This window comes from Vicia villosa, linkage group LG3 (genome assembly GCF_029867415.1).
Source record: "Vicia villosa cultivar HV-30 ecotype Madison, WI linkage group LG3, Vvil1.0, whole genome shotgun sequence".
NCBI lineage: Eukaryota > Viridiplantae > Streptophyta > Magnoliopsida > Fabales > Fabaceae > Vicia > Vicia villosa.
The window spans coordinates 36553783-36625871 of record NC_081182.1 but is presented as its reverse complement, the minus strand read 5'-3'; the positions used below and the strand labels follow the sequence as shown (position 1 = coordinate 36625871).

At 34.1% G+C, this 72089-nt stretch overlaps 2 protein-coding genes across 2 annotated transcripts; one reads left to right on the top strand and one right to left on the bottom strand.

The window, feature by feature from the left end:
• Nucleotides 1–12234: 12234 nt before the first annotated feature.
• On the bottom strand, nucleotides 12235–12858 carry LOC131657878 (uncharacterized). Its single transcript, XM_058927229.1, has one exon. It carries the CDS (start codon nucleotides 12856–12858, stop codon nucleotides 12235–12237), a length of 624 nt encoding a protein of 207 aa, XP_058783212.1.
• A 46543-nt stretch (nucleotides 12859–59401) lies between these two features.
• LOC131661012 (vacuolar protein 8-like) lies at nucleotides 59402–61643 on the top strand. The gene has a single exon (XM_058930403.1). The coding sequence runs from the start codon at nucleotides 59751–59753 to the stop codon at nucleotides 61410–61412; it is 1662 nt and encodes a 553-aa protein (XP_058786386.1). The 5' UTR covers nucleotides 59402–59750; the 3' UTR covers nucleotides 61413–61643.
• The last annotated feature ends 10446 nt before the right edge of the window (nucleotides 61644–72089 follow it).

Here is a 72089-nt window from a genome sequence, read left to right as displayed (position 1 = left end):
AAAAACACTTTACATAGATACTCATTCAAGGCATAATTAGACTTATGATGATCCAATAAGATTAATGCATCACATACCTAAGCTTACATATTAACTCTTTATAAGCACGGTCTAACCTAAATGACATACATATGATGCAATAATGCACTTACGCAATAGCATTAATAATGAATTCTGAAAAATTAAAAAGGAAAGGGAAGAGAGAAAAGATACAAAGAGATATATAGTGGTTCATTGTTTGTCCTCACTTTGCATACTCCACTCTTCAATGGTGTTAAAAAACCATCTAGAAATAATCACGACCTTTTATTGATGCAAACATTTAAACTGCTAAGAAAAACATATATTTAAGAGATACCACGAGTTATGGTATTGAGTATATTGGGTTTCCCGTTGTATTAGAATGATACTACAATGCTAATGGGATATCTGACTCAAACGAGACAAAATATACTATTTGTTATGTTTTTACGCTCAGTGTAGGTGCAATTGTATGGAGATCAGTCAAACAATCCGTTATATCTAGATCAACTATGGAGTAAGCGTTCATAGCTCTAGAAGTGGCTGGTAGTGAAGCTGAGTGGTTTAGAAACATCTTAGCCAATTTCTTTTAAGAATAAAACCAACTCCATTAATGTTGATGCCTTTTTTGTCAATCAACAATATTTGTGGCAAGGAACATGTCATTCAATAGTAAAAACAGACATATTCAATTAAGACGTAATGTAGTAAATCAGCTATTAAAAGAAGGAACTATATAGATCGATTATGTTTGTGACACATCAAATGGAATGTGAATTAAGCTAATTTAAATTAACAAGTGATGGGAAACCAGCCTGTGATTGGAAATCCCATGAAGAAGGTTCATACGGGTAATAACAAGTTACTTGTTAGTTCTGCTAGCACTAAATATTAATTAATTAATTTTTTTCATCTCTTCCTTCAAGTGTGAATGAGAAAGTGCTAGAAATTGCATTAAAGAAAGGATAATATTTTCTACCTTTTAATGAATTTCATATCTCTTATGAGTGGTGTATAATTTGTAGCATACATTTGATAAAATCACCTACGTGAGTGTCAAGTGGGGTCGTTTGTATGTAATTTTGGAAAAATCTCTAGAGCACTCATTAGAAAAACCAGCCACACACGGCCTAATAGCGCACCACAAGACCAACAACAAGAGTTGTGGTGGCGTGATGCGAATGGTAGACCTCTTACATATACTAAGTGTCTTTAGTTCATATAGTTTGTTACACCAATTTCATTGTATGTTAAATTTTATTATTCTAAGATTGGTTCATATAACTTTATAACTTGTTACACCAATTTGATGCATTACATCTACAATGTTAACCTAAATTTTTTTATAATTTATCTTAAATTATTTTTTATACACTTTCGTGATTGTTGTAGTTATTACTTATTTAAAATTATTATTATTATTATTATTATTATAACTTCAAATCATTTTGACAAATAAATTATATTTTATTTATTTTCTTTAAATCTCATTTAGAATGTTATTTTGAATAATATTTAAATAAAATCTTAATATCATTTAATCTCTTTTAATATTTTTTATTAACAAATTAAGAGATTAAATATTTTAAATGAGTAAATTTATTTCACTCCATTCATGTGCATACAGTAATTCATTCAATATGTGAAGTTAAATTTGAATACGTGATAATGACTGAGGTCAATCTTGGTTCTGGACATGCAGCGGTATTAAATTTTTTTGATAGAGAACTTTGTCATCCATAATAGTATTACCTGAGGGGCTAGTCTCTACACTTACGTGCAAAGAATACTCGATTTCTAAAATTAAAAATAAAAAAAGTAAAAAAGTAAAAATTCTTAATTAAGAGATTTTAATGAAAATTGCTTGAGAAACAATAAATTGATTTGATTGTTATATTTACTCTTAGCATAAAAAAAAAACTGAGGTGAAAAAACTTTGGATAAAGTAGAATAAAAAAGAGGGAAAAGAAAAAAAGACTACTTTAATTTATACTATTTTATTCTGGTTAAAAATCTCTTAGTAGAAATATTTAACTTGTAATTCTGTTGGCTACCCAGAAGAATATATTGAATTCCGGAGATTTACCGTATTATGCGAAAAATCTTTGAAGACAGCTCGGTCAATGCGTTACTACTCAGAAAGTGGAGCTTAGACTGAGTGGTTGATTCAAACTCAACTCAGAAAGTGGAGCTTAGACTGAGTGGTTGATTCATACTCAGAGAGAGGAGAAAAGAAAATAAACAGGATGCCACACATAAAGGAAACGAACGTGAATCAACGACATGCAGACAAAACCAAGGAAAAAAACAACTCCTGAAATTAACTGTGTGTATATTTTCTTACTGTGTAGCATACATACTAGCTAGGTTGATTCATCACATATAGTAGCAATTGATATGAAATGATATGAGAAGAGTGAAAGTCTAGCATGTAAGACAAGAGACAGTCAACAAGCCATGGATACCTGCCTGCTTAATAAACCAAACAAGGAACAACAGACAGATTGTCTCATCCCATGTAGAGGTTTTTATGCCAGGCAAGCCATCCTTGGCTAATAGACATGACTCTTCATCTACATACAAGACCTCTCTCTTCCTTCCTTCTTAACTACCTAACTCCCATCTCAACCTTCTTCATCTCATGTTAAATAGTGAATACCAACTTCTCTTATTTATACTATCCATCATATATCATATAACAATTCATAAAAATAACACAAAATTAGCATATGCCAACATATTCCTCATTATCACAATTAAACTTTATACATTGGCCACATTCATGACATTATAACAGGCTAAGAATATGTTCTTAGGCCATTGTGATGGCAGTTGACAATATGGTGAGAGTCAACTGCATGGTCCTGCAAAAAGTTCATTTTCGTGTTGCTCAACAAATTTGCAATCGAATATATTTGGCTTCAAGATCACTCTTAAATTGTCAATCTTCTATTCTCGATTGTTATGTTTTGTTATATGTAATATATACATTTTCACTTTCTAAGTTACTTTCATGCAATTGGAAAGGGATCTATCCATATCAATAATTCATGACATTGAAATTAATATAAGTAACAAAGTATTGCTATTTAAACCCATTTATAAGAAAAACAATTCACATAGTAATTAAATATACTAACTTAAAGTATGATTTTTTTTCTTGGAATAAGTTATAAGTAAAGATGTAAAAATACCTGGTAAAATGGATTTACAGTTAATTTCACCTTTAAAAATATATAAATAATTAAATAGAATAAATATTAATTTGTTTGTTTTTAATTTTGGATAAAAAGTTATTTTACTTATAAATTAAGATAGAGAATAATTAGTAAAAATCAGGCCAGATCGGTCGATTTAGCAGGTTAACTGAAAACCAAACCTGTATCTTATTTAACTAGCTTTGAAAACCGAAAAATATTATAATTGATAAATAGTTTGAAAATTTGTGCATAAATATGGAAAAATTAAAAATATTGAAGGTTTTGTCGATTCCATATATTAAATCGTATTCTTCCTTAATTTTAATAAAAATAAAATAAAATAGAAAATGAAAGAGTACTTTTCAATAAAACAAGTTGAATGATTTTATTTATTTAATTTTTTTGTATTCATTGAATTAATTTTCTTATATTAACGGTAGAAAAATCAAAATCAAAATGATATCTTCTTTTATTGATCGTTATTAGTTGGTCGAATGTGATTTGGTTAAAAAAAGTGGGAAGATATAGTGTTTGACGAAAAAATTAAGAGCGTAGTAATTATCCCAATAAAAATTACAATGTAAGTGTGCTTAATTATCTTATTAATAATAATTGTATTATTTTTGCACAAAGACAAAGTGATTGTACCGATGATGATATCACATTGTGTATGTAACAATATAGAGAGTTAAGTTTCCTTTTTGAATCATCTTCCCTTAGATGTGAGAATTCATATCACTATTTTGATAATAACTTTGATTTATTTTGACCTTTTACAAAACACTGAATTACGTTCTTGCAACCTCCCTGATACTAAGAGTATCCGATCACAAGGCAATGTGGTTAATCAAAGCAACCTCCTAGGTTTAATAGCGAAGATTAAGGTTTTATAAAACACATAATTACACCTCACAGCCTCTCAGGTACTGAGATTTTCCAACCGCAAGGACATCCGCTTTGTCAAAGCAACCTCCTAGGTAATGCCAGCCTCTAATCGCTAAGACAATTGTTTTATTAATACGTAAAACTATACTAATGACTGAGATTATTCTCGTCTTGACGCGAACGATCAGTACAATCTCATAGTCCAACTAATCAGATAGACAAATTACCTTTGAGTCTCATTTCCCTTTAGATCAGTTCTCCAAATCTCTTAGATGGAAAAATGCATTGAACGCAAATAAAACTATATCATTATCATCAAATAATCATTACACAAACAGTCATAAAGAATTATATAAGATCAAATATTTAGGACGGAATTCTTTAAATATAACTTAGTCTAAGGAGACTAGCCCATCATCCTTAAGGGGTTCGTTGTCTTTGCAATGAGAAAATAAGTATTAAGACTTACAATGATGAAGAATGAACTCGTATTGATTGCTTTTGTTTTCACCTTCCCCTAACTCATAGAAAACACTTTATACAAAATAAAATCGGACCCTAATATCTAAATACATTTTTATATTTTTAATTATAATTAAAAACCCGCAAATCTCGTAAGTGTGCCTTAGTCGCGACGCATTTAATATTTAGAAAATATATTCATCTTTCTATTGTGTTTGAAATCACTTAGGTAACAAAAACTATAATTCATTACAGATGAAAAATAAAAAAATTTATACAACTGAATGAGTCATAAGAGGCGATGTATGCTCATCAATGCTTTTTATGCCAACGAGGTTAGGATTATAGTAAAATGAAACTTTAGGTTCACCTATATCATTATGGGTGACATATGGTTCACTATGAATACATGGGATTTTGAAGAAATGGTTTGTAAAGGTCTTAGAGGATGAATCAAAATTAGTGAAAAAGATGTATTTGATTGAACACTCGATGAACTCAAAAAAATACCATCAATTTTAAAGTATAAATATGGAAAAAATAATGGTGGTAGAGAGAACTTTACAATGTGTACAAAACATCTCAAAGAACCTCATGTAAACCAAAGTATTAAGATGGAGTTAGAAGGAGCGACATTCAGCGCTCACATCGCATCACACTCGAAATTAGAGAATTAAAGTTGGAGAGAAATTTAGTGAAAAATTTTGATAAATGTAAAAGTAATTGAATTTTTCGTTCATACTCTTAGAAAAACAAATATTATACACCCCTGAACATGAAAGAAGAAGTAAGTCGACAAAATGAGAATTATCTTTCAATGCTGAATTGTATGATAATAAGTCATAACACAATGTTAACTTGAAAGGACATAGCATGTTCCTTAATACTCTTATCACCCAATCATATTCAGAAAAATCTCGATTTTGGAGTTTGTCATTTTTTTGATGAAAAATAAAAAATAAGTCACAACTTGGCATCATACGTATTCGAATATTAAGAAAATTTTATCCATTCATCTTCTTCAGTTAGAGTTTTCATATAGATTCATCAAAGGCACTTATTCAGAACTTGACATCATACATATTCGAAGTTTAAAATACTTTTATCAATTCATCTTCAATTAGAGTTTCCATATAGATTCATCAGAGGCACTATGAGTTCTACCCGAATCAGATATGTCCACAACATCCTCTACTTCCATTCCCAAGTAAGAATCATAAACAAATATGAGGAAGAATAATAAATTACCATGAAATGGATAATATTAATTATCAAATAATGGACAGAAAGATGCAAAATCCATGAAAAAAAAGGATAAAATTGAGCTCGTCGTTAAAAACAAGGCAAACAAACACATACTAATAACGATATAAATAAGAAGTTAAACAAGTTAGATAGCCCAATGGTCAAAATTGAAAAGAAAATAATAACTCAAAATGAGTGAAATGGTCTCATTATGACCGTACACTTCACACGTAATCAATAAATCAAATAACCATAATAAAATACATAAGAAGAAATTGACACATCCATGACGTCACATGAACACAACGTGACAATAACACTTGTTAACGCGTAAAACACTTCAATATGCAAAATGATTAAGTAACTCGAGTAAATTCTTAGAAACTCACCTTAATACCAAAATTTAAATCTAGGGTGCATGAGGTACCACATAAGTACAAATACCTCATGTCACAAAAATATTTTTTTCTCATTTTTTCATCTTCACTTATATAGATTTAAAGACTTTTAAACCCATTACCTATTAAAATTATAAAGGGCCTAAAAAACTTGCGTAATGGTATGCGACTAAAAGTCCTAATCCACATAATGATTGGTCCATGCACTAAGGTGATGTCCATCATAGGGATGACAGGCAGACTCGAATCTGCGGGACTCATCCTCATTCGAACTGAGTCAACGGATGAAAATTCAAATTGATTGAGTTCAAGTGCCACCCAATATTTCGGGTGCGGGTTTGGGTAGTATGAAACCCGCGCCCGAAACCCGAATTCTCACCCACTTATATATATATATATATATATATATATATATATATATATATATATATATATATATATATATATATATATATATATATATATATATATATATATATATATATATATATATATATATATATATATATATATATATATAGGGAGCGTATCCGGTGAGAACTGATATCTACTGTGAGAAACGAGAACTATCCATATCAATCGTTAGATTTAATTGACGTTAAAAAATTCCATATCAAGAACAACATACTAGATTATTTTCTACTAAGCTTAATATTTAAATATTCTATAAAAAGAAATTCTTATCATAAATATTTTATTTTTTAATTAAATCATTATTACATTATTTTATAAACATAGTTAATATTTAATTAGAATATTATAAGTACAAAATATATCTCCAACGTATTCACTATATTTATTTAAATTTAAAATTTCTAAACTTTAAATATTTTTCAAAATTAAAGAAAATTCAAAAATAAAAAATAAAAAAATATTATTATTATTTTTTATATTTTTTTTAAACGGCCAAAAATATATTAATTTTAAAATAGTTAGAAGCATAAATTATTTACTACTCTTTCTAATAAGAACTTTTTTTTTATATAAAATTATATCATTTGATTTTATTTAAAAAATTTAACTTTGAGAAAATTAATTTAAGTAAAAAACTATTTTCTCGTTATATTTTGAATTTTATATATCGTAGTATATATTTCCACAATTTATTTTGTTGATTAAATTTCTCTAAAATTACTTTTGAAATCAAAAAGGACTCTCAATATTTTAATTACAATTTAATCATCACAATTAATAATACTAATAAAAAATTTTACAGTAATTAAATATCTCATTCCTTTAATTAACAATAACTTAAAAAAATTGATTTTTTAAACAATTGGTAATTGGTATTCGGTGAAGTTAGCGTTTTTATGTATCAATTTGAGTCAGTTTGACCCATTGTTAATTACAAAACAAATATTTGTTTTCTTTTGAAAATTAAATTATTTTATTATTTTTAATTTTTGATAATTTTAGGAATGAACTACGTAATTAGTATTAAATTTTTTACTTAGTAATATTTAATATATTGATATTAAAATATTGTATGTCATGTTTGGCTTTAAAATTAAGTTCTGAACAATTTATTTACCCAAAATAAATCGTGAAAAAATATAAATTATATAAAATACGAGATACAATGTTAAAAGGGTTAATGAACTTTCTGGTCCTTCTAAATATTACAGATTTTGTTTTTAGTCCCTCCAAAATTTTTTTTTAAAAAATCGTCCCTTCAAAATTTTTCGTCTAAACTATTGGTCCCTAACGTCAAATTTGCTAGAGATTAGCTACGACTTTAGCCACCGATTAGCTACGAAATTTGATGTTAGGGACCAATAGTTTGGAAGAAAAATTTTGAAAAGACGATTTCTTGAAGGAAAATTTTGGAGGGACTAAAAACGAAATTTGAAATATTTAAAGGGACGAAAAAGTTCATTAACCCATGTTAAAATATGTTTTTTTTTTAATTAAATTATAGAAGAGATAATATTTTAAAAAATTAAATGACATAATTTTAACACTAGAAACATAAACTATTTACTTATCTTCCTGGTATTAAAAATAAAAACAAAACAAATTAATACTATTTTTTTTAATTTTTGAATCTTCTTTTAATATTAAAAAATATTTAAAGTTTAAAAATTTTTATTTTAAATAAAAATATTGAATACATTTGAATTATATTTTGTACTTATAATATTTTAACTAAATATTAAGTATGTTTATAAAAAATATTTTAATAATGATTTATTCAAAAAATAAAAAAAATTTATGGGAAGAATTTATTTTTATAGAATATTTAAATGTTAAGCTTAATAGAAAATAATTAAGTATGTTGTTCTTGATATGGAATTTTTAAATCTTAGACGTCAATTAAATCTAACGATTGATATTGATAGTTCTCATTTCTCACAATAGATATCAGTTCTCACCGGATACGCTCCCATATATATATATGAGAAAATAGGTCATGCACTGACAGTGTAAAATATTTTTACACTGTCAACCAATCACCACCATGCATCCAATTAAAACATTCTTTTATTTAAAAAAAACTTTAATGACATGGCACATTCATGACTTCCTATTGGATGACAGTGTAAAATAGTTTTACACCGTCAGTGCACTACCTTTTAACTCTATATATATATATATATATATATATATATATATATATATATATATATATATATATATATATATAAAAGTTGTAGAGAAAATATATTTTATGTATTTTGCTGCGGGTTTGAGTGGAAAAACTCAAACTCAACGGATATGGACGTGGGTGTTATTTTACCATTCGAATAACTTTTGTGTTTGGATACGAGTGGTGATTTCGGGTGCGGGTTTAAGTAGTGTAAAACCTGCACCCGGCCTTACCCGTTGACATCCCTAGTCTATCATGGTGCGGAAGTAATTTCAAACAAAAATTCTTTATTTTTCAACACCAAGTTAAAGTCCCAAAATTGCAGTAAAAACTCAAACAAAAATGAGAGAACAACAAGTAACAATAATAGAGTATAAACAATCAAAATATGAGCGAAGATATAATATCTAATGTATTTGACTTTGTTGCATGTATGAGTGAAGATAAATTCTGAAAGTTAAACGAATTTGTTTTTTATAGCATAATTATATTCATCTCTATAAAACTGGACTGTAAGGCGAAAAATGTTACTCTATTTAAATCCATATTCTAATTGTAACCAATGTAAAGCTTTCCCAATTCATCCTCTCACACCAAACACAAATGATGTGGGTGCATAGTCGTACATGGATATAATTAGGGGCCTCTGGCCCGATCGGTAAGCTCGATATCATTCTAGAATTGTCGTTGAACTTAACTTATCTCACAAAACTGATTTTTAGATAAAAATTGCTCTCACTTTTATATATATATATATATATATATATATATATATATATATATATATATATATATATATATATATATATATATATATATATATATATATATACACCGAGATTCATAACTGGGGAAAGTATTTGAGTGAAGGAGTCAAGATAACATGAGAAAAGTGGAAAAAATTAAGAGGAATGAAAAAATAAATTAGAGTTTTCGATTCTAATAAAACAAAGTTTAGAATTCATTGCTAATTCTTTGAATGAGCTTGAGTCAACTTAAAAAAATGAAATAGAAAAGTGACGTGGTAAGTCTTAAGGTAATAACTTTTTAAGGTAATAACTTTTTTTTAAATAATATAAAATTAAAAAAATGAATATAAACATAGAAAAAAATCTAATAGATGTTTTCCAAAATAAAAAAAAAAAATCGACAACTAAGTTATGCAAAAATATGCGATCTATATCAATGAGTATGGATCAATGACAACGAATAAGATAACAGTAAATTTTTTGTTACACATAAGTTTAAGTAAGGTATCAGTACCTTTAATATAAATTGAATTTTAATTTTAATTTATTTTAAAATAAAATAAAATAGAAAAGTGATGTGGTATTGAATTCCACTATTTAATTGATTGAGGGTATCGGTACCCAACTAAATTCAAGGGTACGAAGTGTTCACCTAAAATAAAGATTGATTCTGAATTAACACAAGAAACAAGAGACAGTCAACAAGCTATGTTGATTCATCACTTATAGTAGCATTTTATATGATATGAGAAGAGTGAAAGTCTAGCATGTAAGATAAGAGACAGTCAACAAGCCATGGATACCTGCCTGCTAACAAACCAAACAAGGAACATCGGACAGATATATTATGTCTCATCCATGTAATGAGTTTTTAGCTAGGCAAGTCATCCTTGGCTATTAGACATGACTCTTCATCTACATACAAGACCTCTCTCTTCCTTAATTTCTTCACTTCATCTGGTGTTAAAATAAAAAGTGAATACCAACTTCTATTATTTATAGTATCCATCATATTAGAGTCATATATATGCTGACATATTCCTCTTTATCATGAATTATATGTTATACATTAGCCTCATTCATAATTTCTCCTTTTCTTACACACTATACCATATGTGCTGCTAGAGAACTAAAGATATCAATGAGCTAAGAATATGTTCTTATAAGAGGGACCATAGATCCATTCATTTACATAAAACGTGTGTTTCTGTTTTAAGTCATTGCGGTGGCAGTTGACAATATGGGGAGAGTCAACTGCATGGTCCTGCAAAGAGTTCATTTGTATCCTGAATAACCAATATTGCGAATCGAATCAATTCGGTTTGATATTCACAAAGGTATTATGAGAGTTGTTGTATTCTGCTCGGTGGATTTCCCCCGTGGGTAACTAGTTTGTTTTGTCTTTCAGCTTTTAGTGCCTTTTACCCGTAACAAATGTGGTGCCAAAAAGAAAATGTGGTACCAAATATACTTTTTTTTTTTTTAATTATTCACATTCTTGTTTTATCTAGCAAAATCGAGGAATATATGCTTTGTAAACTCATAAAGATTATTTTAGTGCTAAATAAAGAGTTTAATTTTAGAAAAAATATATTGATATAAAAGTGTAGACTTGTTTAGCTAGTAAATACTTATAAATAATATTATCATATAATTGTTAGTAAATTATAAAATAAGTAATATATTTAATTGATTAAAATTTAACATAAAGATAAATTTGCATATATAAAATAAATAATATAAGTAATATAAATTTAATTTTTATGAAATAGTTAGACAGTTTCAACATAACTGAATTAAGTAATTGTAATTATTGTATTTTAATTATTACAAATTTAATTTTTTAAATTTGTTATCCCATATTATTTATTTTCTTTTTGCTAAAATTGTCTTAATGACAAATATTCGTCTAATATTTATTTAATTTATCACTCAAAATTATTTGTCTTTCGTTTTTTTATATTTATAAGTGATAAATATTTGTTTAGTCTTGTCTGCCAGTCGAGGTTGCTTGTTTATCGATTGGTAGTCTTTTATGGCGGCGTTGAAGCACCTCCTTGCAGCTTCAATGTTCCCTTTGACTGTCGTGACCCTACTTTTTTTGGTGTAGTACTCCATCATCAGGTGGGCGGTTGATGGGACAGCTGTTAGCTCGGCGATTGTCGATCTTCCCAGGATGCAGTTGTAGTGGGACTCCCAATCGATGACCAGGAACTGGGTCTTGATAACCCTCGTGGTGTCACCTTTCCCGAGTGTGACGAGGAGTTCAACATAACCCCATGGCTTGGAGGTGGAGCCATTTAAGCCTTGAAGGTCAGCGCACACATATGGAGTCAGGTGGGATTCGTCGAGCTGGAGTGTTTTGAACAGCTGTGAGTACATGATGTCGCACGAGCTGCCTTTGTCGACCAGGATTCGACGGACGTCGAAGTTCGCCATTTTTGCTCGGATGATCAGAGGGATGTTGGCGTTGGGGGACCCTCTGGGTAGCTCTTTGAGGTAGAAGGTGATCGGCTCTGATCTCCCTTTGAACTTCCTCAGCGTAGGTCCGAGGTCGGCGCTGTTGTCGATGAGCTCACCAAATTTCCTTTTTATTGACCCGACGGAAAGTTAACCGGAGACTGCCCCGTTTGAGATGACCATTGATACGGGGAAGTTTCCCCTTTGCTGTATGTCGATGTCATCCCTCAAGGAGGTAGAAAGTCCACGGGTCTTGAAATGCAGAAGGTGACTAAGACAGGCCAAGGATCAGGGGATCTGTCATCATCAGATTTGTCTTGTCTCCTAGTTTCTCGCCGAGGAGCGTCACCCTTCTTTGCATACTTAGAAATGTGTCCTTCTTTGATCATTGTTTCGATTGCATCCTTAAGATGGACGCAATCCTCGGTAAGGTGCCCATAGCTCTTGTGGTACTTGCACCATTTGGATTTATCAATTCCTGGTCGGGTGGCACCCGGTTCGGGGAAGCGGACTCCAGAATCTTTAAACTCAATACTTTTGCATTCAGCCAATTTACGCTCGCGGGAAGCGTTTAGTGGCGTGTACCTAGAAGCTCCCTTGTGATCTTTAGCTTCTCGGGACCTGTCTTCCTTTCGTTTTTCTCCTCCTCTCCGGGGAGGAGGTTCGTCGAACCTCGAGCTTCTAGGGATGCCGGAGTCCCTGGGTTCCTGGGCGGACGCGGCTTTCTTCTCCTTGTACGCAATGTAAGCTTGCGCTTTGAAAAGAAGTGCATCCATTGACTGAGATTTTTCGATCCTGGTAGCCTTGTGGAAGTCGCTGTCGGGAAAAAGGCCACGGTTGAATAGATACATCTTCATCTCTTCAGTTGTGGGAACCTGGACAGCTTCTCGGTTGAATCGGTTAAGGTAAGCTCAGAGCGACTCGTTTGCCCCTTACACAATTACTTTCAGGGAGGCTTCACTCTTGGGGTGCCGGCAAGAGGCGGTGAAATGGTGGGAGAATTTTTATTTAAAGTCTGCCCAGGAGCGGATGGAGTTCCTCAGCAAACTCTTGTACCAAGTCATTGCGCCACCTCTTAAAGTGGTGGGGAATATACGACACTTGATGGCCCCACTGACATAATGGTAGTCGAACATTGTTTCGACGCTGAGGATATGGTCCTCTGGGTCGGTTGTACCATCATATGGTTCCATCGCAGGTGGCTTTTCCATTCCTTTGGGAATCCTAGCCCTCACAATTTCTCTTTAGAAGGGGTTCTGCCTTTCTCCTTATCGCTTTCTGGCGATGTAGGAGTGTAGTCATGATTTTGCCGACGCCGGGGAGAGTCTCTTGACCTGGGGTACTTCCAATGGTCCTATTTATGGGGGGCGTATTGCGCTCTTTGCACGGAGAAGCATGCCTCTTGAGAGGAGGTGTGAGGTCCCTTTTCTTGGACTCATTGGTGATCTTCTTCTTCTGTACTGGACCCCGGTGGTGCGGACGGCCTGGAGGGCTTTCAGAGTTGGTTTTTCCTCGACCACGTCTTGGTAACGGGGAATACCGACGAGGAGAAGGCGTGTAGGACCGGTATTGGTGCTTCCTTCCTAGTGGAATCCGGGAGCGGGATGGAGAGCGGTGTCGCTGACACCTCCTCGAGGGAGACCTCGATCTCTGCCTCTTCTCAAGCGTAACGATCCTCTTGTTCTGCTCAGACAGGAGGTTGTTGGTCCGGTTGATGGCGCTGAGCAGTGCTGTTATGGCCAGGTCGACGCCTTCGGGGATAGGGATCTCCACGTGGGCAGAGTCCCCGTCAGCCTGCTGATCTTCTCGCTGCCTGGAGGCTTGGGTTGACCGAGAGGCTATCTGCCCGTCCCTTGCATCAGCTTGTTCATTCTGCGGTTGAGGCAGTCCGTTTCCAGCATTTTATTTTGGAGCAAAGCGCCGATGTTGTACTGATCATCGTTGCTTTGAGCGTTGTTGTTGTGGATGATCATGATGATCGAAGGTTGATTTGGATTTGTTTTTATCTTATTGCTTGGAAAAGATGGGGAAGCAAAGGATTCCCACAAACACCGCCAATGATCTTACCTGATCAGAGTGGACCTTCACGGTCAGCTGCGATAGACTTGAAGAATTGAGGGGTGTACCTACAACGTACTCCGATGCCAAAGTGAGAAAGCAATTAGAGAGCAAGTACAAGGTAAGAGTGAGGAAGAATGAATGTTACCTGACCCTCTAGTGAAAGAGGGTATTTATATCCCCTAGCGCTGGGCCAAGATCTCGCTATTGGACTGGATACCCTGGCCCAATTTGGAGACTGTCAGGGTCCTACGTGTGTAGTGGAGTCCAACACGTGGTCTCCATCCTGGGTCAACTGCTCCAAAGTTTAAGGGGAGACGCGGTCTTTCAGGGAGCGCGTGGACCCCGCTTTATTCAGAGGATTGGAGGTGAAGGAACCCTACAAGGAGGGGGTTCCTCGGCAGCAAAGGTGCTCGCAGGGAGCACCTACTAGAGGTCAGACAAATGGACCGCTCAACATAGATTCCAACCGACAGAGGATTGGGGGATTCGCTCGGCTGGAGGTCCAGATTCTTGTGCTCGTCAGACAGTGAGGTGTTGACGAGGAGGCCCCTCCCTTAGGCTAATAAAGGTTTGGGCCTTTCAATCTGGTTGGGTCAGGCGTCGGCCCAGTCCAGAACATCAACACATCATCATAACATATACTAAACAATACCAACACATGTTGTTCACATCCAACATTAATTCATTATAGCACATACATTAAGTCACGACAAGACATGGTTAAATCAATTCATAGTAGAAAATAATTACCTATTGTTATATGCCCACATGGTCTCATTGTCTCATTGCAAGGAAATCACTCATCAAGTATAACATAACATAGTTACACCAACTCATAACAAAGAACATATTTCCTATGTTATCTCTACATAGTTCATCATTTCACCTAAGTTCCAATCTCTAAAAACTATACCCTATGATTCATTTTATTATATCAATGTATAGTTCATCTCATTAGCTTTCCAACGATTCGAACGGCACACAAAACGGACTTACGATTCAAAAGTTACGGTCTTTACAAAATCTGTCAAAAATTGGATAACTTGCGGGTTTGTTCAGGCCGACCCATGAGTCGACTCATGCTGCGTAACCCAGATTTTTTCCTTTGCGGGTTAGCTCATTTCATACATATATACCCATAATAATGAAGATTTCCCCCTTACCTCAAGTTAATCTCCTTCTATCTTCAAGAATCTCACAATCCTCTTCTCTTCTCTTCTCTCTTCTATTATATTCTTCTTACAAAAGTTATGTTATGAAATAACCTAACTCTTCTTACTACATTTGTTCTCAAATTGGGCTTAACCCATAATTCCACCTAATGTCATATTTCTACCACTTAGGCCCAATCAGTTATATCTTCCTAATAACTCAATTAACTCAAAGCACACAACTACACATATAATTAATTATTTCAAATAATCATTATACCACATAATAATTAATTAAATGAATAATTAATAAAAATACCAAATTAACTAATTAATAGAATAGCTAGTAAAATCGAGATGTTACAGTCCTCCTTCAATTATTTACTTGAATCAAGTGATTATGGCGGATTTATGTTTATTCATGTGGTTTTAGAACATTCCTTGAGTCTATAGTTGAAGATAGTGCATCTTTAACCATACCTCAATGTATGGCATCATAATGGTGTGTTAGATTGAACAAACTCTTAATTTTAATAACTCTTTATAGGGTTATGCATTACTGGACTATGCGTGTTATAAAACCATGAGTTATTAGGCAGCAAGTGCTTTTAGGGTGGGAGTATTCTCATTTTTCTTTTAAAAAATTAAATAAATATTAAACTTAACCAATGAATTTGTGTTAAGGTATTAGTCAAATTATCCATTCCAATAGCTTCTTAGTTTACTTTTTTTTTAAATAGATTAAAAAAATATATGATAAAATAATAGGTAGTGTAATATTATTATTCTCATTTTTATGTTGATAATATTAAAAAAAAATATTAAATAATGAATACTTGTCATTGTATGACTTTTATCATAAGTTGTAATTAGTTTAATATAAGCATATTATTTTTATTTTATGTGTTTTGGCTGGTAAACAAAGCAACAATAACAATCAAAATCTCATACATGGCGATTAGGTTTAGATTTGAATTTGGAATAAGTACTTGTCTAATAATATTTACGTTTTGCAGTTGATTAATTAAGTAATTAGTAAATAAATATTTGTTTAATATAAAATTATATGTTCCAACAATTTGTTAAGCGACTTATTTTTTGAAAAAGCAACTTGTTAGTGCAAAAATCTAGTGAGGTATGTTGATGGCGCAATTGAGGGAAAAGTCCCACAAATCAAGGGTTTGAACCCCACAAATTGGATCTATAAGAGAGTTTAGAAAGATGAAGAAGAGTTCAAAGGTTCAAGTTGCCAAGGAGGGAAAGTCGACACAACCTGGAAAATGTGTCGACCTTTGTTATGTCGACCATATGGAGGGTTAAGACTTAGAAGAATTGGTGATTAAGTTTACGCTAGGGGAGAACGTCGAAAAGAAGACTTGACCGGACTAATTTGAAATTCAAACTCCTACGGTTAGCGAAGGCTTGGCTCCTAAAATAAGCGCCAGAAACATAAGAAACGGTTACTTAGGATCGTGCAGCCAGTCGTTTGGGCTTATAGGCAGTTATTTTATTGTATTATAAATAGGAGATCCCACAAAGGGCTCCAAGTGTTCACTTGTACTAAAATCACTTGCAAAAACTTCTCATTCCCAGAGCGTGAAAGCAATAGTTTCAAGAGTGCTAATGTATGTGAATCACCATTTTTTCTTCAATGCAATTTCCATATTTTTAAATCTTTCCTCTTGAACTTTTTATTTTATTTTCATTTACGTTTGAACTATCTTTTTACTTCATTGTATACGCTGTCGACTGTGGTTCTGTTACGATGATAAAATTCACCATAGATACATTCGTTGTGTATCTTTTCTAAATATTATAACGTTCTGTCGGTCACGAGTCACCCTCCGTTGATAACATCAACATCTTTTTGTGGAAAACTTTGCTTGTTTAAACTCTTTGTAGGAAACCGTTTCTCTTAGATCAAGTTTGTGTCAAATTGAACAAGCCAAACCTTAGTTGCATTAGCACGTGTCTTAGGATCAACTAGTCGATTCTGCGAGTAACCCTTAGTTTGTAGGCTTTGGGAGGACTAGCGGTTGTTTACCAATTTCCACAGTAAACACAACTTGATAAAACTAACGTATGAAAAAAAATTGGTTTTGTTATGAATAATTGAATATTTGTTTCCCAATGATTTTATTCCTTATTTATAACCATTTGTATTTATTACTTTGTCTATATATTGTCCTATAAATATGATCAATCTCTTTGTAGAAATTCACCGATGAAATAATACAAAATCATTATATCTTTCTCTCTTCTCCTTTATCTTATTTCTCTTTATTTTATAACACGTTATCAACACGAAGCTCTGAGACTTAGAAGGTATTATTATTTATTTTATTTTTTCTTTTATATTATATATTTTCTGTGTTATTTATAAATATATTGATTAGAAAATGAAAAAGAAAATCAATGATGATTTTCATGCATCTCTGATAGTTTGCATGAATAATGTTAAAGCATCCCTGAAGGATAGCAAAACAAATTATTTATATAGTTCTGAAAAACTTATTAAGCATCACTGAAGGATAGTAAAACAAATTATTTATATAGTTCATGAAGACCTTATCAAATATCCATGAATGATAGTAATAAGGTTGTATATAGTTTTTGAAGAACTTATCAAATATACCTGAAGGATAATATTCAGTTTTTATATAGTTCCTGAAGAACTTATCAAGCGTTTCTAAAAGATTGCAAATATTATTATTTTTATTAATAAAAAAATTTTGATTGAGTTCCCGAAGAACTACAAAATGAGTTCATGAAGAACTACATAAAAAGATTTATGATTAAGTTTCTGAAGAACTTCATAAAAAAAATTGTGATTGAGTTTCCGAATAGCTAAAAAAAATAAATTATATTTTAATTGAGTTCTTGAAGAACTTCAAAAAAAAAAAATTATTGAGTTCCTGATGAACTTAGCATATGTTCATACATTGGTTTGTAAACGAATAAATTTTTTTTAATTAGTGTTCAAGTGTTCTTAAACAATTAAGCAAATCGTGATATTTGAGTTTTGATTGATGAAATTATTTATAGTTTCAAAAGAAATTAAAATTAATATTATTATTATTAATAAGATATTTTGTCTCAATTGATCAGAAAAATATCAATGGTGATTTTTATGCTTCCTAAAAGAAGTGCATCAATAATGTTAAACAATCCCAAAATATATCGTTTGTGATATAGTTTCCAAACGAATTAAAATAAAAATTTGCATATTTTGCATTTATATTTATTTAAATTATATTTAATCAATGTTTATGAGATAATCGTTTTTATAGTTTTTAAATAACTATGATTAAAAACTTATATGTTTTGCTCGAAAGAGGTGTGAGAGAAAGGAAAAATTTTAATTAAATGATAATTTTATTTTATTTGATAGTATTTAGAATTTAATAGCATTTCATTCTCCCAAATTCGATAATTTATTCTATTTGATAATTTCTCCCAAATTCTTTATTCTCATATTTAGATAATTTTGGTTTTTATTTAATATCATACAAATATTTATTGTTAATTTATTAAGATTGACAAATACTTATTTCATAACGGAATGTTATTAATTTATTAAGATTAAAAAATTAATGGGATTAATTTAATATTTATTTTATAAGGGAATATTATAATTTTGTGACCAATTTGTTAATATTGATAATTATTTATTTAATAACTAGATGTTATCAATTTATTATTAATTTGTGTTATTATAATTAATGTGTTTTATTTGCTATGTAATTATTAGCAAATTTTAGAAACAGTTGATTTAAATGTCAAAAATGTAATTAAATTTTATGTTATCAATTTATATGAATATATTTTATACAAATAATTTTATTATTTATTATGGATTGACACAAATTAGAAGAATAGAATCATATGTATTATTGTAAACCAGAAGTTTGCAAATCACACTTAAGTGTGTTGTTGGCAAAATTATTTGCGTCATCTTGAATGTATTATGATGTGAAAATTAATATTGAAGAACCTGAAGTTTCTTCAATCCAATAAGTTTTGTATGTTCCTAAAAGAAATTAATTTTTTTTATAATTTGAGTCTTTATATAATATATGTAAGGTGACATTTGTGAATCAATATAACAACCATGTAAACGATTTAAATATTTTACAATATTAATTGTTGTATCAACTAAAAGATCATGCATATGTTTGTTGTCTACTCACAACCAAAAGTTTGTGAAATTGTTTTCTCAACTAAAAGATCACGAATATGTATTATAATGTGAAGAACCAGAAGTTTCTTCAATCCAATACATTTTGTGTGTTTCTAAAGGAAAATAAAATTCTAAGAAATTGAGTTTTTCATAATACTAATTATTGCATCGACTAAAATATCATGCAAATATTTATTGTCTACTCACAACCAGAAGTTTGTGAAGTTGTTTTCTTAGACTAAGATCTCTATTTTTTTTAAATTTTATTCATAAGTATCACATATATTATTAAATTTGATATTGAATATCTTGTAGCATATGTTCATAAAAAGAAAATGGACTTGAAAATCCATTCTTTAGACGTCTAAAGTTAATTATATGGTTGATACTTATGAGATCATCAATTCTAAATTATATATTTGAAATACCCAAATTATGATATTAAGATATTTATTCGCATTAAGCCAACAAATTATTATATATTAATTCTCCCCATTAACTTTTAAATTATTTTAAGTTAATAACCTAATACTTCTCATCTAAGTAAATTTTTGGATTTGTTTTGTATAATTCGATTACTCTAATATATTACACTAAGAAGAGTCTTGAAAGAATATTAGAGAAAATATATTTTTATATGAATCTCATATTTGATGATATATCTTGATCCAATAATTAGATAGTTGATTGCAGTCCGGTAGACTGATTATTGATTGAGAAATTAATTTTCCTAATATTAGGGGGAGAGAATAAGCAGCTGAAAAAGTGAACCAGAAGTTCAAATGAACAATTTAAAATAAATTGTTGTCTTGATCCTCTTACAAACCAATATGAACAAAAAGTTTAAAATATTATTCATTTGTAAAGTTTATGAAATAAATTATCAGATGTCAATACTCCACTCAATGTGGATTCTCCTATTGGATAATCTAATATTGAAAATGAGTTGTAGCCGCGCCTGAAGTGTGGTATGAAAGTCGGTTTCAATGTTAAAAGTCCTCTACCTAGAAAAGAAACTAAAGTTAAAGATGACCCAAGTGAGGATATGAAAATTTTAAAAGCACTTTGACATAATTTATTTTTAGTTCCAGAAGAACTAATCAAGTACTTGAAATATGAAATAAAGAGATCTTGATAAATTATGTCATGGATAAAATGAAATGGAACCGAAATTAAGATAACCAAATAAAGTGGACATTGGCAATGTATTTGTATCAATATAGCGCTAAATATGGTAAATGATAACGAGGATCATGAAAGAAAGTGTACTAAACATTATAGACAAAGTGAGAATTGGTCAAAATAAACAAATCATGAATCAAAGTCTATTAAATATTGTAGACAAAGTGAAAATTGACCAAAATGAATATATTCAATCGAATAAGACTTAAACTCACTTTACAAGTGATTTGATTTTGGACATGTAGTGCGAACACCTCAAGGTGTGAAACCAATGGGATATAAATGAGTTTTTGTGAAGAAAAAAAAATAAGAATGGTATAAAGTTTGATTTGTGGCTTAATGATTTTCACAAAGACCTAAGATTGGTTTTAATGAAACATATCCATCTGTAGTGGACTCAATTAATTTTTTGATATTTTATTAGCCTTGTAGTACATGAAGGACTTAATATGAACATGATGGATGTTGTAACATCTTATCTATGCAGCTCACTTGATAGTGACATTTACATAAAACTCCCTAAAGGATTTTATATATCTGAGACACATAATTCCGAATCTCGAGAAAACTACTCCATAAAATTGAATAAATCTCTCTATGGGCTAAAACAATTTAGACGCATGTGGTATAACTGTCTTAGTAAATATTTGATTAGAGACTGATATACAATTAACTCCATTTGTCCTTGTATTTCATAAAAAGATCAGGAAAAGAATTTCCAATAATAGTTATCTATGTTGATGACATAAATATTATTGGAACTCCTAAAGAGATTCCAAAAGCTATAAATTGTTTAAAGAAATTATTCAAGATGAAAGACTTGGGAAAGAAAAAGTCCTTACTAAATGAACATTTAGAAAATGAAACTTTTATATACCAAGAAGGTTATATAAAAAAAATTTAAAACATTTCTATATGAGAAATCTTGTATATAGAAAATGTTAAAATATTCTTATATGATGGATAAATCTCGTATGTTGTCTACCTCTATGATGTTAGATCATGGGATTTGCAGACGATTTTTTTAGACCTCGAGAAGAAGATGAAAAAGTAATTGGTCCTGAAGTACCATATCCTAGTGTAATTTAAGCACTAATCTATCTTGCTAATTATTCATGCTCTATATATCATTTGCGATCAATCTATTAGCAAGACACAGTTCTTCACCTACACGACGACATTGGAACAGAATCAAACATATACTTCATTATCTTAGAGGTACAATAGACATTGGTCTGTTTTATACCAAAGTATCCAAACTCGAATTAACAGGTTATGCAGATGCAAGTTACTTGTCAGATCCGCACAACGGTATATCACAAACAAGTTATTTGTTAATTTACATGTGGTGGTACAACTATTTCATGAAGATCGGTGAAACATACAATAGCAGCAAGTTCATCTAATCATGCAGAAACTTTTAGCACTACATAAGACCTTTCAATGTAAAAGGATTGGTCTGCATCTTTGAAGATATAATTGTTCAGTTGAGGAAAAGAAATAAACGTTCAGCTGAGGGGGAGAAATATATTTATTTTAAAAGGATATTGTACTCTTTTTTCTTCATTAGATTTTTTTCCACTATGTTTTTTCTAGTAAAGGGCTTAACAAGACATACTCAAAACAAACATCCAAGGGGGGGTGTTATGAATAATTGGATAATTATTTTCCAATGATTTTATTTCTTATTTATAATCATTTGTATTTACTAATTTATCTAGATATTGTCCTATAAATAGGATCAATCTCTTTATAAAAATACATCGATAAAATAATACAAAATCATTATATTTTTCTCTTTTTTCTTTTATCTTATTTCTCTTTATTTTATAACAGATTTATAAATGATAATTTGTTTTTCTCTTGATGATATTGTAGAAAATATTAATTTCAATTAAATGATAATATATGTGTTGATTCTTTATTTTATTTTTATTATTGTAGTTTTACTTGCACATTAGTTAAAAGATTATTTTTGCTTGAGACTACAATATGTTTATAATAGGTTGCTTTTTATTCATTGTATTACACATTAAATTAAATTAAATTAAGAGGTTAAATGGAGGTATTGACAGTGTAAAATAATTTCATTCAATTAAAATTTATCAATCAAGCATGTCACATAACTATTTTAAAAATATAACAGTGCAACTTAGCACTTAACATGATGGTGATTGGTTGACGTATAAAATTATTCACCTATTTTTTTCTCTTAAATTAATTTGACAACATGGTCTATTCATGGGTCATTGCATAATTATAACTGTTGCTTAAACATATTATGATTTTAATAAAGTTGATATTTATGAATCACGATCAATCACACCCACCTACCAGACTCGCCCTTAAAACAAACCGCAATGCTGTGAAAGTCCAAGTTTAAAACAAAAAATATATATTTGAAAGAAACAATAATGACTTAGTACAATTAATATGGATAAGTTATTTCAAAATAGAGAGGATAAATTAATCAGTCAAATGAACACATTATGTCATAATATTGTTATGCAGACAAATACAAATTCCTGAGTTTGACCTTCAATAAATCTTAATTTAATTTATTCCCCATGTTAAGAATAAAGGAATTTTGTATTTAAAAGTGTACAATATTTTATAGAAAAGTCAACAATTAGGTGGAGTTGCTTCATAAGTGTGGTCATTCACACAATTTTCAACTGTGTTAGATTGCAAAGCACGGAAATGTTATTAGACATGCATGTGTTATTAATTGTTTCAACCTTCCTCATTAAGAAAGGTGTATACCAGTGGGAATGAATGACTACGATATTCATGGTCCTTGATGTCAAATAACTCGCTTCTTTTCCTCATAAATTTATGGGTAGGACTATAATAGAGATTAATTAAAATTTAATACTATTTTATTAAGAATTAATTATGATAGTTATTCTTAGTTATTACTCCCTCCGTCTCGAATAAGTGTCATTTTTTCTATTTTTATTTGTTTCAAATTATTTGTTCTTTTAGAATATTTATTATTTTTTTCATTAATTTATCTTTATTTATTGTATTTTAATTTATTTAGGTATTCTACTATTTATTATTAATAAGATTATTTTAGTAAATCATACTCATTTTATTATTGAAATTAATATAATTAATTATTTTTTTAAAAAATGTGAAAATCTCAAAGATAGAGAATGTTTTCATATGAACAAGATCTTTTGTTTTCATTGACATGTTGCACTTTACTTTTCTATTGTACTTTTCTCTCATTTATAATTTTTATCAAGAATAGTATAATCTGATATTAGAGGAATAATTATTATGCTGCATTTTTTTCTTTCGTATTTTGATAGGTGGCTTAGTTTGACTCAATAAATTGTTAGATTTTGAGTTAGTATTTTTATATATTAATTAATTGATATTGTTAATTGTACCTTCTTGAATATTCTCTTTAAATTGTTAAATATTTTATGTAATATTTTATATAATAGAAATGTGATGTCTAATGCTCAATTGTTGGTCTATTGATGATTAGTGTTGAATTGATTATGGAGGATCGTGGTTCGATTTTCTTCAATCTTGTTCGATTTTCTTCAATCTTAAACGAAAATGGATTGAAAGTACTTGATGGAGTCTAATCTCTAATAATATTAGAATATTGATTTATTGTTATTTTTTATTTTTCTATGAAGTCTTCCAACATGTTTAGTTAAACCCTTACAAATCTGTTTTAAATTATGAGTTTGACTCAACATAAAAGTCTAACATGATATTAAAATTTATAAAGCTTACTAGTATTATACCATTTGGGCCTCGCTTCATGAGTTTTGTCCTTTGTGTGAGGGTGTGAATTAGATATGTGTGTTAACAATCTCACATAAAATAAAATAAAATCTAAAAATATATTTATAAATAGAAATCATTTGTTTCTTAAAAACTAATTTACTGAACATTGAGTTAGACTCAACACAAATATAAAAATTTAAGTAAGCATAGTCACTGATCTGAATAAGAATCATAAATAGGTGGAGATTGAAAAGAACGGAGTTTTGACTAGGGGTGTTCATTGGTTTGGGTAAATCCGAACTAAACCGCAATCCAAACCAAACCATAGTGTTTTGGTTGGACATTTTTTCAGTTCGGATAAGAACCGAACCAAACCAATGAAATTCAATGACAATCACTACATCCAAAACGGCCTTTAGACAGCACACCTTAGACAGCGCTTTTATACAAAAGTGCTGCTATAAGTAAAATAACAAATTAAACCCGGAAACTGTATACGAGAATGAGTAAAAGCGCTGCTAAAAAGCCGGCCTTAGACAACGCTTCTAAAAAGCGCTACTAAAAGGGTTGCTTTAGAAAGCGCTTTTTAAAAAGCGCTGGTAAAGGACCACGTTAGCCAGAGATGTCTAAAGTCAAATAAATTTTAAAAAAATATATTTTAAAAGTGCTGTCTAAATAGTGAAGTGAACAAAAGACCTTAGAAACGTTGTCGTTGAAATGGTCATTTCTCTGCGAATAAAAAAATAGGAAAGCCAAACCTAAAAAAACATCTCAGCAACTCTAAGAAGCTTCTTCCAAGATCTGATCAGATCTAATCAAACCCTCATTCTTCCTCTCTCTCTCTCTCTTTCCCACTTTCTCTCTCTAACTCTTTCTCTCTCTAACTGTTTCTCTCTCTAACTCTGTTTTTCTACAATTCACCGATCAACTTCTCTGTTTCCGAAATCGCTTTCACCATCGCTGTCGGTTAGGGTTTCATCAACTTCTCCTCGAAATACGCGGGATCGAGACACACAGTTCGTACATGATGGGGATTAAGGTTTCGATGAGTAAGTACATGATGGGGATTCAGAAGGCCATTGTTGAAGTTATGGGTGCGTGTTTGAAGGAGATGAGGAAGACGAATAAGGTTGATGTTTGTTCATTGCTGTTTGTTCTTTCATTGCATCTGTATTATTCTATTTGAAGTATCTTTAATGATTGGTTTTGATATAGGTTTCAAAAGGTTTTGTTAAATTCTGCAGAATTTCTGATTGGTTTGGTTTTGATATTGCAGCAGGGTTTACGACATGATGTGAATTCCATGGTGTGTTTGACGGGGCAAATACAGAGCTGGCATTTGAGGATTTCAGCAAGGGAAAAGCTTTGGGATCGTCGGTCAATCTTTGTGAATGATGCACTGATGTTGAATGGTTAACCTTGAGTTAATGTAGTGAACTGTGTTAGCTTGACCTTGTCTGAATGCATTTTGAACTTGGAAGCATGATTGTGTTGCGTTACGTTTGCAAACTGAATTGTACTTTTCTGAACCGTTCTTGTGCAAGCGAGTCGTGTATGAGTTGAGTTTTATTTGTGACCTTGTCTTGAAATTGTTTGAGAATTGTCCACTAATATTTGTCTGCTTTGAATATACTTTTGCTCAACTCGTTTCCGTTTGGTTTAAGTCTGAACCGGTTTTGTGTTAGTGATGCAGGGCTGATTGTAGTTCAATAATGCAGTAGGAAAATGATGTTCCCAGGCTTGCATAATGTCGGGAAAAAGAACCTTCGGGCGATGATTCTTCCGTGGCATGTACAGGTCTGTATGGTGAATTGGAAGGTTGAACTGGTTTTGTGAGGGACCTCCTTTTATCAGTTTTTTTCTGATTGTGTGGGTTATGTGCAGAATTGCAGGTCTATATTGGTGTCTATGGTTTTTTTGTGATGACAATTAGTTGAACTGATAGTGCATATACATTGGATGGAGGTTAGTGCTAGGTTAAGAGGAAATGTATGAAAAGGTGGAGGAAGGGACAAGACTTCTGAAGAGAGAAGGATTGCAATTTGATGTTGCGGAGCAGTGCCGTGAAGCAGCTATAAAGTAAGTATTTCTCTTTGTTAGCATTTAATGACGATACTCCATATGTCAGACAGGTTAGCTTTATCAGCTGCCCAACATTTTCAATACCATTTTATTGTTCTAAGTGTCTTCATTGGTAATATTGGTATTTCTTCGTTGTTATGCAGGCGGCGGTGTATGGTCTTGGTGTTTGTGCGGAGTTTGGGGGTTTTGTGTTCAAACCTCTAGTTGAAGGTACTGCTTAATATGCTAATGAATTTTTAAAAATTGTTGTATTGAGTAACACGTGTGTCGTTTATGCATAGGCCCTATCAAGGTTAAATATTGTGATCCAGCATCCTAATGCTCTTCATACAGATAATGTAATAGCATATGACAATGCAGTTTCGGCTCTGGGAAAAATCTGCCAATTTCACCGGGACAGTATTGATTATGCCCATGTCTTCACCTATTTTCCCTGCTTATGACCGGTTTTTATGTTTTTACTCCTCTACCATGTTTAACAATACTAAGATCTAATCATTGTGACAGCTTGAGTATCTATACTTTTATGTGTTTTTTTGAAACACATATATTTAGTTAATGTTTTTGCTAAACTCCTGCTGCATTTGATATACTTGAGTATAAATTCGAATAAAGTTTTGTTTTATCATGGTATTGTTAGCTGGAGATTTCGATTGAAGAGAATGTTCTTTGAAGAAATTAGAGTTCAAAGAAGAATGGCTTCTGATGGCTATTCGCGAGAATAAAAATGGCTCCTGATGGCCAGGTTCGAGGATGTCATTTAAAGTTGAGATGAAGATGATTGAAATCGAAGCTGAATCGAGATAGGTTATCTTTGGGACTTAAGCGTTTTCTCGAAATACAAAGAGTACTGAAACTTGGTGTATTTCGCGGCATTCTTATTAGAGATCACGTTGCCACGTATCAAAAGAGAATCCAGACGGGAGGATTTGAATTTCGAAACACTCTGTATAACCGAACGAGGACAGATATCGCCCAAGGATTCGAAACGTATGCATGTGAAGCAACGTGGCATTTCATTAGCGTAGGACCGTTAGGGTCGAATTAGTATAAATAAGGGTCTTAGTATCAGGATCTAGTGTGTTCATTTTGTACAAATCACTCACAAAATTACTCAAGTATCAAGTGTTAAAGAGAAAGAGTTCGCTGAGAAATGTACGTATGACACCAACACCACCTTAAATACATTTGTATTTTTCTTTATTCAAGTATCTTTCTAATTTCTTCATCTTTCGTTTAGTTTTCATTCGAAGCCCTTTTACATTCTGTTATTTTACATTCTTGCACTTTACATTCCTGTATTTTACATTTCTGTAATTTACATTTCTTTTACATTTTTTGTCAAAGTTATATTTACGTGTATGACAAGTTTACTTCGCATGATTAGTCACACGATCATATCATAAACAAGTTTCGAAGCAAAAGCCAACAAATATGAACCAAATTATATCAAAAGACAATTGTTTGACTATGTCCTAGGATCAATCTAGTCGATCCTGCGAGTAACCAAAGTATAAACTATAGTTTGGAAGACTAGCGGTTGTTTACCGGAAATCACCGTAAACAGGTATGAATTTCTATCTTTTAGTTTTGTTTCAGGTTATAGGTGCATATGTAGAAGATAGAGCTAACAAGTTCATTGTTGTTGTTTTTTAGAAATTCTCGAAGATAGTAATATGTGCTTTTAACATCAATTTAGCATTTTAGAATTTTCAAGTTGTTGTTATATATATCATCAATTTGATATATGTAGATTTTTTGTATATGTAAATTTGGTGATATATATATATATATATATATATATATATATATATATATATATATATCTGTGTGTGTGTGTATATGTAAATTTGGTGATATATGTGTGTGTGTGTGTGTGTGTGTGTGTGTGTGTGTGTGTGTGTGTGTGTGTGTGTGTGTGTGTGTGTGTGTGTGTGTGTGTGTGTGTGTGTGTGTGTGTGTGTGTGTGTGTGTGTGTGTAAAGCTACTAAATTTGGTGCAAAATATGGTGAAAATTTATTCTATTTAGCAGGGCTTTTTGTAAGTGAAAATAAGTATTATATTATAAAAAGATTACCAAAAGCGCTGCCTAAAGGGGGGAATAGACAGCGCTTGTTAAGAAAGCACTGTCTAAAGTGATGCCTAAAAGATTACCAATAATGTTGTCTAATGCAAAAGCTCTGCTAAAGGGGTACTGACAAAAGCGTTGTCTAATGCAAAAGTGTTGTCTAAAGTGGACATATAGCAGCGCTTTTAAAGTCAAAAAGCTGCCTAAAGGAGACATATAGCAGCGCTTTTGAATTAATCCAAAGCGCTGCCTTTACTTACAGCATCGCTGCTAAAGACCAAAAAAAGTGATGTCTTTGTGCTTGTTTGGCATAGTGAATTGGTTCGGGCATCGAATTATCAATTTTCTACCCGCAAACCCAACCCAAACCAATCATAATTGATTACCATGAAAATTACTACCAAACATTCAACTTCAACAAGAAAAAAAGAAAAAAGAAAAATGTTAAATGTGGATAAGTTATGTATTTTAATTAGTTATTAGAAAATTATTAGTGTATTGTGGTAATTGAGCATAAAGTTATGAAACACGTTCATTATCATATTAACTCAAGTAATTAATTATAGATTCAAAAGCCTTTATGTTAGATATTGTTCTTGTTAGATGCTTTTAATCTATTAGAAAAAAAGTGCTAGTTTAATATTTACAATTGAACACTATTAATACTATTTATTTATTTTATTATGAAAAATTAATTTCCATAAATAAATTATTTTTTTCAAATATTTTTGCATTGTTTATCTACCCGATCAATCCAACCCAAACCAACCTGTTGTTTCTCAATTCGATTCGATTTGGGCTTCATCGAAAAAATTTACAAATCCAATCCATATAATTTTAATCGGTTTTGGATATCAGATTCTCTCAAAATCGAACCAAACTAACCCGCGAACACCCCTAGTTTTGAAACGGTAGAATGAGTTTTCGTATGATGGAGTGGGATGAACCTAGAATGTTAACATTGTGACATTTAAGCTAATGAATGAGTGATAAAGTAGTATGAGTGTATGCAGGCCCGGTGCAGCAGACTCTACAGCACAGGATCTCAAATTTTGGAGGATCCCGAAAAAATTTAAAAAATCCAAGTTTTTTACTTTAATATTAATAAATAAATATAAAAAATTCAATAAATAAAAAAAATTATATGATAAAAACTCAATACATTTAAAAAATAAGATTGATCAAAATCAAAATAATTATAATAAAAAAATTATTAATATATAATCATATTTTTTATGTATTATTCTTAATCATTATAATTGTATTTTTTATTAAAAAATAGGCTCATTAAAATTAGAATCGGGCCTCCAATTTAATTGGGTCGACCTTGAGTGTATGAATGAGAGAATATTTGAAATAGTACATGTTAGGCTTTATATAGCATAGACAGTTGAAACTGTCTTTGTGAAATTCAACGCCTTAAGTGAATTACCGTCCAATCAAATCTAATGGTGAGAGATGTACCAGAGACCAAAATCACCTTTTCATTCAATTTTTGTTGTTGAGTGATTTTTGTAATAACGAACTAACTTATGGTTGGAATAAAATTCTGATAGTAGAAATTCGTAAAAATCAATAGTCGATTTCCTCATACGACTCCACTGTTGCAGATCAAAACCATAATTATGTGTAATTTGAAGTGGCGAGCTCCTGTTGCAGTACTACAAGTCTCCTAAGTAGGGGTGGAAATAGGCTGGGCCGAGTTAGGCTTTGTCAAGCCTAAGTCTGGCCTGTCAAAAAAACTCAAGCCTAAGCCTGGCCTGTAGCCTGTCGTAGGCTTATTTTTTTAGGCCTGAGTCTGGCCTTTTCGAAGGCCTGGTTAGCCTGTTAGCCTACATAAAAGCCTATTTGTTTTAGATATATGTAAATAAGCAATTAAAATAATGTTTAAATAGACTAACTAACTAAAAGAACTTATGAGAACAATATTCATCAGGTGTTTTCATCTTATTTTCACAAGTTCTTCAAGATAACCAAGCTTTATTAATGTATTTTAATTCAAAGTACAAAATAAAACATAATGATAATAAAAAAAGTATTCATATTTATTTAAATAGGCCGGCCTGATAGGCTTAAAAGGCTTTTTTTAGGGCCTGGGGCCTAGCCTTTTTAACTAAATAGGCTTATAAAAAAGCCTAAGCCTTTTCTATTTAAAAATAATGTGTGGCCTGGCCTGAGCCTATATAGGCTAGCCAGTAGGCCCCTGTTATTGGCCTGGCCTATTTCCACCCCTACTCCTAAGTGATTGAATGCGAGAGTGAACCAGTAAAAGTAGTACTACAGCGTCCAAATCAAAAAATTAAAAAAAAAACATAGAATGGTGTATGAAAAGTGTGTAACTTAAACAAATAAGTGCTACATCGTCCAAATCAGTAAACAAGAAAAACAAGATAGAATGATATATGAAAAGTGTGTAACTTAAACTTTAAGCATTCGCAGAGTTTTGGGTTCATAATATTAAGATGTCACAGTTTAATTTGACTCTAAATATCAATCCTTAATAGTACACGATTAAACGATCATATGAATAGCATATTTTATAATTTTTGAAAAATTATAATCAAACATTATTTTACACATGTATTAACACAGTAGACTAATAACTAATGTTGTGTACATGATCCACTCATGTATGAAGTTCCTCTTCTTTTTATTTCACTCTCTTATTGGTCTATAGTTGTAACTTGTATACGGTTTTGGTGTTAAAATTAATCAGCGTTCCCTAATTAGCATTATTGCACTACAATTTTAGTGTGTAAATATAGGTGGATGTAAAGATTATCCTCCTTGCTAAACATAACAATCGAGTATAGAATTAAGATTGATAACTTGATGAGTACTCTGAGAAATATGTAGATCAGTTTCAATCCGAATATATTCTATTGCAAATAAGGTTGATAAAAACACAAATGAACTCTTTTGCAGGACCATGCAGTTGACTCTCGCCATTTTGTCAACTGCCACCACAATGGCCTAAAAGAAAAACACTTAATTAACATGTAAATGAATGGATTAATGGTCCCTTCAATTAAATTCTCATAAGAACATATTCTTAGCCTCTTTAATTCCCTCGCAGCAGATATGATATAATGTGTAGTGAATGTGGCCAATGTATAACATTTAAATGAGATAATGAGGAATATGTCAGCATATACCAATATTGTGATATTATTAATGCGAGTTATATGATATATGATGGATACTATAAATAAAAGAAGTTGGTATTCACTATTTAACACCGGATGAAGTGAAGAAATTAAGGAAGAGATGAGGTCTTGTATGTAGATGAAGAGTCATGTCTAATAGCCAAGGATGACTTGCCTGGCTAAAGAACCATAACTTGGGATTTCATTTCCATATATTATATGTCACGAATTATGTAAAATTCTTTGTTTGGTTTATTAGCGGGCAAGCATCTATGGCTGATTGACTGTCTCTTGTCTTACATGCTAGACCTTCACTCTTCTCATATCATATCAATTATTAGTTTATTTGTTACTATTGAAAATGGTAATCTTGTGGGAAAGTTGAGTCTTGATAGAGTATCATTTTGTTTTAACAAATGGTCAATGATTTAAGCTTTTACATTTTTCTAAAAGATATATCTTTCTTGAATCTTATAGCAGAATCGAATACTAAACTATCATCAACCATTTCCAACCTAATTTAGTCATATTATTGGAGATTGTTTCATCTTTAGTGCTTGTTTTCATAGCTTAAATATTTTACATGTATAAGGCCAACCAAAGATCCTCGTTACTTAATTAAGGGGCTCTTTATTTTGTCTTTAAAAAAATAAATTCTTTGTATTTTTAAAAATAATTTTTGAAATATTAAAAGTTTTTTAACTTATCTTTTATATATTAAAAGACTAATTTTAATATTGAGTAATTAAAATATATTTAAAATTATAATTTTTGAAAAAAATCTATTTTAAAAATAAATTTTATAAAAAAACTATTTAAAATAATTTTAAAATTTAAGTGATTTTTTTAAAATTTTGATATAAAAAATTACAATAAAATGATAAAATAATTCAATAAAAATTTTAAAAAATTATTTAGAATAATTTTCTATTTCAATTTTTTTTTTAAACAATTCTTTATAACTTTTTTCTAAATACTATAAAAATTATTTTAAAAGAGAAACTAAACAAACGCATTCTAACTAAATATACTCTTTATAATTTGGATTGCGTGTAGATTAAGAAAACTCCACCTTGTATTTTTGCAATCTTAACACTTGATTTATCGTCTAACTTTTGAAAATGAAATTATTTATAGCGTCAAGAAAAATATTTTAGTTTTTTTAAAATATGTTTAAAACACTTTTAAAAATTCATCCATAAAAGTTTAGAATTTTTTAATATAAGATTAATTAAATATATTGTTTAATATGTCAAAAGTTTAGGATAAAAGATAATGAAAATATGTTTCTTAATTTTTTTTTTGTGTAAGCAAGATTCATTAAAACGGTGAACTAAACGTTCTCAATATCCGATTACACAGAAAAGCGGGTAAATAAAAACCCACCAAAAGGAATTACAAAACCAATTAGAATTACGATAGGAATAACAACGGATCCTTGTTAAACTCGTAAAAGCTACTAATGGGTTGAGTAATTTCTCCAAAAAAAGACCATTTCCACAACAAAGATTTAATCTTCCACAATGTATTATTCACATCCCAAACTTCGTTCCGGAAGCAAATACCGTTCCTACTAATCCAAAGAATCCACATGGTACCTATCCACACTACACCTAATTTGTTCACCTTAACCTTTTTCTTTTTACAAAAAGAATACCAATCCATAAAACTAACTTTGCACTCTTCATCCATTACCCTCCAAGGCTTCCCAATCCAAGAAGAAATATCTCTCCACACCACCTCCACCCCTTTACATTTTAAAAAAGAGTGATCACGGTTTTCCGGAACGGTATCGCAAAAAACACACCTTAAATTATCCGGTGTTAACACTATACCTCTAACCGATAATAAATCCTTGAAAGGAAGTCTATTTACAAAAAACCTCCACCCGAACGTCTTGATTTTGAAAGGGACATCCATCTTCCAACACAAAGTTAAAACTTCATTGAACTTCTCAAAAGGGCCACACGGAATACGGTTCCTTGCCATAAGACTATAGCTAGAAGCCACCGAAAAAGTGCCTTCCCCCGAAGCGCTCCACCTAACCTCATCCTTCTCTTCACTAGTAGGACCGCCACCGACTATAAAACTCCGAAAAAGATCCAAATTCAATCTCATATGATGGCTATCTATAAGTGTTTCCAAAATACCGCAATTTCCCCATTCCCAATTGCCGTTTGTCCAACCCCCCATACCCGCCACCGACACTTTTTTCAAAGCCGATAAGGAGTATAGATCCGGAAACTCCTCTCTCAAACACCTATTATTCCTCCACCTTGATTCCCAAAAGGGTGTAGAAAAACCATTACCCACTTTAAAAATACAATGGTCGGAAAAGGAATCCACCCTCTCTAAGTCACCACAAGAAATAACATCTTTCCACCAAAAAGAAGGAGAAGAAGTAGATGAATTTAAAGAAGAGAGATGAAGAGAAGATTGGGATAAAAGCGTACCTCCACCAAAGCATGACATAGCGATGTCCCCGTATCGAGCTTTCAACAAATCAATCCAAAGCAAATCTTCTCCCTTTAGAATTCTCCACCTCCATTTGTTTAGAAGGGCCATATTAAAGTCTGAGATATTCTTCAAGCCGAGACCACCCCACTCAAACGGAAGGCACACTTTCTTCCAACTAACCCAATAGATTCCTCTTTTGTTATCCTCCACCGCCCCTCTCCAAAGAAACTTACATTGCAAACTAGAGATCTCCTTCGCCACCCTAGAAGGCATCTTGTAAAAAGACATAGTGAAAATCGCAAGGGATCCAAGAATGGATCGCAATAAAGTCAATCTTCCCCCCAAACTAAGAAAACGATTCTTCCAACTTGCAAGACGCTTTTTCATCTTCACCAAGAGAGGTAACCACGCCTCGTACTTCCTTGGATTACACCCGACAATGATACCAAGAAAAGAAAAAGGAGTGTCTTCCACTTTACAAGAAAGCACAAAAGCGGCCGCTTCTAAAAAATTACTCGTCACATTAATCCCTATCAACTTACTTTTATGGTAATTGATGCCAAGACCCGAAGCCATCTCGAAAGCCTTCAAAACTATTTTAATAGCCCCTACTTGATTCCAATTCCCTTCACCTACTATCAAAGTGTCATCCGCAAATTGAAGAATTTCCACCGCACACCTCCCATTAATCTCCATACCCTTAAAGCGCCCAATGCTTACCGATTTCCTCACAAGGCCCGATAGACCTTCGGCCACAAGAGTGAAAAGAAAAGGAGATAATGGATCGCCTTGTCTTAACCCTTTCTCCACCCCAAATTCCTTCGTCGGACTACCATTGACCAAAACCGACATGTTGCTATGAAAAACCAACATTTCCATCCACTTCCTCCATTTTTCGCCGAAACCCATTCTTTTAAGCATGTATCTAAGGAAATTCCATGACACCTTATCATAAGCCTTCTCAAAATCCACCTTGAATAACAAACAACCTCTTCCCTCCTTCTTCACATAATCCACCAATTCGTTGGCAATTAACACCCCATCAAGAAGGTTTCTATTTGGGACAAAAGCACTTTGGTTAGAAGAAACAATGGAACTAAGAACTTTTTTCAATCTCCCCGCTAGTATCTTCGATAACACCTTATACATACATCCAACAAGACAAATAGGTCTATACTCATCCAACGAGATAGGATTATTAGTCTTCGGAATCAAAGCCAAAAAAGAAGAAGTAATCGCCTTGGAAATAGAGCCGCCGGAATGGAAATAATTGAGAAAATTGATGAAGTCCACCTTGATGAAACTCCAACATTTCTTTATAAACAAGAAAGAGAAACCATCCGGGCCCGGACTTTTATCTATACCACAACCCTCAATAGCCTCTTTTATCTCCTCCTCTTGAAAAGGTCTTTCAAGAAAAGAAGCGTCATTAGAACATAAGCTATTAAAAGGAATACCATCTAAGAGGATTCTATCCGAATCTTCTTCCACAAATTTATTAGAGAAATGCTTCCAAACTTCCTCCCTCACCTCTTCCACCTTATCCACCATGCCTCCTTGAGTCGCAATCGGACCTAAATGATTGAGTCTCCTTCTTTCTTTAACCACTTTATGAAAGAACTTACTATTCGAGTCTCCATCATTAAGCCATCTAAGTCTCGATTTTTGAACAAGCATATTCTCCTTAATCCTCAAATTCAACCAAAATCTCTTGTTAGCTTCTTGCCTTTCCAAAAGAGACTCCCCAATTAACTCCTCCGTTGAATCTTCTAACCTAACATCCCCCTCATTTATACCTCTCACCCCTTCCTCCACTTCCAAGTCAATTCTACCAAAAACCGACTTGTTCCACCACTTTAATCTATCTTTAAGCCGAGAAAGTTTTTCTTTTAGAACATAATCCCCTCTTCCTTCCACCACTAATTCCTTCCATTCTTTTTCAACAAAAGGAAGAAAAGAACTCAGAGAAAACCATTCATTATTGAATTTGAATGGTTTAGGACCCCAATTAGATTTATCCGCCACAAGCCACACCGGACTATGATCCGAAATATCTCGATTTCCAATTAATTGACCAACCACACCCCAACAATTAATAGCATTATGAGACAAAAGAAATCGATCTATCCTACTCATAGACCTTCCATCACCACTATACCAAGAGAATTTTTTACCTTTGCAAGGGACATCCACCAAGCCGCTATCGTCAATGAATTTGGAAAAAAGTTCCGAGCCCGAATCCATCTCCCTCACCGACCTACCTTTCCTTTCATGAGAGTTTTTTGTAGCATTAAAATCTCCTCCCAATATCCATTCACCATCCGAGAAGGTGTTCTTCAAACTAAGAATTTTTTCCCAAAGCACCTTCTTCTTATGAAGCACACAAGAAGAATAAATGTTCACAACATAAAAAAATTTCTCCTTCCAAAGCACCTTTATCCCTAAAAACCCCTCTCCTTTAAAGCTATGAATCACCTCCATCCTATCCTTCCTCCAAAAAGTAATAATCCCTCCCGATCTCCCGATAGAATTAGAGAAAGAAAAACCAACATCCATATTACTCCACATATCCCTCGCTATGTAATCCTCCATTAAAGTGATTTTAGTTTCTTGAATCATGAAAATGTCCGCGTCACCCTTCTTGATAATATTACTAATCCTTCTCCTCTTTAGAGAATTCCCTCCTCCCCTAATGTTAAAAGATCCGACTATCATTATAACGGTGTAGATAACTCCTTCCTTGATTCATTAACTAAATTTACTTCAAGATCCAATACTCCTCTCCTCTTGGTGGTACAAAAACGATCTTTTAAATTACTCAACCCCAAGTCTTCGAAACCCTCCTTCAAATTGCCTTCCACTCCTTTACTAACCACATCCCATTGTTTGGAATTGTTTTTCCCGATCAAAACACACTCCGCTAGATTTCCATAGCATGTCCCCACCGCTTCATCTTGGTTAGTCTCCGCCCCCACTTGAGAAAAATCATCTGACAGCAAAGAAATCCCTCCCCTATTCTTCTTAGAAACAGCCCCATTTGTTTTCTTGGACTCCCTGCTTTTACCATTCTTCCTTCTCTTCATGCAACTGGCAGCCCCTAGTTCCAAAAGTTTTTTAAATTTCACACTTTTGGGACAGGACACAAACTTCTTAGAATCTATACCAGCCCCTGGAAATTTCTTTCTGCAAGTCACCGCCCCATCTGGAAAAACCGCCTCGCCTGCCTCCTTACTCACTTCCGTCCCTTTCGGTGTCTCAGCCTCAGCCGGCAAAACTGAACTGCCTATTCCACCCTTAGCCAATTGATCAACAGATCTCACGGCTTCATCAAAACAACCTATCGGAGACCTGCCAACAGTGTTAGGGACAAAAGAACCCCCAGAATCTCCAGCCACCGAAACCTCTTTCAACCCAGATTTCCCTCCCTCTACCACTGCAGATTTCCGAACCAATATCGGGTCTACCTCCCTTAACACAGTTGAGAAAGTTTCTATGCTATCAACCGACTCCTCCTCCACGTCTACAAACTCTTCCGACCACAAACCTTCGGAACTAATAGAGTCTGAAGAAGCGGAAACATTAGATATGTTGCTATGAATACCTGAACCTTTGGAGGGTCGAAAAGATTCCAATTGGACCGCCAGGGTAGTCACTCTATTATCGATTGAAACCTCCACATGCTCCGGGAAAACCACGCCAACATTCACCATCACTTGAATCCTTGCCATCTCCATAGAAGAACGAGTCGCAGTAGCTTCGTCCATGCAAACCAGTGAGCCCCATTCTTTGGCCAGAGATTGAAAGAAATCGGAATTCCAAGTCACCACCGGAACTCCCCAAATCCGAATCCAAACCGTTCTGAAATGGTCAATGATGTCTTCCTTCCACTCAGATACATCAGAAAACCAATCCTGCCACCATTCCTTACCCTCCTTTATAAAATCCCCCAAAGCTCCCTCCTCCCTCTCTTCCAGTAAGCACTTGGTAGCCCCAATCGGAATAGCTTTTATAGCAAAAAAACCAGATCTTTCCATCCTCTGTTCTATTCCCCCGCCTGAACCCGGAACACGCAGCGTTGCCACCAAAGACTTAGATAACCTATCTCTATCTTCTGCTTTAGAGGAGAAAGCAAAAAGAACTTTTGAATTCACCACCTTGACCACACCGGCGCAATCCTCTGCCACGACGTCCGCGAATGAACGAGAGTCCCTATTTTGAGGCATAAACCCCCTAGAGAACCCCTGTCTCCGATAACCCTGGCCTTCCTGGTTAAGCAAATGAACCTCCTCCTTCCTCCACTTGCCTCGCGGTAGAAACCCATCCTTGTTCCTCGAAAACCTGGGCACATTGGCATGAATCTTGACCCCATCGAACATCACATTGTCGACTTTCACCGCCAACAAACGCGCATCCGTTACTGCTGCAAATCTGGCAAAACCAAACCTTTTGCCTGCCTTGTTCCTTCTAGGTGAAACTGCCACCTCTGCAATCTCCCCTATGCACCCAAAAACCTGAAACAGATCCTTTGCCTCGCATCTATCAGGAAAATGAGACACGAAAATCGACTCAAGCTTAGCTCCTTCCTTCGCCTTTCCCTTTGAGAATACGTCCCAAGTAGGAACCCAAGATCTGAAGTGTTTCTTCCTAACGTTGTGCCATTTCCCCTCCAAAGAAGAATCGATACCAGCCATGACCAACACCCTCCCGCCAGAGATCCGGAGAAGAAAGCGGAAACTAAGATCTCGAAAATAGCCCCTCGACAAGGTCCCTGTTCCTAAGAACAGGAATTTAAACCGAAGACGAAGAGATAAAGAAATCCTAGTTAACAGCCCCCAAAAACCGAACCCTAACAGGACGCGCCGGAGAGAAGAAGAGAGTCGCCGGAAATCGTCATCACACAGCTAGTCTTTTCCATGGCACGTTTAATATTAACTGCAAATATGTTTCTTAATAATACAATGTTTTGAGAAAGTTTTAAAGTATTTGTACGTCTAAGTCTAAGGAAGTTAAAGAAATTATTGAAAAAGGAACATAGTAAATTTTCAGAAAGATTCACAAATTCTATTTTTCACCATTTTTTTTTAGTCCGGTTCAGGGACGAGTTCTGGTATCAAGTGGTTCCATCCCCCTCCCGATCGCAGTTGCGGGGGATCGAACCGTGGTTCTCCCTACCAAGTCCAGCGCCAATCACCATTGGACCAACTAATATTTTACATCATAATGAATGTGCAGTATTTTGATTATATCCTGAGCTTCGTAACTCCAATTGACGTGTGACCAACGATAAATGAAAGCTAATATCTAGACCTACAACTTTTACGAAGAAATCAAAGACTAAATTGACTATTTTTTCCTCTGTCCATATGTGTAGTGTTTCCATACGTGTATGCCAGAATCAAATTCACCGATATTTTGGCACCAAAAACTTGATCGGTAAATTAATTAGCAAGTGTACTAATCTGCCACTGTAGTAATATTGAGAAATTCCATGATGTTGATTTGAAGGACTGCGTGAAATTATAGGATTTGTATTTTTCTTAAGTTGAACAAAAAGGTAATTTGGAGTTTTAATTTGGGTTGTTAGCAAAAGATAAAATTAAAATAAATTTACGATAGCAGAAAATAATGCAAGAAAAGCATGTCAGGAATGAGAGTTTGATCTTGAATCTGTTTGGCTTTGGCTAAATTAACCTTGTAATAACTAAGTTTAACTCCTACAGACTATTGGTTCTTGAGATTATCTATTCCTAAGTCCTTACCGAATAAACATTTGACTATTCAAATCAATTCACATGGCCATAGTAAATTGTAAACGAACCCATGCATGTAATTATTAAGAACAAAAACAGTTTTTAGATGGTATCCCTAGTCCTAGGTGATATATGTCTTATTCGCTAAAATTAAACTGTAAAGGATTTGGAAGAAACGTCATCAATACTTCAAGTTTATGGAATTCCTATCAAACAAAAGAAAGAAAAAAAGATGATGTGTTCTTTGTGTCATATATACCACCCTAACATAGATGATGTGTCAAGCTAATGACATTAAACAAGCACTGAGTGGGAGGCAACCAAATCAGGTTTTTTTTATTCTACTTTATTTTATGTTATTTAATTTCGTTGTCTCATTCTTATTTTAATTTTTATGATTGATAATTTTGGACAAAACATCACCCTGCCATCTGATACAAGAGAGAAAATGGTACCAGCCTTGAACATGTTTTTAGCAAGTTAAGAAGTCAATTTCATCGTATCCCCCTCAGAGAGATTCTGAGCGAAGGATAAATTCGATGTCAAAACAATAGAAGCAGCCTCCTCAAGGTGCGTGGAAGCCGAGAAGAGAAGATATTTGATATCTTTATGAAGGTAGTTACCTCCCCGAAGGCATTATCCTCAACAACTCGAGTCCATTTTGGAGAGCACTCAGTTCGAGCAGATTGTTGTTCCTCCTTCCTAACCCTCTTTGAAGAAACTAGAAGTGAGGTTGGTTCCTCCACTATCAAAGTGGTCACTGCGTCCATAAGAAGTTCCACCTCACAAACAAAAGTAGAAGCTTATACAGTCGGGTAGGAGAAATAGCAGTGGTCGCTTAAGGAGTGGGGGAAGATTCAAAAGTCTCGGTATTCACCATAGCCCGAATACCTTGAGCATATGCAAGTTATAGAACATGTTCATCTTGCTTATCTTATCCATGCTATTTTTAAAAAACAATCATGCCTGTAAAAACAGTATGAAGACTCTGCTCTCACCAAAGATCTCTCTCCCCTCCTCAAGCTTAATTGCACTCAATATAACATGAGTATCGATTCATATTTTCCTCACAACGGGAGAAGGAACCTCTCCAGGAGCGAACTCGTCCACATAACCAAGCCATCAAAACCAAGATTGCATTTCCTCCTTCATCGCCACCTTGTCCGAAGAGAGAACCCGACTTGGTATAATAGGAGCGAGTGGACCGCTTAAAATGGGTTTTGGACCAATACTTTGGGTACAAACCCCGACAGGAGTTATGAGGCTCGGTAGGAAGGTAACAGAAAACAGAGTGAGCCACGAGGGTGAAGGGATTCACCAATATAAAACGTTCCGAAAAATTATCCTAGTCCAAAGTAAAGGGTTCGAACCAATGGTTGACCAAATGGAAATAAATGAGTCCCTAGTTACGAAAGTTATATGGGGAAGTATCCTTTGGATTGAAAAGGTAAAAAAACTAAGAGAGGGTTTCCAGGATTTGTACTCGGTACAAAGTTGGAAGACCCTTATATATGCCAATGACCATAGATGAAGCTGGAAAGGAGAAAATTTTAAACGCTTTAGGATAACTACCTCAAATTCAAAAAAAAAAAAAGGTAATAGAAATCCTACTCTTGTAAACAAGTACTCATGGAATGAGACCATACAATCTTCAAAAGAACTACAGATCCTCTTTCCCCTAGCACCAGAAGGACCAACCACTCTGAGGGATTACCGACTACAATATCAACATCGCTTAAGGCGACCTCAGTACCCAGAGTTGAGGAAGTGCATGCTACTTTTGCATCCACCCAGTCATGCATCGGCACATCTAGCCGATTTCAAAAATTTAAGTGCTCTAGCACCTCAGCCTCGCTAGACTAACAACCTTCCGTTTCAGACGCACTTGAATGAAACCTCTAGCGTGTTCCCTCTTTTAGAAATTGGCATGTACCTCATCTTCAAACAAGACAGAATGGGGGGCATAAAGACCTCTGCACGACTTACTCTTCCGCCAACACTCGATATCAGGGCATCTAACGACTCAAAAGAAGAAGTTTCTTCCTCCAAGGAAGTCTCATGCATCCTTTCTAACCTAGAATCGTTAGATATGGATATAACTTCTGGTCCTACGTGACCAAAGTCTAATTCATCTCAAATCCACTTTATTCGATCCAATATATAAAAATAATTCACATGCGAAAAGCAAAGCACAATCTTTAATCTCCATTTTCATTATAGTTATCTTGAATCTTGAAATGACTTGGACGATGGAGTGATAGCCATGCAAGTTCACTTCGCGCCACCGTAAAGGAGATCAGATTCACTTCTGATTCTCGAAAGTATTAATTAAAATGTATAATTGAAATATAAAAATTAAAGTTGCATTAAAAACTAAAAATATCCTTATTTTTGTCCAGAAAATTAAAATACAAATATTGAGTAACAAAATTCATTAAAAATGATTATTTTGGGACAGAAAATTAAAATACATATATGGAGTTATAAAATCCATTAAAAAGTGTGTATTTCCAGCTTGCGCGCGTGAGTATGTGAACATGAGAAAGTCAGCAACAAGTAGGAAAAGAAACCAAAAAGTGAACATATGGTTCTGATTTCGGAAGAGAAAAATGAGTGAAGACTCGATTTGGGAGCTGTCACTGTCGCTGTCTCTCTTGCCTCCAAGTTCTACCCGTTCCTACTCTCTCGCTTTTTCCTTCATAATTGACTTTAATATGAAAAGCCTATGTACCAATCAATATAAAATTGAGATAATAATATATGACGACTCTTCGTTCTAGGAAGAAAAACATATTGGATTCAATTTCTACTGTCATTTGTACATTAAAAATAAAATCTAAAATGTGTTACATTTCTCATTTATTATTGTAAAAATATAACACCGCATTACAATTTCAGTTGGAAAAAAATTGACAATCCATAATAGTATACTTAGCTACTAAGTTTAAGATTCCCGTAAAAAGATAACTACTAAGATTTGGATCAACACCGTAAAGGCAACAATCACTGCTGCACCATTCTCATCTTTTGAATTAATCCAATAGATGTGATATTAAGCACTCAAAAATTGTTGTTGAGAATATCGAGTGTCAGAGAGAGATGCACATTCTAATGAACAAACAAATGATCAGTCCACGGTGATTAAAAAACAGAATCTATAACATTCACGCGTTTAGTAACTTTTACCACTTTTTCACCATATGATATTTCTAATTAAGGTGCATCTATATGACTTTATTAGCAAATAAACTAAAAACATTGCAGAAAAAGTAGTGATTAAGAAAACTCTTCTTTCCACCTCCTTCATCAATTGCTGTATGGCTCAACTGCCGTATCACTGTCGACTGCCGTATCACCGTCAACCGCCATAACACCGTCGATCGCGATTGCCATAACATCATCGACCGTCGTAACGTCAATAGGGACTGTTTTATCTCGCTTTCATCAATGTGTGTCTCTACTTTGTAGTTTTGTACTGAATTTACTGTCTAACTTTATATACTGATTGAAGAAATAATTTAACATAATAAGCTTCCAGCTCCTTGTCGATATATTGAAGCAATCATTTATTTCTATATTACTATAAGTGTACAATATGCATTCAGCTAAGTAGCTTTGTTGATTTTAAGTGCAAGAAACATGAAACATTAAGAAAATTTCAAAGCAAGAAATACAATGTTTTAAATTGTTGTCTTTTAACTCTTTTTTCAATTTTTTCATCAAAGTTTTTTTTTTTTTTGGTTTCACTCTTTTTTTATCAATTATTTAACTATGTTATTCAATTTTTCAAATTCATTTATTTGGGAGTATGGTAAAAAATAACATCTATAAATATTGATTGGAAGTCAATGATGGATATGAAATTAGATTCATCAGAGGTAGTTTATCAATCTTGGCTCGCTTATGGTGTATACATTGACTTTGGTGTTAGCAAACCTTATGTGAACAACAATAAAAAAAAAATTGGTTCTATACATTGTGTAAGTTTGTTTGTTGCAAGGAAGGATTACGACAGGTAAACAAGAGAGATGCTTTTATTAGTAACCATAGAGCTAAAACCAGAACTGATTGCAAAGCAAGGATTTCTATTGTATAAAAGAATGAAAATTTTGTCATACATGAACTTAGGGGACCATAATCACTCTCCAAAACAACCAGAGACCACGCACATGCTAGCATCACATAGAAAGATAACTGAGGTTCAAACATATGAAATTGATGATTAACCTGATGACTCTGGATGAAGACATAAGTAATCATTTTAACTTATCCGCACACAGGCGGGGCATAGTTCTATTAATGGATATACACATTTAGATATAAAAAACTATATCAACGCAAGAAGATAAAGAATTTTAGTGTACGACGATGCTGGATGTCTTTCACAATAATTTCAACGGCAATTGTTAGAGAATTTATCATTTTTTCCTGCATGTCAGATGGATGTAGAAAAACAAATTACAAATGTGTTCTGGTGTGTTGCAAATATGGTTTCAGACTACTGATACTTTGGTGATGTGGTGCCATTGGACACTACATAACAAACCATGCAAATAGACCACTCGCTCTAATTTCTATTTTCAACCACTATAGACGTTATGTCATTTTTGGTGTTGCATTATTGTATGACAAGACAATCGAGTCATTTAAATGGTTGTTTGAGACATTCTTAAAAACCAAAGATTGACTTTACTGACCAAGTCAAACAATGGCTAGAGTACTTGATGAAGTGATGTCTGGGACTCACCACGATTTATGCACCAGGAACTTGTTGCAGTGCGGAATCAAACACCTTGGCAATTTGAAGAAGGGTTTTTTTTAAGAGATTTCAAGAAATTCATGTTTAGATTTGACTATGTAGCATATTTTGAGACCGATGTTCTTAGAATGAATTACACCTTGCACTTTCTTTGATTCTTCTTTGTTGAATTTATTGCTAGACTTAACAAAGATAGTTTGACTTGTACTTGATTTAACAAATTTAGAGTATCCAAGCTCACATTTATCATTAGAGTATATTTGTTTGTTTAGCATATTTTCTAAACCAAGTTTTCCTTTCTCATATTTATTTAAGACTTGATTCAATTCAAAAAAAAAATGACTCAAGAGTTTCACATTTATTACATGTTGAAATTTTGACTTGGTCTAAATCCTTCTTTATGTAATTAGCTTTACTTTCTAGACATAAAATTATTTTCTTTTTATTATTTGAACATGTTCTATAAAGAGTAAAAAATATGCATACAATTTAATGAAAGCATTATACAATTCATCATAAGGTGGTTCAAGATCACTAACCTCGTTTTCTTCATCTTTAGAATGGTGTGAAGCCATTAATGTCATATTTGCTAGTTTTCCATCTGAAGATGAACATACTTCATTTTTTTGCCATGTCACATAAGCTCTTTTTGATTTCATATCCTTCTTGTTGTTTACTTTGATCTTTTTTTGAAGAGTAGAGCACTTGCTTTTGACATGACCTTTTCTTCCACATTCAACACAAGTAAATTTCATTCTTGAAGTTGACGCTTCTCTTTTTGACTGATTTCCTTTGTCTTTTCTTTCTAAAGAAGTTATCAAATTTTTTATTAGTGCATCAGCTTTATTATCTTCGGATTGAGATTCTTCATCTTGATCAATATCATGTTTTGGATTCAAAGCAAGGAATTTTGCTTTAACTTCACGCCTTTCATGCTTCTCCAATTTGTCATGGTCTAATTCATGTCTTTCCAATCGATCAAATTTCATTTCATGTTCTTGAAGTTTTCCAAATAATGCAGTCAATGGTGTTTTAGAAAGGCTCTTCTTTTTGGATATTGTTGTCACTTTTGGTTGCCATGCTCTAGACAATAATCTAAGAATATTGAGATTTAAATCATCATTTGTGAATTTTTTTCCAAGAGTAATCAAATGGTTTGTCAAAGGTGTAAATTTCTTTTGCAAATCAAGAATACTTTCATGGGGTAGCATTCTGAACAATTTAAATTCTTGAGAAAAAGTGTTCAACTTTTATCTTTCGATGTCTTCGGTTCTTTCGTGTGTTACTTCTAGTATATCCCAAATATCATTTGTTGTTTTACAATTTGATACTCAGAAAAATTCGAAAATTCCTAAATTTGATCTTCCCTATCAAATAAACAATTCACACTTATATAGAACTTAATTTCTCAAAGGTTTGATGAAAATTTTCTATAATATATGAAAATTATGTAGAAAATTTTTCCATTAAGTTTATGATTAAACACTTGAAATTTGAATGAATTGCTTGTAAATTTGAATGAAAGAGATGAATTGAAAATCTAATATATTTTGCTTTAAATACTTCATAAGAAACCTTTTAGAATAGTATCAATGTTTGGATAAAGTTCATAATGGATTGCAATGTTTTGAAATGGAATTGGTTCACCAATAGATTACCAACTCTAAAACGGCCATATTTTCCTAGTAGACCCATCATGTAATTGATTGCATGAAATGTGCAATAGATTACACTATTGAAAATTATGGTGGTTCTGGAAGTTTGATTATGGCGGACTGAGATGCCATAATTTACAAAACAAAATGCTTTTTGATAGACTTGTCATGAAATCATTGTTGCATGAATGTTTTATAAACTTTAGAGGGAAGTGGATGAGGTTTTTACAAGCATCTAAAGTTTATACAAAAATGAATTGACATTGTACCTTATTTCATGATCAATTCATTTACTTCCAAAACATCCTATGCTTATGCATTCTCTATTCTTGATTTCAAACCTTTTATTCTTTGATATTTCTTCTTTGAAAAGTTTTTGTCTTCATCAAAACTAAACTAAGATAGATCATGAACATCTTCTTCACAATATCCCCTTTTTTTATGATGACGAAATATATTTATGGGAAGTTTTTATTTGACACTTGATGTTCCCCATATCTTGTATATCTCCCCCTTTATTTTGCAATTTATGATTTGTCTTTGTTATCCAGAAAAATTAACAAAAACGACCATTTATTCTCCTCTTTTTTGACATTATCAAAAAGAAAAATAGTAAAATTCAAAGTAAAGTAACATAGGAAAAATATACATCGTATATTAAAGTATTTTTCATAATGATTTGATGCCAGCGTTGATATCAAAGTATATGCTCTTTGAAAGTGTCAATCTTTTCAATTCATCTTCAACCAAACGAAGTTCAGCTTACACGTATAAAGTGGCCCAGGATGAAGTTCAGCCACATTAACCTCTGTTTCTTCTCCTGACCTTTCATCGTCAGAATAATGTTTGTCGGTTGCTACGTAAGCAACCTTTCCCTTTTTAATTTACTTACTCGATCTGGCCTTCTCAGCTTTCAGACGTTCGATCTGTCGAACTCTGACAGCTAGCTGGGCCATATCCTTCACAGATTAATTATCCAATAATTTCTTTCTAATAGAATACTCTAATCCATTAGCAACCATTTCGACCAACTCATGATCAAGGACTTATGTAAAGCATATCGCTTTCAAAAGTCTAAACCTATGTAAAATTGCTCATGGAACAACCTCTCCAACTGGCTCAATGTCTGGAGTGAACTTGGGGGAAGTGTTGTAAACCAGGTAAATACATTTTTTGTGAGGGAATCAGGAAAATACTTCATCCTCAAATCCTCATTTACTACTAAGTCGCCAAGCTCAGTTTGGTATATGGCAACGTGTTCGACAATGGACTCTTCGACATCCCCCGCAAACTTAGTAAATTTTGGGAGTTTCCATCCTCTTGGTAACTCTGTCTGTAACACAAAATCTGGCAATATGAGGCATAAGTGGTCCTCTAAGAGCCAGTATTCATTTCGTTCATAACCATAATGCGTTCGACAATGGCTTCTAGGTTTTGCTTCCCAGCCGTAGCCTCGTGTCGAACTCGCCTAATGTTGAAAGTATTTTTGGGTAAATATTTTCGGTAATATATCGTATCCACAGGGATTGGTTAATATCACTGCCGTTCTATAGTTGTTTATTTTGAGTTAGGAAAATTGAGTTGATTTATTTTATGATTTTAATAATAGCAAAAGTAAACAATAAATTAAAAGCGAGTAATGAACTGTTGCTAACGATCAGAGAAATATGTTGAACCTTAGGGTTCATCAACCTATTCCTATACAATTATCAATTAATTCACAATTGAACAATCTTTTGCATCATTATCTTCACTTATCCTCAAATAAGATTCCATGTCTGCAAATCAAATTAGATAACTTTTACCGGTATGAGATTCGATCTCTCCAAATATCAATATCGATAATAGTAATTAAGAACGATAATTATGAAAACTCAATCCCAATTCCATCTCTGCGAATTGGTATTGAATCAATATAGTAACCTAGGGCAAAAGTTAAATCCTTTCTTTCGATCAAAGATTCAACGATAAATTAAGAATAAAAACAAGATTTCTTATTGATAATGAATTCAAACAATTGTTCACAGGAATTAATTAATGGTATTGTATATTCATAGGTTAACTACTACCTTAGATTCAACACGAGGGGTTTAGCTCTCCATAGACATGAAGAACACACAAAGATTAATGGAAGAATTCATCTTCATCAAAGGAATGTCTTCGCTTGATAGAGAATTGGTCTTCAATTGATGATTGTGGCTGCACCTTCAGATTGCTCTCCTAATTTCGCTCTTCCCAAAAGTTCTCTTTCTCTTGGAAGCTAGGGCTTTTAAATAGAAGTTTTGGGCTTTTAACGCCGAGGCCGCGGCGCGGCATCGGACTGGCGCGGCGCGCTTCAAAACAGAGATATTTTCGCGGCGCGCTCTAGGACTCTCGCGGCGCGCTCTTTGCAATTTCCATCTTTTTCTTCTGCCTTTGAGACTTCCAGCTCTCTTTCCTCCTCATGTTCTTCTCAAGCTTCAATTCAGCTCTAAACCTGCAACAATAACACCCACAAGTGATTCGATTTGCTTTACGCACGAACTAAACTTGTTCAGTTCAATTCTTAATAAAAACCTATGGATTTATCACAATTTGCATTAGTTTAGAGAAGAAATCACTTATATTAACACATGAATTTACCATTAATTTACTCCTAACAAACTCTCCCCAACTTAGAGTTTTGTTTGTCCCTAAACAAAATTACTTACCTCCAGCAAAGTCTACCGACAATCAAGCAACAAGTTTTTTCAAAAAGTTTTTCTCAAGTGGTTCAATCCAGTAACCAAGTCAAACACTCCTCTTCTGCCTGCTAACTCAGAATATACACATGAAACAAACTTTGAAAGCAAATTACCTCCAGAAGTTCAAAACACTACACAATTGTAATTGAATCAGCACTAATCACTCTCATCAACAAGTATGATGAATAAAAGAGGGGTTAAACACTCATCCAAACAATTAAATCAACAAAGATCCATATCATACGTTCACCAAATTGTCAGCATCAAGTCTTGTGGAATCTGAGAATCAGAAGGTCTTTCTCGGGTTGTAATGTGGTTTAAGATTCAAAGAAAAGAAGATATTCAAGGGTTGTTCCTAATCTAGGGTAGCATCCAAATCATAACTCCTTCCTTCTTCTCTATAACTTTAATTCTCTTACCCGTTCATCTTTTTCCATTCGTAGCTTGGTTTTTCTTTTTCACTTTTTTTTTTCAACAACCGTTATATTCAAACGTTGTTCTTTTTCCATCAATTTTCTTTTTTTTTTTCAAGCTACGACTTCTTTAATCTTTCACCAATTACCACATGTACTTCCTCTTCTTTTGAATGTGACTCTCCCCAACTTGGAGGTCAACCTGTATTTAGATTATATGAATGCTCCCCTACTTTCTAAAATAGGTCAAAGAGAAAAACACATCACCAAATTTTATGGTTGATGGTCCAAAACAAAACTTTTTATTGAGATCAAAACTCACCAGGTATTTTCCTTAGTGCATATTCTGATGCTTATCTTGACCTCAGGCTCAAAGAATGGTTAGCAAAGGATCACACTCTCACAGAAGCAAATAAGTTGTACATTAGAATAGGCTAAAAGAACTCTCTCAGATTCAAACAATTGCCTAAATCACTTTCACAGATTTCCACAAACGATGCAACAACCGGTTTAGCATGATACAAACACGTCAAAATAATTGATGGTCTCCTGCATATAGTAAACAATGGAAAGCTTTCCTCACAATGGTTAAGGCTAAGCCGATCCAATAAAATAGTGTACCATAAAGAACTTCTGTTAAGAATTTACTAACAACCTAAATTTCATGCACACAATAGGAGCTTGAGTTCGAAAATTCATACCTGCCTTGTCACTTATTGAAAAAGAAAGTGAAAATTTAATTTTTTTCAAAAAAAAAAAAAATTTCACTCACTACCACTTTCACGCATGTTGCTCCGTTGTTGGTGCTTTGCTTAAGATTCTCATTCTGTTGTGGGACTACTTACTCTAAATCGAGATGGATAGAAAAGAAACAAACTAATTGTAATACTTAACATAACTTAAATCAAATAAAAACAAGTCATAGTGACCCCTGAGGTTCACTAGAGTCTAGATTAGATAAACAGAAAAGCAGTAGTCTTATCATCACCTCAATTACCAACACAAAACAATTTTTTTCCGCTCACTCTTACATCACCTCTCATCACCTCATACAAACATGGCATCAATATCAGCCTCAATATCCGCATCATTCTCCTGTTCTTGGTTATCAGCCCCAGCAATCAAAAACTTCTACTTCAATGATGGTTTGAAGTGGCATCTCATCCCGTTTACTTATCCCACCAACTCTTTGACATTTGTCACAACTCTTTGCATGGTGCTGGGCGTCTTTGAAAATCGTTGGCCAGAAAAATCCGGATTGGAGGACCTTTGTTGCCGTCCTCCATCCATTAAAATGACCACCACTCGGTGAATTATGACAATGCCACAAGATTTGTTGGGCTTCTTCTTCAGTAACACATCTCCTTAGAATTCCATCCTTACCTATCTTGAACAAGTATGGGTCGTCCCACACATAGTACTTTGCATCGGCTAACAACTTTTTCTTTTTGTTCCAGTCAAAGTCCTCCGGTATCATACCGGTTGCTTTATGATTAGCCAAGTCGGCGAACCATGGTCTTGTTTGTATTTCAAAAAGTTGTTCATCCGGGAATGTCTCATTTATTTCAGCTTCTTGGTTGGTGACATTTACATTGACCAACCGGGATAAATGATCTGCTACCACATTTTCTGACCCTTTTTTATCCCGGATTTCTATGTCAAATTCTTGTAAAAGAAGGACCCAACGAATGAGTCTTTGCTTCGAATCCGGTTTGGTGAGCAAATATTTTATGGCCGCATGGTCTGTGTAAATCACCACTTTTGACCCAATGAGATAGGATCTGAATTTTTCAAGAGCATACACTATAGCTAAAAATTCTTTTTCTGTGGTAGCATAATTGACTTGAGCGTCATTTAGCACCTTGCTTGCATAGTGTATGACATGAAAAACTTTTCCTTTCCGTTGGCCTAACACCGCACCTATGGCATAGTCGCTAGCATCACACATAAGTTCAAAATGGTTTTTCCAATCTGGTGCTACTATCACAGGTGCGGTAGCTAGCCGTTCTTTCAGGTCATTGAAGGCTTTAACACAAGATTCATCAAAATTAAAACACGTACCTTGATTGAGTAGATTACTCAAAGGCTTGGCAATCTTGGAAAAATCTTTAACAAACCTTCTGTAGAATCCGGCATGACCTAAAAAACTTCGTACTCCTTTGACATTTATTGGAGGTGGGAGCTTTGAAATTACCTCGACCTTGGCTTGGTCTACTTCAATTCCTCTTGAAGATACTTTGTGTCCGAGTACAATTCCTTCTGTTACCATAAAATGGCACTTCTCCCAATTAAGAATCAAATTGGTCTCAATACACCTTTCAAGTGCCACGTCCAGATTGTTCAAGCATGTATCAAACGTCTTTCCGAACACTGAAAAGTCATCCATGAATACCTCAATACTCTTTTCAATAACGTCAGAGAATATGGCCTGCATGCATCGTTGAAAAGTTGCTGGAGCATTGCATAGTCCAAATGGCATCCTCCTATATGCGAAAATTCCAAATGGACATGTAAATGCTGTCTTCTCATGATCCTCTGGGTTGACTACGATTTGATTGTATCCGGAATATCCATCCAGAAAGCAATAGTAATTCTGCCCCGATAATCTCTCAAGCATTTGATCCATGAATGGTAATGGAAAGTGGTCTTTCCTTGTTGCTTTGTTGAGTCTCCGGTAATCTATGCACATGCGCCACCCGGTCACAGTTCTAGTCGTATGAGTTCATTTTTGTCATTACGGATTACCGTCATGCCTCCCTTCTTTGGAACAACTTGTACCGGACTTACCCATGCACTATCAGAAATTGGGTAAATCATTCCTGCTTCTAGGAGTTTGATCACCTCTTTCTTTACTACCTCTTTCATTGTTGGATTTAGTCTTCTTTGTGGTTGGGCCACTGGTTTGAAGTCTTCTTCTAACATAATCTTGTGCATGCAATATGCAGGGCTGATACCTTTTAAATCTGCCAATACCCATCCGATTGCTGCTTTATTCTTTTGAAGGATTTGTATGAGTCTTGCCTCTTCTGTAGCATTTAACTTTGAGCTAATAACGACCGGTTTACTTCCCTCTTCATCTAAAAATACATACTTCAAATGAGTTGGGAGTAATTTTAATTCTAGCTTCGATTCTTTCACTTCTTTTTTTAGCTCCAAATCCTCCACTTTGTCTTCTTTGTTGGATGTGTTGCCACCCTTCTCTAATTCTTTTAGAAACAACTCAATTTCTTTTTCTTCTTCTTGAGTGAGTACATTAAATGAATCAACAAGAGATCTCTCTAAAGGATTAGAAAGATGAATTTGGCTCGCCACTTCCTCGACACTTGCTTCAGTTACATCCATGCGAAAGCAATCATTTTTGTCTTTGGGTTGTTTCATGGCATCAAAGAGATTAAAACATACCTCTTCATCTTGGACTCTTAGCTTCATTATACCGTCATCGATGTCGATCATCATCCGGGCTGTTTTCATGAATGGTCTTCCAAGGATGATAGGTGAATCTTTATCTTCTTCCATATCAATCACCACAAAATCCACCGGAAACAGAAATTTGTCAACTTTCACTAACATGTCTTGTGCAATTCCATACGGGAGAGTGGTAGATTTGTCTGCTAGTTGCAAAGTCATTCTTGTTGCTTTCATCTCAATATTTCCCAGCCGCTTTACTATTGATAAAGGAATTAGATTTATGCTTGATCCGAGATCAATCAATCCATTCCCAATATTTTGATTTCCTATTGTAACCGGCAAAGTGACTCTTCCGGGATCTCTCGCCTTTTGAGGAAGGCGCGATATGATAGCACTACATTGTGCATCAAGTATAATAACCTCTTCTTCTTCCGGTCTTTTCTTCTTTGTCAAGATATCTTTCATAAATTTCGCATATTTTGGCATTTAGGCAATAGCTTCAGAGAATGGAATATTAATTTGTAGTTGCTTAAAAATTTCCATAAACCTGGCATATTGTCTAGCGTTGTCTTTCTTTGAAGGAGCATGAGGATATGGCAAATGTTGACTTGGAATCGTGTTGTTCGCCATCTTATCTTTAGCACTCCTTCTTTTTAATTTCTCCTTCTTGACTTCTCTACTCATATCTTCCTCTTCAGCCCCCTTGTTAATAATTTCATATTCTTCATCTTCTCTATTATGTTTTTCATCTTCCTTTTCTTTATCGTCTTCAACCTCATTCATTTCCTGCTCATCCTTGCCACCTTTTTGTCCAGACCTTGTCACCACTGCTTTGCAATGTTCCTTTGGGTTCTCTTGAGTGTTGGCCGAGAAAGTTGCATTTGATTGATTAGTTGCAATCTGCTTAGCAAGTTGGCCCACTTGAGTTTCTAAATTCTTTATAGCTGCTTCTTGATTCTTTTGATTTGTCATGGACATTTGCATAAATTGTGTCATAGTTTCTTCTAGCTTTGATTGTCCTCCTTGTTGTGGTGGTGGTTGAGTGTACGGTTGGAAGGCTTGTTGTTGATACCCTTGATTCGATGGCCTTTGTTGGTACCCTTGATTGTTATACCTTGGTGGATAACCTTGTTGGTATGGCTGATTTTGATATTGATTCTGCCTTTGTCCTTGGTTGTTATTCATGTAATTCACTTCTTCTTCTAGCACTGGTGGACAGAATCCTGTTTGATGATCTCCCTTGCACAATTCGCACTTAGCAACTTGATACGAATTAGATATCCCGTTCAGCTCCTTGATCTGTTGTGGTAATTTAGACATCTGTTGTGTCAAAAGTTCCACTTGTGAAGTTAGCAATTTATTCTGAGCAAGTAGAGCATCACTGTTGTTCAGCTCCAACACTCCGGGTTTCTTATCTCTTACCGTTCGATCATGGTTGCCTTGACGATCATTTAGAGCCATTCGCTCTATTATCTGAGTAGCTTCCGCAGGTGTTTTGGACATGAGTGAACCACCAGCTGTGGCGTCCAAGAGTGTCTTGTTTGTAGTGGTGAGACCGTTACGGAACATATGGATTTGATCAACGTCTGTAAAACCGTGTCCTTTGCACTTTCTCAACATAGCTTTATACCTTTCCCATGCTTCATTCAAAGATTCATTACTACCTTGAGAAAATACTGCTATTGCTGTTTTTGCTTCGAAGAATCGGTTTTGAGAGTAAAACCTTTCCAGAAATTTTTCTTCTAATGTGTTCCAATTAGTCATCACTACTTCAGGTTGATCCAAGTACCAATCTTTTGCCTTAGATAGCAAAGAGTGTGGGAACAACCTCTTAAATAATGCTTCCTCATCAGCTTGAGCGACACCCGTGGTACCCGGTAACTCATAGAATCGAGTAAGATGCGTGTACGGGTCTTCATGGTCCAATCCGGCGAAAGGACTTGCACAAATCAGTTGTATGATACCGGTCTTCAGTTCTGTCGGTCGCCCGTTGGCGGCAGTTCTAGCGAACTGAGGATTGAGTCTTGGACTATTAGCACATGGACCATTAGCAGCCATGTTGACAACAGTAGGTTGTATAATAACTTCCGGTTCTTCTTCCGTGAATAGTTCGTGAAAGAAGAATCCTTCTTGCGACTCGTCAATGGTTTCAAGTTGTTGTGACGATGTCGCGGTTGCGTTGTCTCTTGCTTTTGCTATGTTTGCTCTTCTTCGTGCTTTGCTTTTTAACCTCCTAGCGGTCCTTTCGATCTCGGGATCAAAAAGAAGTTGATCACTGGGAACTTTACTGCGCATACACGATCTTCTGCAAAAACTAGCAAACACGTGAAACAACCAAATCGAGAAAATAAAAATTAAAACTCAAAATAAGAACTATTGCAATGCGTGCAATATTGACACCAATCCCCGGCAACGGCGCCAATTTGTTGAAAGTATTTTTGGGTAAATATTTTCGGTAATATATCGTATCCACAGGGATTGGTTAATATCACTGCCGTTCTATAGTTGTTTATTTTGAGTTAGGAAAATTGAGTTGATTTATTTTATGATTTTAATAATAGCAAAAGTAAACAATAAATTAAAAGCGAGTAATGAACTGTTGCTAACGATCAGAGAAATATGTTGAACCTTAGGGTTCATCAACCTATTCCTATACAATTATCAATTAATTCACAATTGAACAATCTTTTGCATCATTATCTTCACTTATCCTCAAATAAGATTCCATGTCTGCAAATCAAATTAGATAACTTTTACCAGTATGAGATTTGATCTCTCCAAATATCAATATCGATAATAGTAATTAAGAACGATAATTATGAAAACTCAATCCCAATTCCATCTCTGCGAATTGGTATTGAATCAATATAGTAACCTAGGGCAAAAGTTAAATCCTTTCTTTCGATCAAAGATTCAACGATAAATTAAGAATAAAAACAAGATTTCTTATTGATAATGAATTCAAACAATTGTTCACAGGAATTAATTAATGGTATTGTATATTCATAGGTTAACTACTACCTTAGATTCAACACGAGGGGTTTAGCTCTCCATAGACATGAAGAACACACAAAGATTAATGGAAGAATTCATCTTCATCAAAGGAATGTCTTCGCTTGATAGAGAATTGGTCTTCAATTGATGATTGTGGCTGCACCTTCAGATTGCTCTCCTAATTTCGCTCTTCCCAAAAGTTCTCTTTCTCTTGGAAGCTAGGGCTTTTAAATAGAAGTTTTGGGCTTTTAACGCCGAGGCCGCGGCGCGGCATCGGACTGGCGCGGCGCACTTCAAAACAGAGATAATTTCGCGGCGCGCTCTAGGACTCTCGCGGCGCGCTCTTTGCAATTTCCATCTTTTTCTTCTGCCTTTGAGACTTCCAGCTCTCTTTCCTCCTCATGTTCTTCTCAAGCTTCAATTCAGCTCTAAACCTGCAACAATAACACCCACAAGTGATTCGATTTGCTTTACGCACGAACTAAACTTGTTCAGTTCAATTCTTAATAAAAACCTATGGATTTATCACAATTTGCATTAGTTTAGAGAAGAAATCACTTATATTAACACATGAATTTACCATTAATTTACTCCTAACACCTAACCACTTGGTCAACGTTCTGGTTTCGATTTGCTATTACCACATGAGGTGGTTCAATAACTCTTGGTATTTGTTCAATAACTTGAGGGATTTCATGTGTGTGGCCAATGTTTTCATCAACCACTTCTTCATATTGCATATGCACCTTTGGAGATGGTGGTGGTGCAGCATGTTAAATTGGCACGCTAGGAGCGCCAAGGAAATCACCTATATGAGTCATTTGAATTTCCAAAGTTTGGTAACTCTGGGTCGAACTCTGTATTAAAAGTCATAATATAGTCCCCATTTGTTGTGTAAGCAGATGGACTATTTTGTGATTACTTTCATCCATCTGTCGTCTCATAGCTGCAACAGAATTCGTGGTGAAAGTCAGAATTTCCTGGGACGAAAACCATAAACTAGTTGGACGACCAAACTGGTTTCTAACGGGCTCGACATATGGTAGGGTGAGAATGCTGATGCTGAATTTTTAACAAACGTCGAATAATTGCCATGCAGTCCTGCCATCATTGTTGTTGGCATCCCATATGGTCGGTCCCTACCAATCATGGGAATATTGAAACTAGGCATATATGGAATTGTAGTGCTGGACATAGTTGGCTTTGGAGTCACCGGTTGACTCGTCGTTGCTGGTAGGCTGTGTGCTGGTGACGATGCGGCCATTGAGCACGAAATAGCCTGAGACGCTTGTGAAGCACTAGTACTTCCTCTTGGGGGGATGTTCCCTATTTGGATCTGGATTTGTTGGATCACCCATTTTTCTCCCACTTCTCAATCTCATACACGGATAGAGACAAACTCAACACAAACGGGTCCCACTAGGTGTGCCAATTTGTTTTTCGCGAACAATCTCTAGCCTCTTATTAAAGGTTACCTGCAGGATCAGCTACAAGAATCTTAGACTTAGTGTTGAGTGTTAATGTGAGTTTGGTAACTATACATATTCCATAGTTCTCTAGGTCGGGTACCCAAGTCGGATGCGCCGAGCAGTGCTAAGGAGTAGTAGCAGCCGAGTTGCTGCTAAAACAACTTGAGGTCAGAAACTGGGATGATAGCCCGAAGCTATCTTGGCTGGCTCGGGAACAGGGGGATCAATGGTCATAAGACGTTATAAGACATTGATGGAGTCGGTTACGCATGATTAATGAAGACATAACAAGTACTCATGGATGGTTACAAGCGTTACGAAGCTGACTAATGGTCATTAGACCATGGACTTCACTATAAATAGGGAATTCCGACAGAGGGATAAGCAAGACATAATTCTTAGGTGCACGCATTTCACAGTTGTGCCACCCAAATCCCCCAATCCATCAAATATCTTCCTCTGAGGCCTACGTCGAGGAGGAATATATCCCTAAACAGTTGCGACCTCGCTGGATTCTCTTTCGGGAGGTATTCCAAAGATGTTTTGAGGAACAATAACCAAGGATGAATGGTGTAGAAAAGCGCAAAAGAAACAAGACAATTGCTAAGAAAAATTAAAACAAGCAAAACAAAAGACTCAAATTAAATTGGAAATTGCTTTGAATTAAAATATTGGAAGCAAACATACATTTCAAAAAAGGAAACTCGTTTCTCTCTTAGATGCGGATACTTTGAGCGTAGTACTTTGAATGTAATAAATTGCGACCCCTTAAATGAATACAACAACTTGCTTAAATAACTAGTAAATTAAAATAACCATCGACAATTATTAATGCTCCACGTTGGGATTTTGTGTGAGGTTTCGTCCCAACTTTCCCCATGTTCTGTTTTATGGCTCATAAGTTGATAACTTCTTTTGCCGCCATTTTCTCAATCTGTATTGACAAATTTTTGCTACTTTCGACCCTCCTTTTTGTCGATCCAAATTCCCAGGTTGGAGGCTCAATCGACTAGCTCTTTGGAGATTATCTCTTCGATTATGTCGACAGTCCCCACTTGCCCCCTTATAGGATAATCAATGGGTTTTTCTAATAAAAGATACCCTTTCAACTTGGGGCCTATTTCCTTAGTCGAAATTTGCTTGTCAACAAATCCCCCCCCCCCCCCCCCCGCCCCCAAAATGCCAATTTCGACAGAGATTGTGTCAATGGAAAACTTAAGAATTTTCTTTTTGTAGTTTCGGCTATACGTCTTCTCAATGAAACGTCATGTGTCATCATGGCCACTTTATGCACAACAGTTTCCCATGTCAATCTATCATTTCTCATGATGACTCCTAGTTTTTAGGGCGTGGGCTTTCAAACCAAACTCCACTAACTTTTCCACTCCATGTCAGTCGCTGTTGGATCAAACGACTTCTGTTAGTCATCGATATGTCTATTTCCCTTTAAATAATGGTTTAAACAAACAACATTTCCTTCTTCTTCCATTTACTCATTTTGTTTTCTGCAACTTAAACAGAAACCCGATTTTTATATGGGCTAATCTTTAATTCTCTGTTAATTGAGAAACACATTTATGACTAATTTGAATTTTTAAAGTGAGGTCAAGATCACTATAAAAAAAGAATAACACAAAAGAGTAATTCATTCACATTTTTTACTTATAAAATCATGTGCAACTCTTAAAGGCTTAACATATATATGGTTATCAATTAGTATATCCAACCTAAAAAATATTGATGAATTTTTAATATATCTATAATTATTTTATTCTATTAATAATAAATATTCCTATAAAGATATTATCCAAGTTAACTTTCATAAGACAATTACAGTATATATAAAACAACGGAAAAGCTAACATGTGCCCCAAGGGCACAAGTTAATGAGATATTTATAGAAATCCTTTTTTGGAACTTGTGCATTCAATGTATCGAAACTTTAAATATAACTTTATTGTATTTAATTATATTTAACTTTTTTTAATTATAGTATCCTTAACATGTGCCCTTAGGACACATGTTAGCATAACCCATAAAACAATTCTGGTTATCAGCAAATTTAATCCAATATTTTCTATAATTTGTCCAAAGAAGAAACTAGTATATATTTAAGAACTCCTTTAGTAATAACATGCAAAATATCCGCCGTTGAGCACATAAATTGCCGACATGGCGCTAAGGAGAAACCGAGAAAGTTGAGTGGCGCTAGCCAGCGGGAATGAAGTCCCAAACGCGAGTGTGTGCCACGCTCCAAATCGTTGCATTATGCTGCGTAACCTCCCTTATTGGTTATTGCTGTCAGCAAGGCTGGGTCGGGTCTCACTCTACACTTCTCTCTATCTCGCTCCTCCAATCGCAATCCCACACCCTCCTAACTCCTACATTCAACAACCTACTCAAACCGCTTGTCTCTGATTCCTATTCCTCTACTGAACACTAACCACACCAGAGTAATTCTCTTCTCTCTCAGCAACTGAAGCAGAGAAAAAAGCATGAAGGAATCAACAGACTCAGACCCAATAACAATTTGCCTCACCCTAACCAACTCCCTTCTCCACCAAGAAATCCCTACCGTCCATCACTTAAAATCCAAGTGGTCAATCGCCCGACTCAAACTCACCTCCCTCCAAACCCACCTCACCGATTTCTCCACCGAATATTCCACTTCCTCCACCACCAACCCCCTCTCCCTCCACCTCCTCCACTCCATCACCCAAACCCTCCACGACGCCGTTTCACTCTCCCACCACTGCCAGTCCCCCTCCGATTTACCTCTCGGAAAACTCCAAACCCAAAGCCACCTCGACTCACTCATCGCCACCCTCCACCGCCACCTCAACGACTGCGACGTCCTCTTCCGTAGCGGCCTCCTCCTCGAAACCCCCGCTTTCTCCAAACGAGAAGCCGTTCGATCTCTTTCCAGAAACCTCATCGCACGGTTGCAAATCGGGTCGACTGACTCAAGAGCCGCCGCGATTGATTCACTTCTCTCCTTACTCCACGAAGATGATAAAAACGTCACTATAGCCGTCGCGCAGGGTGTAGTTCCGGTGCTCGTTCGTTTACTGGACTCCTCCTCTGATATGAAGGAGAAAACCGTTGCTGCTATTTCTAGAGTCTCGACAGTGGATAGTGGGAAGAATAATCTACTTGCGGAGGGGTTGTTGCTGTTGAATCACTTGCTTAGGGTTTTGGATTCTGGAAGTGGTTTAGCTATAGAGAAAGCTTGTATTGCGCTTCAGGCGTTGAGTCTTACTAGAGATAATGCGAGAGCGATTGGATCTAGAGGTGGGATTTCGTCTCTGTTAGGGATTTGTCAGGGTGGGACGCCTGGTTCGCAAGCTTCGGCGGCGGCGGTTTTGAGGAATTTGGCGAAATTTAATGAGATTAGAGAGAATTTTGCGGAGGAGAATGCGGTTGGTGTTTTGTTAGGGTTGGCTTCTTCTGGGACGATATTGGCGCAAGAGAATGTGATTGGTTGTGTGGCGAATTTGATTTCGGAGGATGAGGGGATGAGGGTTTTGGCTTATAAGGAAGGTGGAATTGAGTGTTTGAAGAATTTCTGGGATTCGGCTCCAATGATTCAGAATCTTGAAGTTGGTGTTGAAATGTTGAGGTATTTGGCGTTGACGGGTCCGATTGGGGAGGTTCTTGTTGCAGAAGGGTTTATTGGGAGGGTGATGGGAGTGTTGAATTGTGAAGTTTTGACGGTGAGGATAGCGGCTGCGAAAGCGGTTTATGCAATGGGTTTGAATGGTGGAAACAAAACCAGAAAAGAAATGGGGGAATGTGGGTGTGTTCCTTTTTTGATTAAGATGTTAGATGGGAAAGGCGCGGAGGAGAAAGAATCCGCTGCAATGGCGTTGTCCGTGTTACTGCAACACCCTTTCAATAGAAGGGTTTTTCGGAAGGATGAAAGGGGAATAGTTAGTACAGTTCAGCTATTGAACCCTTCTTTGGTTAATTTAGATAAGCAATACCCAGTTTCTGTTCTGGTTTCGCTCTTGCATTCTAAGACTTGTAGGAAACAAATGGTGGCTGCTGGTGCTGGTGTATATACGCAGAAGCTTGTTGAATTGGATGTTCCGGGTTCGAAGAAATTGTCGGATGGACTTGGTCGTGGTAAGATCTGGGGAGTTTTTGCAAGACCCTAAAAGATCAGATCCATATTAAGCTAAATCATGGTACAGGAACAAGAGCAATAACAAGAACGACCGATGATTTTTCATTGAATCTGTATGTATGATATGATAGGTGTGTTAATTTTTTTCGTTTTCTTTATCATTTTTCTCTTTTTCTTGTAAATTACTAATAATTGATGCTTATTTCTCCTGTAGTATGCGGAGATGAGTTTTGTCAAATTATTTAATTGGATTTTGTGTTTATGTTTAGGAGCATCATAAAGTACATCATTTTGCATTGTAGTGTTGTTCATAGTGTTAACTAACTGCAAAAATGAAATTGCTATGCTGTTTTTACTTGTGCAATTGAATATCAATGGAATGCTATTTTCAATATAGCTTTCCAGCATTATCTTCAGGTATATCTAACATGCTGCTAGAACAGAATAGGGTAAGATGGATTTTCAACGCACATGTTGAATAGACATGCCTTTAACAAATCATAAATTCTCTTACAAGGGTAGGTAACATGTTAGTGAAAACTCCAGGATACAAATCACCATTGATATTTTAGGTGTTGGTTGAACCATGGTTGACTAATCCTGTTAATTTGCTATTTTAGGTGTTGCTTTCTTGGTAACTTTTTTTTATCATGGTTTACATTTCATTGAAATCTATATATCATACTAATAAAAAAAACTGCTTTCTTTGGCTTTGCCTCAATAGTATAAGATTACATTAGTGCAAGTGTATGCTGCCATGGGATTTTCCTCAATGTATATTTGGTGGATGGTGACATTATTGCCTGTAAGGGCCATGTGCTTTTGTTCTTGAGCATGTGCTTGTAGTCTATGAATTGCCCAAATTGCAGTCTTGTTGTTGTCTGTTGCTATAACACATTAGGACCCTACCTTAATGTTTTTCACACGACTCTCTTCACTTCTGGGCTTGTCCTTTTAGTCTTTAAACAATTGTTTCTGTTCAAGAGTTGAAGTCCCATGATATTGAATGCATGAATTAAATTGCTTTTACTGCCTTGTCATTATTATCAGCAATACATGCAAAACCTTTATATGACAGCTGTACGTGAGGAATCTTCACATCCTGGAGACAGTTCTTTAATATAGAAAATATAGATAGTTGTTTAGGCCAACCGAAAATGTACAGTATTCTAGAATTTCAGTTTTATCACATGCCAACTGTATGACTCAAATGGAATAAGAAAACCTTGATATCCATGCCATAATGGAATTGTTTTGCCCTCTTGGAACTGCATTTTCGATACATGAATTTTGGATAAGTTTTATTAGGTACACACCGGTTAGGTTAATGGCTTCATTTATAACCACATTTCTCTATCTACAATGAGGTTTGTATATGAGATTTTGGAATACGAGATCGCTTTTACTTATTTTGATAAATTTGAAATTATATGTAATCATGTCTACGTTAGCATTGTTATGTATAGTCGGTTTCAAGTTTGGGTAAAAGTAGAGGGTTGTGTTAGGCAATTGACAATCAGTGTAAAACTTTGTCAAATTTCTATGACAATGATCAATTAAGTGATAGTGTAAATAATAAGTTGTTGTCTATAAGCAATGCGTTGTATAACTCGATGTCAAAAGAGCAATGATCATTGCATCGTCACTTAGACGTAGTGAAAAATAACTGTGGTTTTCACATTTTCGTAAACGGGTGTAGGTAAAGAAGTTAATTCATAGGCACGCTTGTTGAAAAATCAATGGAAATAGTGGACATTATGGTTAGGAGAAGATCAGTTTCATGTGCCTACAAGAGACTAAGTGGACGGGTGAAAAGACAAAAAAATTAGATAACTTAGATATCAAGTTGTGATACACCGACAAAGTTTGATTGAGAAATGGGGGTGAGAATCATTGTAGACAAGGAATGGAAGGACATTGCGAAAGTGAAAAGAATAGGAGATTGAATCATAGTCCTGAGATCTGTAGTGAAACAAGACACTTTTAATGTTATTAGTACTTACGCACTCTGACTTGGGTTAGCAGAACATCTTAAAGTAAAATTTTGGAAGGATTTAGAAAGTGTATTTCATGATATACCTCCAATGAGAGAATATTTTTCTAGATGGAGATCTAAATGTACATGTTGGATGCGTAACAAGTGGTTTTGAGGGTTTGCACAAGGGGTATGGTCTTAGAGAGGTAAGTCTAGAGGGTAAATACATCTTGAAGTTTTCGTCAGTTTTTTACCTTACTAAGTTAATACATGCTATAGGAAAAGAGATGAGTATCTTATCATGTATAAGAGTGGAGCGACATGTTCTCAAATAGATTTATTTCTTATTAAAAAGTTATATAGTGTAATGTCATGGTCTATCACTTAAAGCACTTCGCTCTTACGCATCCCGTGTTTAGGAGACTATGTACAAATATATCTATTTTTACATAAAATCACTTAGCCTTAATAAGACGTACCCTCTAAGCAAAGAGTCTCGCCAACTCCCTAGAGAACACCCCATAAATGGTGGATGAGCTTTAAACGACATGAAACAAGGTTGCAAGAACCCGCCACATAGAGATAAAAGGCAAGCTCCTTTGACGTTGAAGTCGACACGACCTTATGCCTTGAGACCAACTCGACTGTGTTGATACGTTGCTGACTCAGACATCAACTTCATTAAGAGAACTTAATCATTTAGACAAACTAAGTCTAGATCGGCTTAATGATAATAATGATTAGGCTCGGACAAGGAGATAAGGTCATTAAATGACCATAAAAGAGCCATACTTTTCTAAATCATGTTTTCAAACAGAAAAATGTCATTTACAGTTTGAAACAAGCCTCTAGAGCTTGGTACGATGGTTTCAAGAAAATTTTTACTTAAAAATAATTTTCAAAGTGGGAAGGTTGATAAAACTCTTTTCATCAAGAAATCAAATCTTGGATTTTATTGGTTCAAATTTATGTTGATGACATTATTTTCGACGCTACTAACAAATTCTTATGCATGGATTTTTTTGAGATGATGCAAAATAAATTTGAGATGTCAATGATGAAGGAGCTTCGATACTTCCTAAGCTTACAAATACACCAACCTAAGAAAGGCACATTTATCAATAAAGCCAAGTACTGTAAAGAGCTATTCAAAAGGATCAACATGGATAAAGCCAAGTCAATATCAACTCCGATGAGCACTTCATGTAGCTTGGAAAAGGACGAGGGAGGAAAGTCATTTAAAGAAATCAAGTACCTAGGTATGATCGAATCTCTTATTTATCTTACTGCATATTGTCCTAATATTATGTTTGTTGTGTCTCTTTGTGTCCATTTTCCCCAAAGAATCACATCTCACTGCGGTAAAATACATTATGATATATTTCACTAGCAGACCATAATGAGTTTATGGCACCCCAAAGGAGCAAATTGTCCTTAGTTACGTACTCAGACTTTGATTCCTTTGGGTGCAAATTAGATCGAAAAAGTATCATTGATACATGTTACTTACTTGGTAACTCACTTGTATCTTAGCATAGCATGAAAAAAAAGCAAGTGTAGTGTTATCCACAAGTGAAGCAAAATACGTTGTTATGGATAGATGTTGTGCGCAAATTATACGAATGAAACATCAGCCAAGTGATTACGAAGTTGATCTCGAAGTTGTCTCGATAAAATGTGACAATACTAGTGCCATAAACCTCGTGAAAAATCAGGTACTTCACTCTTAGACTAAACAAATTGAAGTTATGTATCATTTCATTAGGGATCATATTGAAAAAAGAGATTGTGTAATCAAGCACGTGTTTTCATCTAATCAACTATAAGATATTTTTACTAAACTTATTCCTAAGAAAAATTTCTTTTCAATCAGAACTGAATTAGGAATATTAAATCAATCATGCATAAATTTAAATATGCTATAGATGCTTATCGTCATTTTTTTTCCTTTCTCTATGTATTTTACATGGTCTACGTGCTTGGATGTCTTTTTCTTGCCTTTTTTATTATGTCAAGGGAAGGTGTATACTCTATACATTTGTGAGAGGGGTTTTAATCACTCCAATCACTTACCTGTGTATTTCAATTTTTACCACTTTCTTGAGAGACACATTGTCATCATAAAAAAGGAGAAGAAAATGAATCTGTGTGCTTGCAGGTACAACTGTTTGTAACTGCAGATGACCTTGGTGGTTTTGATGATGATAACACCTAATGTCAAATGGTGTTTGGTGAAGTTTGTGATGAAATTGAGTCCAACAACCTCTGATTATGGCGTATAAACGACTTTATATCAAGTCTTGTTAGTGAGAAAAGTCAAATCCCAAATGAAGTACTAAATCCAATATGAATCAAGCAAGAGATCTTGAAGTTCAAAGGTTGTGAAAAAGAGAAAGTGTGAAAGCTCAACTGATTATGTGTCTGAGTGATAATTGAAATGTAAAAGTATGAGAGTAAATCTCTATATACTAATGTAGCTTACACACATCTAAAAATGATTTCAAACCTTTTTCTCTTTAATAAAAAAACCTGAAAAATGTTATGATGCATGAACCAAAGTGATTACTAACTTGCTTTAACAATTAAGAGTTATTTCTACACTAATTAATTAATTAACACATTAGGCTTAATCGATTAACTATTTGGGAAACGTCCTGGTCATTTAAGGAGAGTTATAATCGATTAGTGGCGATGGTTGTGAAAACTTTCATATTTAGCTTATTTAATCAATTAACAATTAGGATTAATCAATTAGATCATTAAAAAATTCATTAATCTTTTTTTATTTGAGCTATTTCTTCTCCTATAAATAGAGAACTTCCCATTATTCTTATTTTACACTAGATTTCGAAATTTAACTATATTATACTATTTTCTACTCTTTTCCTTCTATTTTCTTATTCTTCACTAAAGTTGTTTTAGTATCAAGAGGATGAAAAATATTTTTGAGAATTTGGTTGTAATGGTGGAGTGTTGCATTTGTTCTTGTTCAAGAATGATTCTCTTAAGTAATATTCTTGTTTGATTATTGAGATTAACTTGTTAAAATTTATGTTTGGTTCTTAAGATCAATCGATTAAAATTTCTATTTTGTTTGAGGGATCAACCTATGTAAAAAATTCTTTGTTATAAAAGGTTCCTGACATATTTTTAAAAAGTCAAGACTCTTTATTAGTGAAACCCTTAAAAAGAAAATTCTTGAAAAAAGAAGTAACTCAAAGTGATAGACATATTGTATATTGAATAATTCTTGTGTTTAATGTTTTCCATACGTTGAATATTTTGAATTGAAGTTAAAAAATCTTCACTATTGAAGTTAAATTTCCTCTACTAGACAAAAAAAATGATTTCCTCTTGTAGCATTTTCTGCCATTATCCACTTGTGTATGACCACTTTTGACCATGCTTTTAAAAAAATAGTTATTTTAGTTTTTGGAAATATATACACATAATACTCCATTATTCTTTTGGCGGAATTGTACAATTTCAAGTGTTTTTGACTGCTCTTGAAACTCTCATAATTCTTGTGAGAATTCCAAACCATTTTCACATTGTTAATTATTTGAGCCAATTTTTTAATCTTAAACTTGGTAATATTTTACGTGATAGAGAAAATTAAATATGTGAGGACATGAATATCATAACTCATTTAATAATTTTTAATAAGTGAGTTCTAAACTAAGTTTTAATATAACTAGTATTTTTTGCCTGTTTGTACACACTTTTTTTATTATAAATTTAATAAAAAATAATACTATCTTTTTGTGAGTAGACCTAAAATTAAAGCTTTAGTACCCTTGGTTAGACTATGATGAATCTCTTTAGAAATTTATGCAACGGAGAGTACAAAAATAAAGGTTAATAAAGCTAAGCTAGTACAAAAATAAGTAAAATCATGTGATATTAAAATGATTGCTCTTTCATTTGCCCTTCTTTGAATGGGACAGGTCTGCGAACTATGTTTGGTAAGTTCACATGATCACAGTGGATAATACAAAGAGCCAAAATTAAAAGGTAATATTAATAGTACATTGATTTTAAAAGTGTACTTTCTTAATTTTTTATAAGATATTTTTGTTTTTATAACTATAAAAGTTAAAGTGTATCAAAGATATTTTTTAAAAACGGAAAGGAACTAGTTGGTCGAATTGAATAAATTGGGAATTGAAAAAAATTATTAATTTGATCTAATTGTTGGATCATATATGCTATTAAATCAGTAAAAATTGATCAAATTGGCCAAAGAGCAATAAAAATTCATGAATCAACGATTTTGAAAAACCGTCGAATTAAATGCATATTTTTTTCAAACAAAACGACGTCGTTTTGATAATTTAAAAAATAAAATAAAAAATAAATAGACTTTGTTAAAAACTTATTTAGAACAACTTTCCTTCATTTACAATTAGATATTATTCAAAATTTATTTGGATTTATATTTTATACTTGTGTGTAAACTTGTGAAATTATAATATTTTAAAAAATTAAAATTTTGTAATAGTCGTGATATTTTTTAGATACCGAATCATATGATTCAGCCGATTTAATAAATATATAATTTTGTTATAAAACTGGTGCATTCAATCGAGTTATCCGATCTAATCTTTGGCACATGTTAATTATATTTTTTTCTTCAAATATTAGTAATATAAATAATTAATTTTTCAAATATAAAACTGTGAAGAATATATATGAATATATATATATATATATATATATATATATGTGTGTGTGTGTGTGTGTGTGTGTGTGTGTGTGTGTGTGTGTGTGTGTGTGTGTGTGTGTGTGTGTGTGTGTGTGTGTGTGTGTGTGTGTGTGTGTGTGTGTGTGTGTGTGTGTGTGTGTGTGTGTGTGTGTGTGTGTGTGTGTGTGTGTGTGTGTGTGTGTGTGTGTGTGTGTGTGTGTGTGTGTGTGTGTGTGTGTGTGTGTGTGTGTGTGTGTGTGTGTGTGTGTGTGTGTGTGTGTGTGTGTGTGTGTGTGTGTGTGTGTGTGTGTGTGTGTGTGTGTGTGTGTGTGTGTGTGTGTGTGTGTGTGTGTGTGTGTGTGTGTGTGTGTGTGTGTGTGTGTGTGTGTGTGTGTGTGTGTGTGTGTGTGTGTGTGTGTGTGTGTGTGTGTGTGTGTGTGTGTGTGTGTGTGTGTGTGTGTGTGTGTGTGTGTGTGTGTGTGTGTGTGTGTGTGTGTGTGTGTGTGTGTGTGTGTGTGTGTGTGTGTGTGTGTGTGTGTGTGTGTGTGTGTGTGTGTGTGTGTGTGTGTGTGTGTGTGTGTGTGTGTGTGTGTGTGTGTGTGTGTGTGTGTGTGTGTGTGTGTGTGTGTGTGTGTGTGTGTGTGTGTGTGTGTGTGTGTGTGTGTGTGTGTGTGTGTGTGTGTGTGTGTGTGTGTGTGTGTGTGTGTGTGTGTGTGTGTGTGTGTGTGTGTGTGTGTGTGTGTGTGTGTGTGTGTGTGTGTGTGTGTGTGTGTGTGTGTGTGTGTGTGTGTGTGTGTGTGTGTGTGTGTGTGTGTGTGTGTGTGTGTGTGTGTGACTTTATTTAGATTATTTTAATTTTTTGTCTCTTTATTTAAAAATTCAATTTATTTATCCTTTAGTTTTATTTTTTTTGAAATTTTGTTGATCTCCTTCACTTTTGCAGACGTAATAGAAATAATTCAAAAGTATTTTTAATGAGTTGACAGTGATGTAAGTTTAAGAGTGCGCCTAAGAGGAGGTGAATTAGAATTTTAAAAAATTATCTGATTTTAGTGATGAAGGATATTATTTTTCTGGTTTATGGTGAGATTATGAAAGCAATGGAGTGCAGAAAAATAAAGGACACAAGGATGTATACTGGTTGCCCTCACACAATCCGAGAGTACTTCCGTCCCCTTTCAACACGAAAGAGATTTTACTATTGTTTGTGACTTGTACAAGACCTACACAAACACCAAGAACAATGCTCTTGGATTTTCACTGAGTACACTAAGTGAACAATCCTCCCTTAATGACTCACTTGTTTCCAACAATCCTGGACAATAAGATTTCAACCACAAAAAACAATTCTCTTGGATTTACTAACTTGATTATGAGAACAATCCTCTCACTAATAAAAAAACTTTTGCTTTCAACAATCCTGGATAACAAGTCAATAATAATCAAAATCTCTTGAAATATATTTGAGTAATAAAATTGATGAATATGTATGAATCACTAAGATTGATATTCCCTTCCAAACAAGCAATTTATAAAGATATATTAGTGCTAAAATGTTTATGAATGAGAGAGAAATTTTTCTGAAATAATATGAAGAACACATGTAGAAAAATTCTCAATAAAAGTTGAAGTATCAAAACACTTGATTTTGAAAATGAATGAATATAATGATGTTAATTGCAATGGAAGAGGTGAAATGTAATTTGAAAATTCATGTATTTATATGAACATAACACCTTTATGAATCAGGGTGAATTCATGAAAAAATATCATGAACAAATGTCATGTTAAAATAAAAAAGATTCATGAAAAGGTGCATGAAAATGTGTTAAAAAGTTGTTGTTTTTGTTTTCAAATCCACACAGGACGTTTTAAGTCGGTTCAAACAAGTTCGTAGTATTTTTCAAAATTTAAATATAAAGATACTGTTTCATAAGGTAAATTGTGGCGGTTTTTGTGTTGTTACGGCCGCTAAAAAAGCCACAATTTACCAAAAACTACATGTTTGAAAAAATTAAAATATTTAAAGAATTGTCTAAATATTTGAACCAACCTTATGCAATATCTATTGATTTATCCAAGTAAATAGATTATATTTGAAAGTGATTTAACATGGTTCAAACATGAAAATAATATATTTGAAAGTGATTTAAAATGGTTCAAATATGAGAAATAAATTTTACAATACATGATAAAAAATAAATATTTTATGGATTTGAGTCAAATATTTGTATGCATCATAATTTGAGAACTTTAACATAAATGACTTATGCATGCAAGTGAATTATGGAAAATATTAAGCATTAATTTATCAATATGAATTGCATGTTGATACTTCAATAAATCAAGATCAATGCTAGTCTTCAAAATATAAGAAAATTTTTTACCCACCTCCCTATGGGGGTCACCCCCAGCAAAATCCCAAAATTATCCCTGCTTCGGAGATGCATCTCCGAAGTTTTTTTTTTTTTTTTGAATTTTCATACATTTCGGAAATGAATCTAAGAAAACACCAAAAAAGTGGTGTTTTCGGAGATGCATTTCCGAAGTCAAAAAAAATTCAAATCCGTGAATATTTCGGAAGTTCATTTCCGAAAATATTCCTGCATATACAATTTTCCCTCCTTCACTATTTCATTATTTTTTCTCCAAAACTTCTCCAAACCCTCTCCAAAACTCAATCAATCTCCATCCATTTTTCGTCTCAAAATCAAGTTTCAAACCGTTGATCACGTTAAAGGGAGCATAGAAAGCTACAATTTGAGGTAAACATCTCTCATTTCATCCCCTATTTCACTACATTGATTCAACAAATTTATGCTGAAACCTGCAATGGTTCGGAAGTTCATTTCCGAAATATATTACCTAACAAATTTCGGAAATGAACTTCCGAAATATGCCCTGGCAGTTAAAAAAAACAGTTTTGGCCAATTTTGCTAATTTTTGCATATGTTAGGTATGGTGCATCTGGACAACATTGTGCAAGACGATGACGCAGTAGTTCCGGAAGTTGTCAACGTTAATAGCGATCCGGTTATCGACGTTAAATCTATGATCAATGCAGTTGATGTTCGGCAACAATTTACAAATGATCGGAGCTTTGGTAGTCGCGAATATTTGATTGATTGGATTCGGAACGAAGCTAGTAAACTTGGATTTGGAATTGTTATTTTAAGGTCCGACAATGGAAATAATAGGCGGAAAGCTTTCGTTGTTTTGAATTGCGAACGGGGTGGGAGTTATGCCTAATCAAACCGGGTGCTAAAATACGAAGACACGGGATCGAGAAAGTGCGGGTGTCCGTTTAAGTTGCGCGCGACTCGGAGGGTTGATGATTTGTGGCGTTTAACCGTAATTTGTGGAATTCATAATCATGCCTTAGATGCCAAGTTACACGGACATCCAATGGCGTGTCATTTGTCCCGCGAAGAGAAGAATGTGATTTCGGATTTAACGATAGTCAAAGTGGCGCCTCGCAACATACTTGCCGATTTGAAGCGTAAAAAACCGGATAGCGTTTCAAATATCAAGCAAGTTTACAATGAACGACACAATCTCAAAGTTTTGAAAATAGGCCCTCGGTCGGAAATGCAACAACTTTTGAAACTATTAGGCGATAACAAATATGTGTCAAGCTTCCGAACGTCCGAGGACAAAGTTACGGTGCGTGATATTTTTTGGATTCATCCCGAAAGTATCAAATTATTTAACACATTTCCAACCGTTCTTGTCAGGATTCGACATACAAGACAAACAAGTATAGGCTTCCTCTTCTAGAGATTGTCGGTGTGACCTCGACGGACAAGACTTATTCGGTCGGGTTTGCTTTTTTGGAGTGTGAAAAAGAAGAAAACTTTACATGGACTTTGGGAATATGCAAGTCTTTGTTAGTTGATCAAAAGGTTATGCCAGACGTCATTGTCATCGACCGGGACAATGCTTTGATGAATGTGGTTGATACCGTCTTCCCGACATGGACCGTGTTACTTTGTCGGTATCACATAACTTGCAACGTGAGAAGTAAGTTAAAACCCGCGGTTGGGACAAAA

Coding starts and splice junctions, on each gene's coding strand:
- LOC131657878 (XM_058927229.1), bottom strand. CDS start 12,858: ATGTATCTATTCAACCGTGGCCTTTTTCCCGACAGCGACTTCCACAAG.
- LOC131661012 (XM_058930403.1), top strand. CDS start 59,751: ATGAAGGAATCAACAGACTCAGACCCAATAACAATTTGCCTCACCCTA.